This window comes from Haliotis rufescens, unplaced genomic scaffold (genome assembly GCF_023055435.1).
Source record: "Haliotis rufescens isolate VD_foot unplaced genomic scaffold, xgHalRufe1.0.p SCAF_32, whole genome shotgun sequence".
Taxonomy (NCBI): Eukaryota; Metazoa; Mollusca; class Gastropoda; order Lepetellida; family Haliotidae; genus Haliotis; species Haliotis rufescens.
In genome coordinates this window covers 2,145,952-2,218,040 of record NW_025964024.1, presented here as the reverse complement: position 1 = coordinate 2,218,040, position 72,089 = coordinate 2,145,952, and the positions used below count along the sequence as shown (strand labels likewise).

The 72,089-nt window shown below is 40.5% G+C and overlaps 2 protein-coding genes across 3 annotated transcripts; one reads left to right on the top strand and one right to left on the bottom strand.

Annotated features, from left to right (window-relative positions):
• Positions 1-15,648: 15,648 nt before the first annotated feature.
• Positions 15,649-66,734, top strand: LOC124152075 (sestrin-1-like). Of its 2 annotated transcripts, XM_046524820.2 has the most exons (10): positions 15,649-16,306; positions 34,964-35,035; positions 57,983-58,012; positions 59,301-59,471; positions 59,992-60,174; positions 60,542-60,754; positions 61,156-61,291; positions 61,764-62,001; positions 62,276-62,501; positions 62,943-66,734. In XM_046524820.2, the coding sequence occupies exons 1-10, from the start codon at positions 16,013-16,015 to the stop codon at positions 63,027-63,029; spliced, it is 1,650 nt and encodes a 549-aa protein (XP_046380776.2). In that variant the 5' UTR covers positions 15,649-16,012; the 3' UTR covers positions 63,030-66,734. The 2 variants fall into 2 exon arrangements, with proteins under 2 accessions (XP_046380776.2, XP_046380777.1); XM_046524821.2 differs by lacking the exons at positions 15,649-16,306; positions 34,964-35,035 and adding an exon at positions 56,868-57,031.
• Positions 41,508-43,720, bottom strand: LOC125371952 (F-box/LRR-repeat protein 17-like). Its single transcript, XM_048380657.1, has one exon. The coding sequence runs from the start codon at positions 42,823-42,825 to the stop codon at positions 42,424-42,426; it is 402 nt and encodes a 133-aa protein (XP_048236614.1). The 5' UTR covers positions 42,826-43,720; the 3' UTR covers positions 41,508-42,423.
• Positions 66,735-72,089: the final 5,355 nt, after the last annotated feature.

Genomic DNA, 72,089 nt, shown 5'->3' with positions numbered 1-72,089 from the left:
GCAGAGTTGCGCCCCTTGGCAACGCCCGAAAACTATGATTTTGGGTTCGAATCCCTGTTCGCCCCGATTATGCTTTCTCAGCATCATACCCGTGCTCGTGGGTTTCACCGAAGTGGTAAACGTCTGAGACCTGCATAACTTCGGGCTTTCCTCCCACATTAAGCTGACACGCCGCGATATAACTGGAATACTGTTAAAAGCGGCGTTAAACCCAACTCACTGACTATTGCACTCATATAGCGACGTGCACGTACCTGTATGCGTGGCTGTTTGTACTGTTTTATCCGAGAGAACATACAGTAGATTAACATGGATACCCCAATCAGAGACATTAGGACTCGAGCCGACCAGTCCTTGTTTTATCCCCTTAATGCCGAGTGTCAGGCCGGGTAAAAACAAGCACCATCTTTTAACGCATTTTGGATATGACGCACCCGGGGATCGAATCACCGACCTTCCGCTCTCCGTGCAGGCGGTTTAATCTCGCCGGGTTTAAAATCTTAAGGACTGCCATTTAACCAGTCCAGACCGCTCTAACATTGGCACGCGTTATCTAATACTCAAAAGTTAAGGATCACATGAAGTTTCATATTAATACAGTTTATCTATCATGTCATGATTAACTAGATCCGGCTTAGAATTGGTTATCAACAACCCTTGCTTGTCGTAAGAGGCGACTAACGGGACCGTGTGGTCAGTGAGTGAGTGAGTGAGTGAGTTTGGTTTAACGCCGCTTTTAACAGTATTCCAGTTATATCACGGCGTGACAGCTTAATGTGGGAGGAAAGCCCGAAGTGATGCAGGTCTTAGACGTTTACCACTTCGGTGAAACCCACGAGCACGGGTATGGTGCTGACAAACCTAGAAACATAATCGGGGCGAACATAGGTTTCTGGCGTGCCCAAGGGACGCAACTCTGCACAGCGAATTGCGGCGCCTTAGACGACTGGGCCACCCGTGCCCCCCCCCCCCCCCCCCCCCCCCCCCGTGTGGTCAGAGTCGCTGACTTGGTTGATGCATGTCATAGTATCAAGATTGCTTAGATCGACGCTCTGGATTGTCCTGTCCAGTCTCGATTATTAATAGCCAGCCGTCATATTGCTGGAATATTGATGAGTGCGGCGTTAAACAACAAAGAAACATATTAACAATAGTAGTATGAAAGAATTGGGTGATCCTTAACTTTTTGGAGTACAGTATACACACTGACATAGCAAACTGACACCATTTGCATAATACAGTCAGTATTTAAATTGTAATGGTGTTTTAAGGAGGGAATCATGTCGCAAAAAAGATTCCTTGCACAAGCATCGATCCCAGGATTTGCATAATACGTCGTCAACGTTGCTATATGCGGACCAGATATGCCAACACACGATTGAACTGTTCCCGTATCGCCTCTATATGTTCCATTAACAAGCGTTCCGAAGTAACCTGGCTCCCCCCGCAACATCATCTGTGACGTCCCTGATGGCGTTTGCGTGTGTCTATGAAATCGACAGCTCACATGTACTTCCTTACCCCGACGGCTGCTTCATGACCGACACATCGGGCGTGAGAGCCAATACCAATCTAGCGTTAATGATGGCTTCAGGGTAGTGTGTTTATACGACCCTAATGTCATGTAACTACTGCAGTCTTGGAGGAGCAATTCTCTTCCCCCTCATTTCCACGAGCTGATCCCCTCCCCTCCCCTCCCCTCCCCTCCCCTCCATCGCTCCCTCACCCCTCACCCACCCCATATAGACTTTGTAATAAGTGGTTTCCAACCTGCTCATTTGTATAACAACCGGCTTTGATCTTGGAACACAATCGCTCAACGAATTAAATCAACGGAATTCTATAGTTAAAGCATTCGTCTAAGTAAGGGGTTGTGCTCTACACCGTGTTGAGATGAGGGGTATAAGGCTGTCGTTGTTGACGTTTTGGGGGTTGAATAGTCTCCCCCACCCAAGATCCATGTCAATCCAGGAGTTGTGTAAAAAACAGGTGTTCCCTTCAGCATACGCTTCTGAAAAGGTTCTTTATAACTTTTAAAAAATGTTTAAATCTTTGAATGTGATTTGCAAGCAGCCATTCTTCCTTATCACGCACGTTGTGTTGCGGGTTATTTTAACGGCACTGTCGAGAAGCTCCACCATGACGCTAGGGTATTTCACAAGACGCGTTAACTCACGTGGGCGAATGTGTTACCCTATATGCCTTACGCCAATCTCCTTACAGCGATTTAAAGTGTGAAGGTAATTTCGGTTGATTAATGCTGTGTTCTTGCATGATTGATGCCGGTGTAAGGAGAAGTGGATTCCGAATCCTATTTCGTCTCCTAACAACACTGACGCTGGCAGTGGTTGCCGACTCAAGCTCCTTACATCGATTGGTGACGCGCACCGGTCCGGCTCTTTTGTCATCAACAACCACAAGCTTGACCACGGCTACTTATTGAACTCACTTTGCTAAATTGTTACACTTCATCAGACTAATTGACCGATAACGTTGGTAAACAAACACGGCGTTAGTGCTGACATCAATGCCAACGCTTAATGACAACGACACAGCAAATGTCGTCTGTCACAGAACCAGTTATACTCACGTGGCACATACGTCAGTTTGTTATATTCTATATACACTACCGGGCAAAACTAAGTGGTGGTGGCTATCAATAAAACAAACAAGGACTGGTTATTAGATGGTGATGTATTTGGTACGGGTATCATAGTTGTGTTTTGTACCATGTGATTGCAGTGTTTGAGCGACTGTTTTCTGCCAAGTACGTTCTGATCTATTTTTTGGTCACATCCAATTTTTTAAGTGTGTACATTCTTTTACCCGGGAGTTTAAGTCAGTTTGTCTTACCCTTTTTTATCTGACCTGTGAAGATCCGAGATAGAATAGGTCTTCAGCAACACATGCTTGCCGTAAAAGGCGACTATGCTTGTGGTAAGAGGCGACTAACGGGATTGGGTGGTCAGGCTCGCTGACTTGGTTGATGCATGTCAGAGTATCTCATTTGCGTAGATCGATGCTCATGATGCCAATAACTGGATTGACTGGTCCAGATTCGATTATTTACAGACCGCCGTCATATACCTGGAATATTACTGAGTGCGGCGTTAAACAACAAAGAAACAAACAAACTCTGTATGTCATTTATAGTGTCAATCCCCATGGTGCTCCAATGCTGTAGCAATCTTTCTCACGTCGTGGTGGTATTGGGGAGAACAATGGACGACTGTGCGAAAGTGTTATTTGGACAGACATTCAGAAAAAAATAAAGTAAACGCCTAACCATTCAGTCACATGCATGTGATAAGGAATTAGAGAGAAACGAGAAACGTATTCATTGTTGTATTCCCTTCTTGGTGTTATCAGACGCATTTATTCATAGGTTAACTGCCTGGCTGTCAATGGTCTAACTTGTCACAGCAGTTCATTGTGGTCATCATTAGAAAGGACCGTCTCCATGGTCCAGTGGTAGAGCCTCAGCCCGGAGAGCAGAAGGTCCGGGGTACGATCCCCGGCCACGTCATACCAAAAGACGTTAAAAGATGGTATTTGTTGTTATCCTGTCTGGCGCTCGACATTAAGGGGCTAAAAGAAGGACTGGTCGGCTCGGAGTCAGTATTCATGTTTAACTGCGGCATGGTATCTCAGTGAGCTAGCACTATAAATCGGCATCAGTCCGGAATAGAAGAACAAGCATGCAGCCACACACACACACACACACACACACACACACACACACACACACACACTATATATATATATATATATCGCTATATAAGTGCAATAATCTTGGACGCGACGTTAAACCCAATTTCAGGCACTACAGGAATCTGGTTCAAGAAATTAGATTTGACCCTGAATACCATTTCCATTACTTTCGAATGATTAGGTGAGGTGAGGTGAGATGAGGTGAAAGCTTCACGCAGATGTTTTGTTTGTTTGTTTGTTGTTAAACGCCACGCTCATGCAGCAATATCCCAGCTATTGACGGCGGTCTGTAAATAATCGAGTCTTGACAAGACAATCTAGTGATTGACATCATGAGCATCGATCTGCGCAATTAGGATATGATGACATGCATCAACCAAATCAGCGAGCCTGACCACCCGATCCCGTTAGTCGCCTCTTACGACAAGCTTGGGATGCTGAAGATCAGTCCTTCAGAGCTTCACGGGTATTTCGTCGACACTGGGGGCTCCGCTCTCTACGTCGTCGGATATATCTGCATAACTATTTAACAGAAACAAGCTGTCTCTATAACTGATTGTCAGCTTATCTAGACTTGCCTATTATAAGGACAGACTTACTATACAACCCTGGACTTTTATTCAGTACAGCCTTGGAGCAAGGCTAGGCGCGTTTGCGAAACCTCTGCTTAACGCCTCGTCGCTATATGGTTGAAATAATGCTGATGCGACGTTAAACTTTAACTCACTCACTCTGCTCAACGCACCTCGAATTGGGGTCGACTTGAGGACTTGAGTGCCGCTAAAAGTTCAAACCATGTTTAACTCTGATGTTTCGAAGGATGCTGATTACACACATGAAGGTCATGAGAGATGTACGGGGGGCACGGGTGGCCCAGTCGTCTAAGGCGCCGCGATTCGCTGTGCAGAGTTGCGTCCCTTGGGCACGCCAGAAACCTGTGATTGTGGGTTCGAATCCCGGTTCGCCCCGATTATGTTTCTAGGTTTGTCAGCACCATACCCGTGCTCGTGGGTTTCACCGAAGTGCTAAACGTCTAAGACCTGCATCACTTCGAGCTTTCCTCCCACATTAAGCTGACACGCCGCGATATAACTGGAATACTGTTAAAAGCGGCGGTAAACCCAAATCACTCACTCACTCACTCACTGAGAGATGTACTCTTTCTGTCTCCATCTGTATACGTGAACTGTCTCCCAGACCCTAGACAATAAGTTAAGAAAGCAACCCAACTCAAGTCTAGAACTATTTGGCAAGTCTCTATTGCCGCAGCTTAGACATTAGGCATTGTTCTATAGGCACCATTTGAATTTTGTTTTTATTACGTTTTTTATTATCCCATGTTCGTCGTCAGGGCCCACTTTATATATATCTATTAATGGGGAACGGGTGTTCAGGCTCGGCGGCATGTTGGGTTGCGTGTAGTACCGCAATGACGGTGGTTTTGCTCCTGAATCAGTCACAGCAGTGTCATTTTTTTACGATCTACAATGATATTGCTGGAATATTGCTGACCGCCCGATCAGTATCCGCGATTTCAAAGACTGATATATGTTATTTCTGTCGGTGACGAAGGTTCACAGCCTTTTTCGTTGCAGACCGCCTCCGTGGTCTAGTGGTAGAGCGTCCGCCCGGAGAGCGGAAGGTCCAGGGTTCGATTCCCGGCCGCGTCATACCAAAAGACGTCTGGCGCTTGGCATTAAGGGGCTAAAACAAGGACTGGTCGGCTCGGAGTCAGTATACTGTGTCTGAGTGGGATATTCATGTTATACTGCGGCATGGTATCTCAGTGAGCTAGCACTATAAATCGGCATCAGTCCGGACTAGTTCAAGCAGCCACACAAACACACACACGTACATGCACGTCGCTATATAAGTGCAATAATCTTGGACGCGACGTTAAACCCTATTTCCCCTCACCTCACCGTTTCGTAGCATGTGCTGGAATTCATTTGGGATAGAAAACACCATAAAAACAACGAAAAAAATGATGCACCCAGGGAGCTTGAAATTGTGACACGTATCTTTCGTCGCGATGCTAAGCTGCTCTGTCGACATAGAGAGATGCGGTTTCGCAACTGTGGCGTGCGTTTGAGAAGTGAACGTCTCCATGTCACCAGACAAAGCGTCTCTCTTCCTATTATGAGTCATATTGCTGCAAACTCGTGGTTTTTTTTATTGGGAGAATACATACACTCAAGTACATATAGGATCGTCCGTTTCCCCATCACCATCGCTGACAGCAACTAATCCACCGGACAAAAAGTACACACTTGAAATTGGATTTCACGAAAATATTACAAAAACCTTTCTAGGCTGAAGACAGTCGCTGAAACCATGCAAACCTAAGGTCCAAAAGACAACTATGATATCCGTATCAAGTACATCACCCACAAATAACTATTTTTGGTTTGTTTCATTTTTAGCCGCCATCAAATATAGGTGTATAGTTTCTTTTGCCAAGCAGTTTACACTGGCAATGGCGAGTATCGGAATTATGCGGTTGTTCAGTAATCGTCGAAACGACTCCAGATCCACACAGAAAAGTAATGCAACGGTGTAAAAGGTCTGATTTGTTTAAACATTTTTTGCATATATAATACATACGTAATAACAATGGTTATGATATATAATTGTATAAGTGTTGTTTTAATAGAGTTGGATGTTACTGAGGGTACATGTATATATGTCAATGTGTCCTAAATCTGATGATGCACGACACAGGGCAATACTTGTTTGTTTGTTTGTTTGTTTGTTGTTTAACGCCTCACTAACAATATTCCAGCTATATGACCGCGGTCTGTAAATAATCGAGTCTGGACCACACAATTCAATGATTGATATCATGAGCATCGATCCACACAATTCGGATACAATGACGTCTATCAACAAAATCAGCTAGCCTGACCACCCGATCCCGTTAGTCGCATCTCACGACAAGCATAGTCGCCTTTTACGGCAAGCATGGGTTGTTGAAGGCCTATTCTAACGCAGATCTTCACGGGTCAGGCAATGATAAATATGTGTTCCACTCTGATTACACAGAATAATGAATAACATAATATGTGAGAAGCTGCAGGATCAGGGCGATGTACACATGACGGAGTATAAGTAATTAAACAGACACTTTTTCTCACACATTTATACTCAGATCCCACCACAAGTATCAAATCAAATTCCCTATCGATCTCATTCATACCGTGCTGATAAAGAAATACCAATATTGTGTATTGATTCTTGGATCTCCTTATACTTTATTGCTGTTCAGTAAATAAATTGTGACAGAGCATACATGATTGTTAAGACTTTCTTTGATTACTATTTCTTAATGCAATAAAAAAAATCATTTTGTATCTGGTATATACTTTCTTTGAGAATCCTTTATATCTTTGCTGGTTATTTTAGAATTAGGATTAATAAAAACAAACTATTTTCCAGAGAACACAATTAAATCAAACATTTTATCGCTTATAAACTTTATGTCATTCCCCAGAATTCTAATGAAGTAATAACTTTGATTTGTCCACGTCAGAAATTCGTTCCAAAATAGTAGCGAAAATTTACAATAAAATACAAATTACGCTTTCTTCTTTATTGTAAATAAACAGGAACGTGTACTTAGACTTCCGTGTATAATTATATTGTCTTGATATAGTGATATTTATATTATCACATGCAGGATGCACGGACATGGTAGCAGGGAACGGTATATCGTCTGGATTAGAGAGGTTTCGTTCTTTACAATCAAATTGTGTCGATTTCCCTTGTGCATCTCACTGTAAAATTCATCCTTTCAGGGGAGGTGAAATTGGGTTTAACGTCGCGTCCAAGATTATTACACTTATATATAGCAACGTGCATGCACGTGTGTGTGGCTGCTTGTACTCGTCCGGACTGATGTCGATTTATAGTGCTAGCTCACTGAGATAAAATGCCGCAGTTTATCATGAATACTCCACTCAGACACAGAATACTGACTCCGCGCCAACCAGTCCTTGTTTTAGCCCCTTAATGCCGAGCTCCAGACAGGGTAACAACAAGTACCATCTTTAAACGTCTTTTGGTATGACGCGGCAGGGCATCGAACCCCGGACCTTCCGCTCTCGGGGCGGACGCTCTACCACTAGACCACGGAGACGGCCCATTCATCCTTCAGCTGATGCTGGTGATGCTCCATGAACTACTACATACCCGTCATCCTCGTGACTTGTTAATAACTCTTTGGCACTGTGATGTTCAGTATGGAAAAATAGTATCTGCAGGTAATGTCAATATCCATATTATGGACAAGAGGTAGCAACGTGCGGTGACGTCAAGCGTAAAATAGTTCCACAAAATCGACAGATGAATGAATCGGAATATTTTCGAGGCAATCATCATAAAGCAATATTTACATCGAGTTCAACTCTCTCAAAACAACACTGAGTTATTAACAGTGAAAGGGGGTGAAAAGAACATAATTGTAATGGACAAAAGCGTAATTAACAACTTGAAGAAAAACCATGTCAGTTGCTGATGTTACAGTCTGATCACGTGACGCCTGGAAAACGGTTAAGCACTACTCCTTTATTTTATTTTCGTATCTTCTGAACTTCCATATGCAATGTATCTGTATATTTAGATATTGCTATTTCCTCAGGAAATATAAAGTTAGCGGTGCTTAGTATTTCTGTCTGCCTTTATCTGAGTCTCTCTCTCTCTCTCTCTCTCTCTCTCTCTCTCTCTCTCTCTCTCTCTCTCTCTCTGTGTGTTTGCCTGTGTCTCTCTCTGTGTTTGTGTCCATATGTGTGTGTGCGGCTCTGTGATACTTTATGTGTTTATGTGTGTGTGTTGCTATTTCAATGCGTGTGTATATATATGTGTGCGCGCGCGTACGTGTGTGTGTGGTAACAAAATGAAGACATTCAACAAAAAATACCCGCAATCTCTCAAGCAAGTTTACAACATCAGTTTCGGTTTCTGAAAATAACAGATTCTGTGGACCCCTTTAGCTTTAAATGACATATTACAAGACAATTTAACCCCAAACATAGTTTTATTTTGAGGACTTAATGTTCGTCCCGATATACTAGTTCATTACAGTTCACGCATACAGATGGAGAGAGGGAGAGTACATCTCTCAGTGAGTGAGTGAGTGAGTGAGTGAGTGTGTTGGGTTTAACACCGCTTTTAACAGTATTCCAGTTATATCACGGCGTGTGGGAGGACAGCCCGAAGTGATGCAGGTCTCAGATAGTTATCACTTCGGTGAAACACACGAGCACGGGTATGGTGCAGACAAACCTAGAAACATAATCGGGGCGGACCGGGATTCGAACCCACAATGATAAGTTTCTGTCGTGCCAAAGGGACGCAACTTTGCACAGCGAATCGCGGCGCCTCAGACGACTGGGCCACCCGTTGGCTCAAGCTCGCTGACTTGGTTGAACCATGTCATCGATCCCAATTACGTGGATCGATGCTCATGATATCAATCACTGGATTGTGTGGTCCAGTCTCGATTATTTACAGACAGCCGTCATATAGCTGGAATATTGCGGCGTAAAACAACAAACCAACCTAATCTAATACGTGTGTACTTAAGGCATATAAACATTATATGATACTCATCTTCAACAGAAGCTAAATTACAATGTGTACATAGAGTGTCAGACCTATCTATATGTTGACATTTTCTTGATCTATTTACCTTAAAATAATGTAATGTATATGCATACAATGGCTGAACGCTTCCCTTTAGTGGGTAACGTTTATCGCGCCTCCACAGAAAGCCTACATTTACACGAGTGGACTGTAGCAGTTTTATACAGTTTGAACCAAAGCGGGACACATTTTCAAATATATATCTTCACGCGTGATACCATTAGCGGGTATCTCTTATCTAGAAACATGATATCGTTAATGAAGGTTGAATCCACACTTCGCCGTACTCTTGACACTGGTTTCGTTTCAAAAACCCTTTAGGCAGTATTGTGATGCTCGACCCACAACCAGACCATGATCGTCGCTGTATATAAAACATGAAACACTCTGACGGTGGTTTCACTTGCAGTTCCCCGACCTTCACCTTTGTCATGCAAGTGAAGGCAAGCAATGGATCCATAGCATAAACCCTTATACGTGTATGTAGTTTATATTCATACATTATGGTTGAATAGATATAGGTCGTGATACTTGTAGCCTTTATAGGCATAGCATAACAGCGAAATTGATACCGATAGATTTAATACTACATGGTGTATGATGAACATGTGTATATGTACATGTATATATACTGAACCAAATTAAAAACTTCACAATCCTATAATGTTTTGACCAGTTATCATTGTGGGCCCCTATTGTGTATTTAAACAGTAATGGCCACGTATTGTCTTCAGATAACACCCGTTTTTGTGCTGGTGAATTGATTAAAATCATGTGCAAAGCACTATAGTGGCAAAAGTGTTTTTTCACGTGCAACTGGTCACGTGGCCATAATACCGCACGTATTTTCAACCTTCTTGTTAGTCATTAACAAAAAAAGAAAAAAAAAGTCTTTACGGCCATTTGTCATGCCACGCCTTTCAAATGTGCAACGTGAACGTGCCATCGGCATGTTGCAGACGGGAACGTCCGTAGCTGAAGTCGCAAGGACGATGGGCCGAGTCGACGGACTGTTTATGATTTACAGACGCGTCTACAGCAAACGGGTACCACCGCTGATCGCCCTCGGCCAGGTCGACCACGTGTGACGTCACAGAGGATCGTCAGATTGTTTTACGTCACCTCCGTAACCGATTTTTGACGGCTACATCAACCAGAAATGAACCGTTTAGGGGTAGACTGAGTGCGCAAACTGTCCGAAACCGTCTGAGAACTGCTCATCGTCAAGCACGACGGCAATACTGCGGGCCGATTCTGACTCAATTACACAGACGTCAACGTCAATTGTGGGCACAGCGACACTTACGATGGACTCAGAGGAATTGGAATCAAGTTGTCTTCAGTGATGAATCCCGATTTAATCTTCGATTTGCTGATGGTAGGGCGAGGGTGTGGAGGCGCCGTCATGAACGTTACGCCCAGTGTTGTGTACAGGAAGTTGACAGATTTCGAGGCGGAAGTGTCATGGTGTGGGGTGCTTTCTGTGGCAATGCACGTTCCAGGCTTCTTGTCATCCATGGCAACCTCAACGCTGCTGCTAACCGCGACCAGGTACTGGCACCAGAACTTCTGCCTTTTATGGCAGCACATGGACCCGGTTTGATCTTCCAACACGACAATGCCAGACCCCACACAACAATTTTGACAAGGAATTTCCTTCAGAATGCGGGAGTCAACGTCATGGACTTGCCGTCAAGGTCTCCCGACCTCAATCCCATCGAACACGTCTGGGATGCTCTTGTCAGAAGTCTGCGCACTCTCCAGAACCAACCACAGAATTTGCAAGATCTTGGCACCATTTTGCAGCAACAATGGCGTCGTCTTCCAAATCACGTGTTCACAAGCATCACAAGGTCCATGCGGAGGCGTTGTGTGGCAGTTGTCAACGCACATGGTGGCCATACACGCTACTGAAATTGTGTGCCATCAGATTCTCGCGCTTGGGACTTATGATTTAAACTGTTGATGTTATTACCGAATACCGTAGGTGCTTGGAACAAATTATGGTTACCACCGTTAATTAAAATCCTTCTTTGGACATTAATGATTAAAAATTACCTTCTCTGATACATTTGTCCGTTGTATATCATATATGGGATTACTTTTAAAAATGTGAAGTTTTTAATTTAACTCAGTATATATACTCACACGCAAAAGAAACGCAAGTCGAGTATGCAGTATACATGTTATTTATTTTCAACAGTAAAGACAAATTTGACTGAAGACAGTTTAATGGATTAAAACGCAGATGACATAATTGTTTTTTTCAAATGTTAAGGGCTTACACAGTTTCGGGTCAATACCAAAAATGTCAGTCAATACCTGGTGTGACCACCATTAGCATTGATCACTGCCACACATCTCCTGTACATTGAGTGGATCAGACGATTTGTGAAGGCCCTAGGGATCCTCCTGCACACATCCAGAGCAGATGTGCTTAGTTCGTCGGCAGTTGTAGGGACTGGGCGCACATTGTGCAGACGCCTTTGAACCTCATCCCACAAGTGTTCAATGGGGTTCAGATCAGGGCTGAGGGCTGGCCGGTAGAACACGGATGTTGTGTTGTTGCAGAAAGGCCATGGTAGCTCTGGCAACATGGGGACGATAGTTGTCCTGTTGGAAAATGTGTTGTTGGTGTTGTGCAAAAAATGGAACAACGTGGGGTCTGATCACTTGGTCGATATACCGCTGAGCAGTGACGCCGTGTCCCCGACCTTGACCAACATTCAGAAAGCACATGGGTCCGAGTCTCGCATTAAGTCCAATCCCTGGCCATATCATGATGCTAGGTCCACCCCATGGTTCCCTTCCCACAACGGCAGCGCTGAGTCTCGGCATTTTCGAACTTGAAAAATGGTGACAACTGAATGACAAATTATTGGCTTATGCTTGCCTTTTTATAGCCACTACCACGAGTTACGAATGCCATAACTTGCACGTGCATTTTGCTTTACTGCTTCCCTCCATGACATTTATGAACAAGTGTGAAAACAATGCCATTTAAGACATTGCAAATCTTCAATGGCTGCGTTTTGACGCACCGTTTGTCGAATATCAGGTCACCAACATTTTCCCGTGACATATATCCAATTTACATACCGAATTTTTCAGGTTCCATGAACTATGTACTAACTGTGCGTTTCTTTTATTTTCTTTTTTTGAAGAGTGTATATCTGAACCATGTCGCGTACTCGACTCTGTATGACGAAGCACGGGACATTAATTTCTGCCCGACATTGTTACAAGGGGCAGGTCACGTGATATGGTTTATAACTCGGTTGAATGTAGAATCTGTTATATTCAGTGTTGAATTTGACATACTGTATTTATGTATGTCGTGTGCCAACTTCAGGCCTGGTCTGAAATAACACGCTCGAGAACACAGCACGGCAGTGCAGCTGCCACCTTCATATATAACCAATACCATAACATCATATTAATCTAATAATATATAGCTGTTCAATTATCAAATAAATGAACAATGAAGGAAAATGAATAAATACATCAGTAACTAAATACCAGTAACTAGACAATAATTCCAACGAATGAATGGACAAACGAATCTGTATGATCTTTCTTCTATACACATATTCACGAACACACCATCAATTGCCACGATCTCCGTTACGTTTATGAGTTTTCTCCAAGATGGCGTGAAGCCCATTTCTGGTGTCCCCAGCTATGATGTTGCTGGATTATTGCCAATATTGCGACCCTCCAAAATGAAGTTGAGATGCAGCGAGTTCACTGAAGTTGGTTGGTTGGTTGGTTGTTTAACGCCGCACTCAGCAATATTCCAGCTATATGACGGCGGTCTGTAAATAGCCGAGTCTGGACCAAACAATCCAGTGATTGACATCATGAGCATCCATCCACGCAATGGGGATCGATGACATGCATCAACCAAGTCAGCGAGCCTGACCATCCGATCCCGTTAATCGCCCCTTTTGACAAGCATAGTCGCCTTTTACTGCAAGCATGACTGTGTTGCTGAAGAGCTCTTCTATCCCGGATCTTCACGGGTACTGCTTTGTTAGATTTTGTATTTATTATGACCCCTTGGGGATCCCGGAGCGAAAAGGTCCCGAGAAGCAAGTGTATGGTGTAAGGTCATACAAACTAGGTGAAAGCAATGTGCTGGTTGTTTCTGCGTCGTCCTAGTGCTGATTGCGGTGTAAAACAACATGCATTCACCCATATGTGTTACTGTTATAATTCCTTTATTAACACACTAACGATACAACAATGATAGGCTCGCTATAACGTAATCATCTGTGTCGTTATCACACTGAGTGAGTGAGTGTGGTTTTACGCCGCTTTTAGCAATATTCCAGCAATATCACGGCGGGGGACACCCGAAATCGGCTCCACACATTGTACCCATGTCGGGAATCGTACCTGGGTCTTCGGCCTGACGAGCGAACGCTTTACCCACTAGGCTACCCGACCGCCCCTATTACACAAGTCAACAATGAATGTATGACGTCACTTGTGTCGTCATCACGCAAACAATGCTGTAGGCGCTTGAAGTATGAGCTTATTTATTTTGTTATAGTTTTTGCCATTTTATAACACATGGACGATAAATAAAGATTTAAAACAACATGTGTCATCTTTCCGAGGCAAGTTTCCGAGGGAGTTACCTGACTATAAAAGTCCAGTTTCCACAGTTCACTCCCGTGTCTAGGACAGATGTACATGTTTTGTGTCATGCGGAACGAGTGTGAGAAGTTTTGTCACCCGGAGCGAGAACGAAATGCATGAACTCTGACAAGTACGAGACACACACTCCTGAAATTATCCATTTATTATCCACATATTTTGGTCAGCTACCAGAAACTAAATATTTTCTACATATTGAAAACCGTGTTTATAATTATATATAAACTAACGGGGTCATCACGCCTTCAACACTGATAAGTTCTGACGTTATTAATTATGTGACGTCATGTTTCGTGTGTTACGGCCTGTAACATTTGCATAAAGCCCCCGTTACACTGTCAAAAACTTTGATAAAAAACATGGTCAAAGAAAACGTTGACCAAGTTTTCTTTGTCCAAGTTGGGCTGTTTATACTCATCAAAGTTTTTCAGTAAAACGTGACCCGTTAAAAATATTTAAATAATGATGAATCCCTGAATAGAATCCGACCGTGGCAGTGTCGGACAAGTCCATTTCATGAACAGGGGTTAAATTTGATCTTTCGGGCATATTCTCATAATTTTCACGTCGATTATCTGTACCTTTTCTCCTAATACCGATTGTCATATCGCTCCCACTTTTGGAAGCGATCGTTCGGCCACTGCGTTTATCTACTTTACTTAGCTTCATCTGTGGAGAACAACTCACTAGACACTTCCCTCTGATAAATTACGTCGTACAATTTACGACGTCATAAAATTGCGAGCGCATATTCGAATCTCCAGAAATTACGTCACGATAAAACAATGTTATATTGTGAAATAAACCACGCTTCTTTCTTCATTGTTCTTTGCGATTTATCGCGTAGCTATTTCTCATATAGCGTGATATCATTATTATATGTGTTTAATGTATGTAGAGTTGCATTATGTATTTTGTGAAGAAATCCTATATCTATCCGAAAATTGAAAATAATATATACCACGCGAGTGAAATAATACTTAATGACGGAATGTTATATTTTCATTCTGCCCCAAAAGAAAGCACAAAGGTTTTTTTAGGATTAGGAAAATGAAGTTCTGTAAGAAAATACATACTAATTACATTTGACTTTTCTTGTCAAATAACATGTAATCGCATCGAGTGACCTGACGACAAAAGCTGATATGAGCTGCAAAGCCAAGAGTGAAACTGTCAGCTTTTTCACGTTACGATATGAAATATGCTTCACAAGAAAAGATCAGTGTCCTATTTAGTATATTTTACTTACCGATCGTTACTTTCTTTATCACCCAATCCACAGTAGTTCCCGGCATAAAGTGTCATTTCATGTGCAGGAATACATTTAAAGATTATATTAACAGTTACAAATTGAAAGGATTAAGTGTATTATAGCAATGAGCATGCGAAAGGCGATGTTTGTAAATCTGTTGAAGAAAACCAGAAGTTTTAATGTAGAGCAACGTAAATCTGCTGGTTTAATGTGTTCTCAGTCTGTTTACACGGTCATCATAGTTTAAGATCATCGCGACATCACTTTTTTATGAAAATATACATAAACCCTCATTGTGCGAGAGGGCAGCGGCTGGTATATTTCCCTCGCGTTTGATTGGCTGGTTTTGGAGGTGTGTTCCCTACGTCAGAGGTCAACTCATAGTTCGTGCGCAGTGACCGACTTTGTGTGTTCGCTGGCGAAAAGAAGTGTAAGTTAACGTGTTAAAATATCATGAACGTTACGGAAAAGAAAACAATATATGTTGCAGTAGTGCTGAGAACCTGTTCTTTATCTCACTGATTTGATAAAAACAGTGTTGCAGCACTTTTCAGTCGGCTGACACCGCAGCGATAGTGCGACTGGGTCACGTTTTCCACTGGATGCCGGCTGGTGTGGATCAGCTGATCGAAGCAGGACCAAGTTGTGAGACCGGCTAGAACAGCTCTCACAGTTGCAAGGCCGGGTCTAGACTGACAGAAAAACTAAGTGACTTCGTCTGAGAAGATCAGGATCATTGGAGGGTGGATGGCAGATGAGGTTGTGCTTACCAGCTTGCGAGACGTAGAATCCCTCCGATTCTTTCATGTCGTGTGTCATCGCGACTCGGCCGCTCGCCGGCTGGGTATAGACTCTGTGCGAAAAACGTTTGATGCTTGGCTGGATGGATACGGCAGTCCTCGACAGATATATGGCGAAACGGGCATCAACGGGTTTCAGCCCATAGTTACGGAATATCTCCCCGAACTTCTATGTCTTTCCATACAGTGCCCCTTCGACGATGTACGTGAAGCGCTAGCAGACATTCTCGACGATGTCAAGGTAACGGCCAATCTCGGACTGATTATATTCCCAAATCATTTTCTTCTATTGATATGAAATTATACACTTATTATTCATTGTTTAATTGACGAACATATGCGCCGAAGTTTGCTTTGTAAATGAAAGCCATATCGGAAGCTATTCCGGTGAATGAGGTGGCGCTATTCTAGATCGTTCGACCAAGGGAGCGGGTCCCTTGACCTGATTCCGAAGTTCTACCTCGCGTTATCTGACATGAGTGATATGTAAATGTCAAACAACATGCACCCCATACTTGGGGATATTTCTCTATTTACAAGCTGATCGAGATAGGTTAAGTGTCAGATATAATAACCGTGGTTGTGTGGAATCAGGTCAACTTGTGACCTCTAGGTGAGAGTGACCTCAGGGTTACGGTTTGACGGACAGGAGGGGGCGTGGTCTAATTCAGTTCGCCTGTCATAAAATAATTTTTATTATTAGAAAAATGTAGCAATAAGATTTTCTCATAAAGATTAAAAGTCAATTTTTGATGGAATTGGATTCAGGTCTTTTGTGATAAAATATGATTACATGTACACAGCACTCCAAATTAAGAGGGTGGGGGGAATTCATTTAATAACTGATAGGACAATTAATTAAGGATTGACTGTGTATTTTTTTCGGTTCATTGAGGTATGAATCGAAAAACCAATGTGCAAACTGAATGAATCGGCGTAGCGGATTCTTACAAAAGTTTGCACATTGGTTTTTCGATTCATACCTCAATGAACCGAAAGAAATACACAGTCAATGCTTATAATTAAATTTGACAGCATAAAACATGTTTTATCTACAATAGTTTAACCAAAAACAGTGGTATATATCAAGACAGACAAAAATGACGAGATTGATTCCAGGTGTAGGAATACATACTGTGGCGTGACATGAATCAGGTGATTGTTTAATTTATGCACATAAATAATATACTGTCAGTAGCCTCTCAACAGAGAGCAGGAGCAAAACAATGTTCATTAGATATGTCGCTTAAGACAAGAGGCGAAAAGATCTGCAACAGTCAGACTGTAACGAACTGGAAGAAATATGTCCGGGAGAAGGCGGCTGTTTCAAATTACATGGTCAGTTACCGCCAGATTCAAACATTACTTCCCTGATTACGGTAAAACACAGTTGGAAAAATGCTAGTTAGAAAGGAAACCCGAAGACATGAAAGTTGAACCAAGGCGAGCAGAAAAAAAACAGGCGAGCGAGCCTGAACGTTTGCTGTTTCATTCATTCTCAAAGGTTTGTTTGGACAATGAATATGCATGAAAGTCGCTAAATGTCCTGTGCCTGAAGATACGCGTGAGCAGAAAGGGAATTCTCTCGGCTGTAAAATTGGGATTCCCCGACATCCCGAAGTAATAACAGTAGTGCACCTCGGTGGACGTGGCTTAATTTTTTACATTCATTGGGAAATGAATGCAATAACACATGACCAATTCAGCTAATCAGAATACAGGAATTTCAATGAACACAACGAAAATTTAATTATTTCACAATGACTGGAATTTCTGTAATTTATGAAACCTTTTTTCAAGAACAAGTCCAGCCAGCTCCATTCCATTATAAAATCAGAAACAGGAAAAAAATGTGAAAAAGGGAGAGAAAAGTATTGTGTAATTAAAGATTTCATAGCCTAGATATAATGGTTTGTTTCATGCCTAACTGTGCTTGTCGTAAGAGGCAACTGATGGGATCGGGTGGTCAGGCTCGCTGACTTGGTTGATCCATGTCATCGTGACCCATTTGTGTGGATTAATGCTCATGATGTCCATCACTGGATTGTCTTGTCCAGACTCTTTTACTTACAGACCGCTGTCATATAGCTGCGATGCGGCGTTAAACAACAAACTTCAAACCACACTCAGCAATATTCCAGCTTCATACTACTCAAAGAGATTAAGAAACACCCAATTCTTTCATATTGCTAAAGGGAATATGTCTTTCCATTCCAGAAAGAATTGGTTGGTCTTTAACCTTTTTTAGTTATATATAATGAGGTGAGATTCTTTAGTGTACAGCAGTGCACATATAAAGAAATACACAAAATATTAATGACGAGATGTTCGCCTTCATATTTCTAATCAAGAAGGAAGTTAAGGTACTTTCCTGGCCAGAAGTGGTGGGGCTTCTAGGAAATGTCTCATGAGGCCAAGCAGGCCAAGAAGGATGAAAATATTTTCCAGTTTAACCCAGAATTGAAGCAATAACGTAAGGGCTGGGTCGATACATACAACTGTGTGATTATCATGATACCTTGCTCACGATCTGATTCATATCACGATACTTCCATGTGCTCTTATCTATGGTGTGTAAGCCATCTTTATCACAAACAGGATGACCAAATACCTTGCACACTGACGATTTACAGTTGGCAAAGGGGCGGTCGGGTAGCCTAGTGGTTAAAGCGTTCGCTCGCCACGCCGAAGACCCGGGTTCGATTCCCAACATGGGTACAATGTGTGAAGCCCATTTCTGGTGTCCCCTGCCATGATATTGCTGGAATATTGCTAAAAGCGGCGTAAAACCATACTCACTCACAGTTGGCAGTGTCAAGTATGGCACAATGTATGAAAATATTTTCACTGATAATTTTCACTACAAATTAGTGTTTGTAACTATTATTAAAGCAAACATTTAAACTAAGAATCAATATCTTTACTTAGTGTGTGACTGTGATCAATATTTGTATCGAGAAGTAAAAAATTGTGATCCATCGATGCATCGACTACTTGAAACCGAAAAACTCATCATGCTCATGGCCAGTTTCCTGTAATGTTAATCAACATACATGTAATCTAAAGATTAATGATAACATTTAACATGCTTACATTGTCATATATCAAGCTAGTGGACTTTCAGAACAAAATTAGCTCCTGTTATCAATTTAATTTTTCCCTTGTGAGAATTCTAGGTTAGGATAGGACCCCATCAAACTACACTGGTCGTAAGACGCGACGAAATGGACGGCATCGTCAGTCTAAGTGACTTTGTTGGTAGCGTGCCTTCGTACCCCGAAGGCGTGGATCATAGCTCACAGTATTGATCACTGGATTGTCTGGTTCAGACTTGATTATTTATAGGCCACCATCATACAGCTGGGATATTGCTGAGTGCAGCGTTAAACAAACATCCAAACAAACAAAACAATTTGATTTTTTATCAGAATATTACCTCATGGGTACCCCAGATTAACCTTTAGCCTGCTGAATTGTTTTCACATTTCTAAGCCCTACCTGCTGGATTAATTTTAGCATAAGGCGCTGTAAAGTGGGTGGGTGATTTCAAACAGCTTCTCGGGGACTGTATTGTTTGTCGTGAGACGTGAATTGGAATGCGTAGTCTGGGAGGCTTGGTGACTTTGTTTCGTGTGTATCAATATTCCGTAAGGGCAGTGCTCATGATATCAACCACTGGTTTCTTTTTCTCAGATTTGATTATTTAGAGGACACTGGGATGTAGCTGGAATGTTGCTGATAGCATTAAACAACATATAATTAATAAGTAAATTAATAATTCTAACAAGCATGACAAGTAGAAATCTTAAATGGACACACACCACACACACAGACGAGCCACACACACACACCACACACACACAGTGACGAGCCACACACAGACCACACAGTGACGAGCCACACACACACGACACACGACACACGACACACATACAGTGACGAGCCACACACAGACCATACAGTGACGAGCCACACACACAGACACACACACACACGACACACATACACGAACACACACACTACACACAGAGGCAGACACACACTACACACACTACACACAGAGGCAGACACACACTACACACAGACGAGCCACACACACACACACACACACCACTGAGACGAGCCACACAGACACACACACCACTGAGACGAGCCACACACAGACACACACAGAGAGACAGCGAGAACACACACACACACACACACACACACAGACAGCGGGAACACTGTTGAAATAAAAAGTGTACTGTTCATAACCTTCTGTTGAGATTAAATATGCTGAATACGTTTTGTTCGTAATGCTACTAGCTACAGTCCAGCGGGCGTGCTTTGTGCTACATTGAGGTATGACCCAGATTGTGTTGTCTTCATGCTAACTGGTCTTAGAATCTGATGCAACACTCGAACCACTCATGCGGAACCTAATGATGTCTCTAAACACAAGTTTCAGATCCAGGATTGTTTCGGCCATGATGATAGTCTTCATCTTTCAAAGCGATTATTTATTCATAGAGACAAGTAATGTCGACATTGTGCTGCACTAACATGGGGTTAGTGAGGGAGTACTGCTGAATGCTACATCTCATGTGAAACTGTTAGTTCACCAGTGATGCAAGAGTGAAATAGGACAACTTGCAACAATGTAGACTCCAATTTGTTTCTATGAAATGCTGTTAGTCTAAGTCTCACATTTACTCATCTATCAAACGAGCAACTAAATATAATTTGAAACGCTTCCGAAAGGTTATAGTTTCCAGCGTGTCCAGAGGATGTTCCTGCATTTGGAACACACCAGTCATGTGGTAAAAATATGCCTCTGATTTTTAGGTCACCTTCCATGGATGTTGTGAATTTTTTTTACCTGAAATGTTTCTATATAGCAACGATTCGTGATGTTCACACACACGCAATGCGAGTATTATGTTCTGTTATATTAATCGCCTTTAGAAGATAAAATGCCTCATGTCTCACAATTTATATATGTATCTAATCTGATATTATGATTCACCGCGTCCTTATTTTAGTCTTACACATAAAGCGTATTGTGGTGTTTAAGTACGTAAGGACAAACTAGCTACATTATCATGATTATCATGATTATGGACACACGATTATTATGAATGATTTTCTTGTGGAATGGTCCCTATGTAAAACCTTAAAAATTATAATTATATATGTATTCTACCATGCATGTAATTCAGTTAACTGTATCCTGTATTATTACTTTGGAAATTTTAAACAGATTGAGAGAAAATAAATCTGCAATAAGTCTTGTCATGATTATTTATGAAACAAACAACTCGTGGTCGTTGTTTATTGTATAATAAAACACTGCAGGGAGAATAAACCATGAGGGTTTATTTCTTATATGAAACATAAACATTATTTTTAGCCTCTTTAAGGATCTCAATATTATGTTCAAGCTTTAAAAATATTTTCCTCTATTTAAATATTGATGACTCCTTGAATGCCATCCGACCTCGGCAATGTCGGACAAGTCCATTTTATGTACAAGGGGGTTAAGTATGATATTTCCATTATATTCTCGCAATTATCACATCGATTATCTGTACCTTTTCTCCCAATACCAATTGTCGTATCTACCCTACTGTTGGATGTGATTTGTTCGGCCATAGCATTTATCTGCATTGCCCAGCGACGTCTATGGGGAATACCTTACTAGACACCCCCTCTAAAAAATAACGTCATCCAATTAATGACATCATTAAATTGCAAGCGTATGTTTGAATCTCCAGAATTGACTTCATGATAGAACAATGTGTTTTTGTAATAAACCATGCTTTGTTCTATATTGTTCTTTGCGATTTAGTTATCTTTTATAGCTTCTTAAATTGATAAAACTTTCTGACTTTTTTCATATTTATTCAAAACTTACACTTTCAGTGCAGCACTTTGGTACAACATAGGTTAGCTTTCATGTAAAACAAAGAGCTTTATGTATCAGTGATCGTGAAAAGAGCCACACCATGTGGCATGCCACCTTGAAAAGGAAAAGAAATACATACACTGAAAATAGACAAATAACCGGAAATGATGATTTTTTAAAGTCAATTTATGGCAATTTTGAGGGAAACTACAAGATACTAACTTGAAATTTCAACTTTGTATGTATCTTGAAATTTCAACTTACTATCTTAATAATGAGCACCCCCCACCCCCTCTAGGGGATGCAGTATTTGGGCCAATTTTTTCCCTCAACTCTTATGACAATTTGTGTACAGTAAAAGAAATACCCGGTACATTGTTTCGCTTTAGGTGAACAAACAGGAGATAACAAACTTGGTCAACAAAAATGTGAAATTTGTTGATAAAATTTACCTTTTAAATTGTATTTCCTGTTTTTTCCTGTTTTGCTAGAATTTATGCCATGTTTAAGATTAACTTGTGTATTTGTCTTGCAAACTAAACAAGAAATAGCAATGAGGTAATGATTGGAAGATATTGCATCTGAAACTATGATTTTATATGTTTTGTATCAGTCAGTTATTACCCTGTATACACAGAAACATGTTAAAGTTTCAGTGGAGGTACTATGATATAATTACAATATCTACATCTCTTCTTATAAGGCAAACAAACTGATGAAGTAGTCTCTCGTTCAGATCAGTTGATCTTGACATTGACTTCAGATATGTTTGTTTATGCTTTGAAAACAGATGTACAAAGGGTCACGGGTGGCCCAGTCGTTTAAGGCAATGCTATTTCTTGTGCAGAGTTGTGTCCCTTAGGTGTGCCAGAAACCTATGGTTCTGAGTTTGAATCCCAGATTCGTTCAGATTATGTTTCTTGGTTTGTCTGCACCATGCTATGGTTTCAACAAAACGATAAGTGTCTAGGAATTGCAATGATGCATCACTTTGGGCTTTCCTCCAACATCAACTGACACAGTATATGACTGTAATATTGTTAAAAACTCCCTCACTCCCTCAAGGGCTACTACAGAACAGGAATGAAGCATTAACATAAACACACCATACAGCCAAGCTCTATTCCTCTCTACCCTGATAACATTTGATTAATAATTCAGGGACAAACTGCTATACAAAACCAATACAGTGAGGCGAGTGTAAATTAATTATTAAATTATCATCCAATTCTTCCCCGGAAATGAGTTGATGGGGCTTTCTTATTTTTTAAACTTTTTTTTCCAAACATATTTGTTGATTATTGCCATACTCTGCAATATTCCAGCCATATGATGGCGGACTGTAAATAACTGAGTCAGGATATGACATTCCAGTGATTGACATCATGAGCATCTGGATACATGTACCAAGTCTGACCACCCGATTCATTTGGTCTAAAAAGCATAGGTTGCTGGGGACATATTCCAACCCAGAATCTTAAGGGCGTTGCCAGCATTTTTAAAAGGGAGGAGTCCAAAATTTTGAAATCCGTTCTCAGATAATTTTACTGCCTACAACATACTACATTTGGTTTTTAAAGATGGACTCCGCCCTCTTGATCCGCCTATGCATCCCCACGGGGTTTTAAAGAGTTTTCTGAAGACCAAATATGTAAATTTTGACTCCAAACTGACACATACTGATACTCTGCAATATCACTGAAATGCTGCATATAGTGTGAAACCACACTTACTCTCTTGCTCTTTAAGGATAACTCCAGTTGTGCCTTTTCTTATGACTGCTTCCGTGGTCTAGTTGTAGAGCATCCAACTGGAGAGCGGAAGCTCCGGGGTTCGATCCCCGGACGCGTCATACCGAAAGACGTTAAAAGATGGTACTTGTTGTTACCCTGTCCGGCGCTCGGCATAAAGGGGCTAAAACAAGGACTGGTCGGCTCGGAGTCAGTATACTGTGTCTGAATGGGGTATTCATGTTAAACTGCGGCATGGTATCTCAGTGAGCTAGCACTATAAATTGGCATTAGTCCGGACTAGTACAAGCAGCCACACACACACACGTGCATGCACGTCACTATATAAGTGCAATAATCTTGGACGCGATGTTAAACCTAATTTCACCTCATCTTTTCTTACAGGATGTAATATTTTGTCTTCCAAGAACTTTACCAATTATTGGTCCCATTACCCTTTCTTTTTAATTCTTAGGAATCTGTGAGATCAGAGCCGATTGCAGTAAGTTTGAGGGTTGCCTAGTGTGGGTCAAGGTGGTATGCTAATCTGTCCCAGATAATCCTTCACACGTGTTGAGATAGAGAATAAAAGTACTGAGAACAGATACTCAGTATTGAATGTGACCTTTGAAGCTTTGACCTGAATTATCTTGTCTTGGTAATTTCCATGCTTGTCATTGTCAGACTTATAAATACAAAAACAAAACACAGCTATCTATGTTTGTTTTTATTTTATAGGAGTTTATGAAGCTGAGCATAATCATGTTATTGATAAAGTATTACCGTGATAACAAGTCTGATAACAGATGAGGTTGCGGTTGCAGTTTATCAGAGTAGATGCATTTATCATGTTTATTGTTTATGGTGCAGAATCAACATGATAAAGTAAACAATCATTTGAGTTTTGTTGTTTACTGGTGTTACTTTTAGGATATATACTACTAAAAAAATGTGAAAGAAATGCCTGATTTTTTTATATGACTATAGTTAAACTGTCCTCATAAAGAACAACCAATTGTTTCATAGGACTCTAGTTAAACTGTCATTGTAAAGAACACCCGATTGTTTCATATGACTATAGTCAAACTGTCATCGTAAAGAACATCCGATTGTTTCATATGACTATAGTCAAACTGTCATCGTAAAGAATACCTGATTGTTTCGTATGACTATAATTAACAATATGGTTAAACTGTTGTCGTAAAGAACATCCGATTGTTTCATATGACTCTAGTTAAACTGTCATCGTAAAGAACACCCAATTGTTTCATAGGACTCTAGTTAAACTGTCATCGCAAAGAACACCTGATTGTTTCATATGACTATAGTAAAACTGTTGTCGTAAAGAACATCCGATTGTTACATATGTCATGGTATCCAAATTGCGTGGATCGATGCTCATATCAATCACTTGATTGTCTGGTCCAGACTCAATTATTTACAGACTGCCATCATATAGCTGGAATATTGATAAGTGTGAAGTTAAACAACAAACAAACTATGCTCAAACCAAAGGGTGTATCGTAATACTTAAAGCACTTGTTATTTGGTTATGGGACAGTGGAACCAACCAGGGACTTTCCTGGAGAAAATGAAGTGGCCATTTTGGCCGTATTTCCGAAGGACACTTCACTATTATAACGTCAAAATTAAATGTTCTACTGATGAGAGGTGCAGAGTGATTCGACAGACAGTGTCACAGTACATGATATAGTAGTGCCAAATGATGTTTTAAAACATGCTACATAGTGTTGTAATTGCAACATCCTTATCGCAAGGTTCAATTTTATCTATTGAAATCGCCTGCCAGTCAGGTTTGTGGTTTACCTTACAGATGTAATACAAACCATATGATGTAATTATTTATATTTGCACATTAATAATTCATTAATCATTCATCCCTTTTTCACCTTCTTTTTATGGGCGGTCAGGTAACCTGGAGGTTAAAGCGTTCGCTCGTCACGCTGAAGACCCGGGTTCGATTCCCGACATGGGTACAATGTGTGAGGCCCATTGCGGCGTAAAATCAAACTCACTCAATCACTCACTCGTGTTATTTTTCAAACCAATAATGCTTTCAACTCATCCCCAACACTAAAGTTATACTTCTCAACATTTGGTAGGTATTGTGAGCTATTTTTATGCTGTTTACACTTAAATGATACCAGCTTATTGAATTGGGTACTTATGTTTATTTAACTTAAAATGAAACTTAATGTGCTTCAGTTCCTTGACAACATTAAATACTGCTCGCACGACAACCTATCCAAGCAATCAGTCACAGTCAGACTTCACCTGGACACTCAGAATACCACTATCAAGATTTGAGTGGTGTACTGGTGTAGGTGTGCCCCTGTAAGTTTCTCGCCAAGCTATTACTAAGTGTTAGTTGACAAAGCAGTTTGCACATAATTGTATTCAAACCATCTGGTGTTTGGATCAGTGGAATGCCTGTGTCTTGCCAATGTCAAGCTGCCCCAAACTACGGTAGGTTTCTATTCAGTGATTGACAACTTCTCCCCTTTTGGAGACACTGTAGGCAGGCGCATGTTCTACTCAGCTGACAATAATTCATCAGATTCAGTCTGCAAGCAAAGGTTCATGTTTACTGATAATTCAGACATGGACTGGAACATACCGTATTTCCTAGATTAAATGCTGGGATTTGAATAAATGTTAGGTTTTGAAAAAAATATTAGGCCATGAATAAATGCTGGGCCATGAATAAATTAGGTGTTTCTTAATTTTTAGCTATGGCGGACAGTACTTGGCAAAGTAGATATTTTTATTTACCTCTGGTGCAGTGTAGCTATTATTGCTTTAAGAGGTTTTTTTAAAACATATTTCTTGTTGCAAAAATAACAGCTTCTTACAATTTTTGAGTACTCTGGTGTCATAGTCCTCCAAGGCGCCGCTATTTGCTGGGCATCCCTTGGGCATGCCAGAAACCTGTGATCTTTGGTTCGAATCCTGGTTTGCCCCGATTATGTTTCTAGGTTTGTCAGCGCCATTATACCCTTACTCGTAGACCTGCATCGCTTTTGGCTTTCACTAGAAAACAATCAGAATGGGAGAAAAACATGTAAACATGATAGATATACATCATGTGTATGAACAGTGACAAAGTATACTTTGGATGGTAAAAAATAACATACAGTAAAGTACGGTTATAACGAACTCAAAGGGACTACTAATTTTAGTTCGTTATAACCGTAGTTCGTTATAAGCATATATACAGCATAACTACAGCAAATAGTCGGGACCAAAAAAGTAGTTCGTTATATCCGTCAGTTCGTTATAAGCGTGTTCGTTATAACCGTAGTTAACTGTATTTGCTTTTCATGTACCTTGATTCAAGTAACTATACAAACATATAGAAATTGTTAAACATATAAGCTTATAATAAACAAGATTTCAGACGACATATATCTATGTATGTATATAGGACTCAGATCTGTGATTGGAATCTGATCCGTTGCTGCTGATTCTCAGATCTATGTTAGATTCCACATATAGGGCAGATATTAGCGTACATTGACTACATTCAGATGTGTGGCAGATTCCACAAATCGGGCAAATATTGGCATATACTCAGATCTGTGGCAGATTATCTTGTATAGCGCTAAACGTCGTATAGATTCATATATCATATATAGTGGAAGACTTTCGATGATCAATGTTGTGATTTCTCTGGATTATTTTTATCATTTTTCTTTGGAACAGTATCATCAGGTGCAGGGATTCCATATCGGTACTTTTCTTTAAAATGTTCCCCAAAGATTCACCGTAGAAATAATTTTGCACCATCCTCTCGTTTTCGGAGTTGATAAAATCTTGCTTATTTTCAAGCTTCCCTACTTTGGATTCAGTGCCCTTATACGAGTAATATTTTTGATTTTTGAAAAATCATCTAAAAGTTTCGGCATTAGGGTCTTTGAATTCCGGCTGCTTCCTCTGCCAGCATGAATCTGCCATAAGAAAACCTTCATATTACTATGATGGCCGGCTCCATTGTTTTCGACTGATTGCTGTGTCTATCGGTTATAGACGTTAAAACTTACATGACATCATCACAGACAAGGAGTCGTGACTTTATCTCCTGCATGACGTCATAACAGTTGAACTGATTACCCATTCACGGAAAGGACATCATTTCAAACGTGACGTCATATAACTATGAGAATGTGCCACAGATCTTAGAATATGCCACGGATGAGAGTCCCGCCATAGATCAATAAATTGGATACTCGATATGATAGAAAAACGTACATGAAAAGTTTTCCAACTATCCTACTCAACATTTGAGAAGGATAATGGGCCTTTTCATACTGTTACCTAACTAGAGGCCAGGCACGGGAGTACTTGAATTGTGTACTTACAGAGTTGCTGTTTATTGGTAATTTCCAGGTTTTTACCGGTAAAATTAGGCTTGGACCGGTAATTCATGTGACTCCCAGTCCTTGTGGATCGGTAAATAAAAGTACCCTTTTAATCTTTGTTCTTGAACAATACATCGGCAATATTCTTATAAGTATATTTTTCAAATGAAGTCAGCTTGTGTGTTACCATCAGGGTTTCCCCTTGTCTATTTTTAGTGCAAAAAAATATCATTTTGCTTTGCTTCAAGGTTGAATATATATTTGTCTTAGAAATATTTCCCAAAAAGGAGAAAATTGCGACTTAACTTTTTGTGAATGGAGAGTAGATCTGACTAAGTTACTACAGCATGTGTTCAGAGATGCGACATTGCATTGAACATGATTTAGAAGGAAATTAAAATGACGTAATTTCCATACGTTTTTTTGTTTGTTAAAGGTTGGTACTGACACAAATAAGGGGGAACTGGTAATTTTTAGAGTTGCCAGCCCACCAGGACTGGCAGTTTCAAAAGCCAGCAAGAGCACTGAATTACTTTTAGTAGCGTTAAATGAAGCTGACCATGCTCCAGTTGCCTGGCAACATGGGATACTATTTGTATGACACCATCTCCCAGAAGCCAGTCCCACACATTCAGGTCCCACGCTCCAAATATCCCTGTCAAATGTTGAGCAGTATATATCACAGCTAAGATTCTGGAAGCAGCACCCACAGTAACTATTTCCCTACACACACATTCTACTCCCTGTTATACCGCATACTGTAGGGCCTTGAAAATAGACATAATCCTGCAACACTGTTTCCTTTTTAGTGAAATATGTGAACAAGCAAAAATATGAGTAAAAAAAGACGTCAGTGTTTAAGTTTTATTCCACATTTTTTTAAATTTGAAGTTGGTGGAAACATGATCTAAGCAACAAATACGCACATTCTTGACATGTTTAACTGTTGACTAGCACTCTTGATACAAAATTTTCCCTGGATGTCAACACTAGCTGTCATGTTTTGTCATGAATTAATGAACCCTTCTCGAAAGAAGTTAAAGACCATTTGATTTTTTTTCCTGTGACAAAAGTTAATCTTATGTGTATCTGGTGATGGCCTAGGTTTTTGTTAAGCTTTGGCTTATATGGTACATACTTGTCTTTGGCTTTTATGGTACATATTTGTCTTTGTCGTATATCATGTATATGGTACATATTTGTCTCTGGCTTATATGGTACATATTTGTCTTTGGCTTATATGGTACATATTTGTCTTTGGCTTATATGGTACATATTTGTCTCTGGCTTATATGGTACATATTTGTCTTTGGCTTATATGGTACATATTTGTCTGTGGCTTATATGGTACATATTTGTCTTTGGCTTATATGGTACATATTTGTCTTTGTCTCATATGGTACATATTTGTCTCTGGCTTATATGGTACATATTTGTCTTTGGCTTATATGGTACATATTTGTCTTTGGCTTATATGGTACATATTTGTCTTTGGCTTATATGGTACATATTTGTCTTTGTCTCATATGGTACTTATTTGTCTTTGGCTTATATGGTATATATTTGTCTTTGGCATAAATGGTACATATTTGTCTTTGGCATATATGGTACATATTTGTCTTTGGCTTATATGGTACATATTTGTCTTTGGCTTATATGGTACATATTTGTCTTTGGCTTATATAGTACATATTTGTCTTTGTCTCATATGGTACTTATTTGTCTTTGGCTTATATGGTATATATTTGTCTTTGGCATAAATGGTACATATTTGTCTTTGGCATATATGGTACATATTTGTCTTTGGCTTATATGGTACATATTTGTCTTTGGCTTATATGGTACATATTTGTGTTGAACGTACTTGTTTTCATTCAGTGGAATAAAAATGAATAGCGCTTTTCAGATTTTACATTTGCCACATATCATTTGGGGATTTCTGGAATCAATAAAGTAAAAAAGAGTCTTGTTTAATGAACTTACATTCCAGACCTGAGATTATCATTGTGGCAATGCTTGTAACCCACCTCCAGTGGATACCATTGTGTCCATGTAATTTGAGTCAAGGTTCCTTCTGAATGTTCAGTGGAAGTAGGCTGCAGCTAAATATAACTCTGATGAAACCATGCTCTCCCTCATTCCTGCTGACTCGGCTTGTTTTGATGTACATGTACCCATATCTGTACAAGGGCTTTATCATGCTTCAGTAAGTACTGTACTTATTCATAAAAAACATTATTCACAAATATAACCAGACCTTTGCAATCTATGGCTCCCCTCTATACATACTATGAATACACTGCAATTTCAGATTAATTATTATCTATATTTTTTTCTCTGGAAATATATTTTTTTATCTATTTTATGACAATGTAAACATGATAAATGAAATTATGATGAAATATATATTCAGTTATATGGATTTTGTATGTGTTGCATGAATAATTCAGGCTCTTTATCATCCCTAAGTCCTATTTTAGGCGAACATGTAATTATCATGATTATAATAATGTTATTTTTTTCTATTTGAAAGACAAAAAAGTTAATTTAATCTTCCATTATCACCACAGTATCAGCTTTCTGTGAATTAGTGACGCAGTTGGCCTTGAACAGAAACAAAATTGAATACATGATGGCTGGCTGAGTGTGGTATAATATAAGTTGTAGCGGGGTCACGAGGGGTACATGGTGTTTTATGCATCCCACGTTGGGTTTTATACCACGTCCCGGAGCGAGTGGAATAAAACCTAACCTCGGACTAATAAAACCCCATGATCCTGCCACAATGAATTTATCTTACTGACATGTTTTACTGACATTTATTGTACCAACATGTGACATTGTAAAAGAATTAACACAAATTCAAAATTGATAGCAATCTCATTAAAATCAGATCTTAGTTCTCGCTATCGCTAAACAAAGATCTGAGGACATCCCAATACGGGTCACATCAGAACGACCTTTCATCCAACCAATCAGAGCGTCACTTACCAGATTATGAAAGTGACAGTCGGAATGTGTTTTCTAATCATGCAACCACGAAATATTTAACACGGGGTATTCTGAACGACAGTTACAGGTTTTATGATTACATCCATTACAATCTAGGCCATCTATAAGCCATTCCAGAATGTAATTCTTATCAGTTTTAATTTTTTTAATCGAGAATACATCAAGATATGTTTTCGGAGCGTAGTCGCCAATTTGAAATTAGTGTCGTAAAGCTCGAGAAAGCTGCCTTCTGATTGGCTAATGTCAATTTCTTGTCAGTCATTTCATTGTTCAGTCAAAATTTGCGAAAGGTCGTTCTGATGTGACCCGTAATGGGATGTCCTCAGATCTTTGTTTAGAGGTAGCGAAAACTAATATCTGATTTTTTATGAGATTGAAATTGATAGAAAACAGCTGTTCGATTGAGCTGAGGTTAACTTGTGCTTTGTCATGTGACTTCGCCTGACTCGGACAAAAGCATGCTTTAAGGGGGTATAAGCGATTTATTCTGCTTCTCAGAAATTCACGTGCACCCTGTATTGTTCAGGGCGGGGTATACATGGTATAAGAGATTTATTCCCTTGCTGAGAAATTTATACCCCTCAAAGGCGGGTTTCACGGTATTTTATTAAGATCATGTGGATCAATCAGATCTCATCATTCTGACATGGAGGTATGACAATGATACTTTGAACAGTATGCCAGTTATATCACGGTGTGTCAGCTTAACAAACAAACAAACAAAACCTAATATCAAAAGTGGTCGTCCACAATGAGTCACTAGTTGTTTCCGAATTTTGTCTTGGGCAAGTGGACATATACTCCTCAAATGAAGTTGTATTTTTGCATGCCAGAAACATTGGGTGTTCTTTAACTTCTTTTGAGTAGTATATATTAAGTTAGAAACCTTGGAATGTGACAAACTTGAGAATCTGAACGTTTGTTACCTATGGGAGCAATATGAAGACAATAAATCTTTTGGTGGGCCATCCTTTATGCTAACGACAAATGATTGTCTTTAAATGGCACTTGATTAACATAGAGGAAGTGTTCTGTATAGGATACAGGTTATGGCCCATTCTTATGACATATCAGGCGGTCGGGTAGCCCAGTGGTTAAAGCGTTCGCTCGTCACACCAAAGACCCTGTATTGATTCCAGACATGGGTACAATGTGTGAAGCCCATTTCTGGTGTCTCCCGCCATGATATTGCTGGAATATTGCAAAAGGCGGCGTAAAACCATACTCACTCACTCACTTGACAGTGACAGTGGAAGAATCCCTGTGACAATCTACCATTGAATAAGTACCATATATGGCCGTCTAATAGGCGAGCACACGTATAAGGCGATCCCCCTGTACAAGCCCTCAAAGTCAATGCTAATTGACGCCGTCTATAAAGTGAATCGGAATGAAGCATGTCACCAGCGCTTAAACAATCCCTACATTTGCAATAAAAAGATGTTTGTCTTCCACAGAAAAAAAGTACATCGTATCCCTTCAGCGAATTCAGGGAAACAAACAGATCATAACAATTAAACTTGGTCAATATAAATTTCAAATTTGAGATAAAATATCACTAGACATGATGATTAAATTGTATTTCTTGTTATGCTAGGCATTGTTTTATATGCAGAGAGTAAGATTACCATGTGTATTGTCACGTAAACTAAGCCGGAAATAACAATAAGCTGTACACACGTTCCTCGGAATCTATCCGTGATTCAGTTAAAAATTACCCATTGATATAACTTTAAAGAATTTTGGTAAAATGATCTAAAGAATGTGTTTCTGAAACTATTATTTTATCAGGAATAATTTATTCCATTATCATGTTATTTTAGTTGCAGCTTTACTGTATATATTTTTAAAAGAAATTAATAACCATAAGCGTAGCACCGACAGCTGATCACTATTGACGAATATTTTTTCGCATGGAACAATTTTACCAATCACTTTCGATGCTCCCGTGCGCATGATAGAAACTTTATGTTGATATAATAGTCAAACTACAACAAATATGACTTTCAGCGAGTCAATGTATGGCATTTATTATATATAAATATCCATCCTAGAGCTATCAACTGTAAAGTTCATTTCAAGGCGTCAATGGCAGTAATCTGAGCAATTACCATGTTCCACTATTCATTATCACTGTCCCATACATGTTACTAAGTGCAACATGTATACACTACTCAAAAAAAGTTAAAGAACACTTTATTCTTTTATACTACATATTGTATTCTGTCATAACAGTTTAACTATCTGGCGTAACAGATTCACTATAGTAGCATAAAGAATCAGTGTTCTTTAACTTCTTTTGAGTAGTATAAATGTATAGCTTTCTTCTAAATGTAAATTATTGTTAAATCCTTGTGTGCGAGCTTGTGTATACAGATAAAAGGCTTTCGTCATTTCTATTTCTAATTAGCCATCTTTGTCATTTCACAAATTGATTTTGTGTTGTCCCAGCACACTCTATATACATAGATGTACTAACAGAGAGGCCGCTAGCATGCTTGTATATGCGGTGGAATTATGGCGTATAGGCTTGTTATTTTCAAGTGATGTTCAGCTGGTGCATTGTGGGTACTTAATAACCCGAGATGAGTGATCAGGTTCCAGTCTCCCGAGGCTCCTTGCTATCACTAAATAATAACATATATTGGTATTCAGTAATTAATATTTACCCAGAGCATCATGTTTTCTCATGATGTCCTCTCTAACTATAAACCAAATGAGGGACTATTTGCCAATCAATGATTGCCCATCACTTCTCAGCTACAGATTGCAGACGGGGGGATCAGGAGTGAGTGACGATCCATTTCATTACTGACGGACCTGTTTGGAACATGACCAGTAGTTATTGAGCCAGATACAGAGTTGTTTCATTTCCACTGGACGTGTGATTGTCTCGAGGCTACAAGCTGCAGTAGATAACATTGAATCCTCTGTCATGTTGATAAGGATCAAGTTCACAGTTAATGAAGTGTTCCCTGTGAAGAAAAGCCTTGTTTTGTTCATATTGAGGTTTGGACACACTTGTGTTCATATTTTATCGCTGTTGTATTTGATAATTTCTCATATTTGACAAATGATGAAAAGATAGACATTTTTGCGGCATGAGGCAACATGCAAGCACTTACTTTTTTCTGCAGATTGTGAATTTTTTTGGTTTGGTTTGTTGTTTAACGCCCCATTCAGCAATATTCCAGCTGTTCAGATATGGGTCCCATCAGTCTTATTCCATCTTCCCGGGGCAAGCGTGTCCACTAGCCTATATCAAAGCCTAGTTCCTACCCTTGCCACATCAAGGCCACTTTTCTTGGCTCGACCCTGGTGCCACCTCGCGTAGATTGGGAGTTGTGCCCCTTGTAATGAAAACACGATATTCAATGAAATCGCTGTTCTTATCTCGCATAGCTTCACAAAGATGGCGACTACCATAGGCGACGACCAAGTTTATCAGACAACGAAAACATGCGCGAATTCATCCCTGATACCAAAACATAGGCAATCGTTTGGGGGGTTTAAAGATGAAAAAGACATATTCCAGAGGTAAATCACTTTCAAACGAAGGTGTACCAGTCGTAGATGTTGATTTTGTGAAACATTCTGATTGGACTATTGATATGTGCGATAATCCAATCATATTTAGCACAGGAAAGTGGGCTTGATGTGGCAAGGGTTGAAACAAGACTTTGATATAAAAAAGGCTACAGGACGCTCTTGAATCGTGAAGATGGTCCTTTTCATGCAAAAATGTACCATGGAGACAATATGTCCCTAAAATATTGTACAAGGCATGCCTTTTGCCCTTTGTGAAATATGTGATTCTGCTTAGCCCAAGACACAATACTAATGTATATACGAAAAAATGTTTTGATTATATTAAAAATTGTGTATTTCAGAAGCGAGGTCGAGGTCTGCAGGTGCCCCGTCGACTGGAGCAGGGTGCGAGCCACTTCATCTCGGGAAAAGAGGTACATCCATGTAACATGCTTCACACAGAAATTTATTATCTAACAGCAAGTTAATTCAATTCCATACAAAGTAACCATCTCATCACCCTATGTCACTCCGAGGCAAGAGTGTCCACTGGCCAATATCAAGCTTAAGTTTTACCCTGCCCTTTCAAGCCTACCTTTCTTGACTCGATCGCAGACCACCCCGTGTCGATCCCAAGTTGTCCCCCTTTTGTTGAAAACAGGACATCCAATCAGATTGCTGTTCTCATTTCGAATGACTTCACAAAGATTGCGACTGCCATTGAAGACAATCTGGTTGATCAGATAACAAAAAGGATTCGAGATTTCATCTCGGACAGACATACAAAATGACATATTACCGCAGCAAAGATACTTCTTACTCCTAAAATCCACTCTGACATTGATAGAGGCTCACAGACTACACAATATCAAGTAACTCTGCATATCGCAGTAACATGGAATGCTCAACACTTGTCATCTAAAAATAGAACTACATCTCTGTCAATGAGTGAGTGAGTGAGTTTGGTTTTACGCCACTTTTAGCAGTATTCCAGCAATATCACGGCGGGGAACACCAGAAATGGGCTTCGTACGTTGTACCCATGTCGGGAATCAAACCCGGGTCTGCAGCGTGGTGTGCGAACGCTTTAACCACTAGGTTACCCGACTGCCCCTCTCAGTCAATGAAATAAGCGTTCAGGCTTTTGATTTTAAAGATAATGAAGTTTGCACTCAAATATATAAAAAGCATTAAGTACTTTGGTGAGTGGATTGAAAATTTCTACATTATTCGCCTTCACTGAACTACTGACCTTCCGCTCTCTGGGCAGATGGGGTGCACCCGGGGTGCATCCCCAGCATCAGTGGCAACATATTGGGACCCTGTGGTGATTCCAGGTTAGAACTGGTAGCCTCCAACCTATGTTGGTCATTACAAGCGACTACCGTATTCGATGTAATAAGCGCCCAGGGCGCTCTCAAAATTAGAAATAGGGGGCTCTTATTAGAATATTATTTTGGTGAAAAAAACAGAGTTAGAAGATAAATTTCGTGGTTTATGCTGACAGCTTGAAATGTTTATATATAAGACATGATATAGCAGGGATATTGCTGAGAGTGGTGTTTTAACAACAAATGCACTCAATTTCTCTTTGTATGGAACACTGAATATTATTCTTCCATTTCCTTTGCTGTTTTCAACAACAAAATTTGTATTGCAGTCATGGTTAAAATGCAATATGCATATCTATGTAACCTTGTACTTACCACTTACCTTTGCTTAGCTTTTGTAAGTAAATGAAATGTTTAATTACCAAAGTCGATACAAAATACGTGTGCTACTTTATTAGTACCATCAAACAAACATGGTGGAGTCCGGTATAATGCCGGTACCCAGTAGGGGTGTCACGATAAATCGAAATATCGATATATTGCTATTGGTAGGCACTTAAAGTCAATAAATCGATTGTTAAATCAGTTTCCGATCAATAGTATCGATTGTATTTACCATATCATGCGATTGAGTCACCGAAACACGCCCGTGAACGCAGCCAAGTGAGGATTCAAGTGAGTCAAGTGGAGTTTGTGACAAACGTGGATGGAAAATCGAGTGTTTGGAAGTCTGATGGTTCTCACATTCAAAGGAAACTTCAGTTCCAAGGTTTAATTCAACTCTAAAATCCATCTAAAATGATACACTGAAAACTATCAATATTTATCGCAATAGTTTCTTTCAATATCAATAGTTATTGCAATAGTGATTTCCAGACCAATAGTCACCCCAAGTACCCAGACACACATTGACACGTGAGGACACACAGAGAATGATGGAGACACACATAGACACACATAGACACATGAAGACACACAGAATGATGGAGACACACATAGACACACATAGACATGTGAAGACACACAGAGAATGATGGAGACACAAATAGACACACATAGACACATTAAGACACAGAGAATGATGGAGACACACATAGACACATGAAGACACAGAGAATGATGGAGACACACACAGACACACATAGACACATAACCCCTGATACTGATCATGCTGATGAGGCTGTGATTCAGCACAGCACAGGTAACTAACTATTACATCTTCACAAAACAATAACACATCGATCCTGAATATAGGGCTTTGAGTAGTTCCTGGTGTTTGGTCGTTGTGATGAATGCCGGGTTTCGATTCCTGACATGGGAAGAGCCAACTCACTCACCTTACAAGATAATACAATGAAGCTGTACATATAACTATATCATATACAGCATGCACAGACTGTCTTTCAGGATGATAAGTGGGTATGCATTGTACGACAGTGTTTGGGTAAGCTCGGCGTGTCACGCCTCAACACTCCCCTTGTGTCCAGCATCAGTCATCTGTTGCTGCCTCAAAGGAAGGATCACCAGATCTTTCATCCCCATGTCGAGCAATGGGGACCTATTATTTAATAGAGCTTTGCAATAACACCAGCTCTTAAACCAGAGAGCAGTGACATTTTGTAAGGACGGGTTGAGTTAATAAAAAACAGTTTATTGGGATGACTAGTTTGTGGAAGAGCAAATTGTAGTTGATCTCCCGTTCCCTAAGTCCAGATCTTCTATTTCTCGCTGCTTATGGAACAATGTTTTTTCTTCATGCTTGAAAGGCCTTGAGGCATGGTGGATGAAGAATTACTTGAAATCAATCTCTTTGAATACATTGAGTTATTGTTAATATGCCAAGGGACAAACTGTTCATTGTCCGTGAGCGTCTGACTGTTCATTGTCCAGGTGGGTTTGACCATTTCATTGTCCAGGGCTATGTTTCAATGTTGATCTCTGAGCTATTAGAACGACTGACAGTGCTGTACTAGAACATAGGCTTAGGTAAGTGTGTTAGGTTTAATGCTGCTTTCAGCAATCTCATTTAAATTAGATCTTAGTGCTTGCCGTGAAACAAAGACTGATGACATCCCATTATGTCATGTCAGAATGACCGTTCATCCGACCAATCAGAGTCTCGCTTACCAGATCAGGAAAGTGGCAGTCGGAATGTGTGTTTTAATCATTCAACCTCAAAAAAGTTAACATGGGGTGTTCTGAATGGGTTATCGGGTGTCCTCAGATCTTTGTTTAGCGGTAACAGGGACACCAGAAATGGCTTCGCACATTGTAACCATGTAGAGAATCAAACCTGGACCTTTGTTGTGATGAGAAACTGCTAAACCACTAGACTACCGGACCGTCCCCATAGGCTAAACTCAATCATAGTGATACAATACGAAGATTGCTTTCATTTTCAGTAATCCACTCATTTTAGTTTCCCTATATTTGGCCTTTTATGCCTGATGGAATCTGCCTTGGCGGAGGATCAGGACTGGTTGTTCTCTGGCCTTGATGTTTTTGTTTTTTTGTACAAATTGTGGGAGGAGGTGGGTGGGGATTTTTCTGAAAAAAAGAAACATTTATCACATTTTTAAGTATTGGGATTTGGGTAAAATGTCCAGTGGTTTAAAGAATCAATTGATTGATTACCAATGAGGATAGATCATGAATGTGAACATCTTCCTGAGGCAAGGGAGTTAACTGACTTTAAAAGTCCAGTTTCTACCCTTGCCAAACTAGGCTGGAATTCCTGGGCTCAATCGTAGTGCTAACCAGTGGCTATTACGAGTTATGTCCCTTCTATGCCTCTCCTATGGACCAATCAGATTCCACCTCTCTTATCACTTGCATTTGCCTCAAACAAAATGGCGGCACCCAGCCAAGACGATCTGATCGATAATCAAGATCTGTATTGTTATAAAACGGGTCTTACATTGTGGAGTGCATCAAATCACATGAGCACCTTGATTAAAAACATGAAAAGATTTGGAAAATATCTGTTGACAACGAGTTAGCGGTGCACAGGCTTTGCAAATCGATTTAGATTTTGTTGCAAGATTTTGATGGGACTATGCATAGTGCAGTAGTCCAGCCAAAATGTAACTCCATAATTCCAGCCTAGTTTGGCAAGGGTGGAAACTGGACTTTTATAGTCAGTTAACTCCCTTGCCTCAGGAAGATGGAATGCGAATAGAGAAAACATACAATAAGAGCAATACTACTTTGTATTCTTAATCTAATTAATAATAGATAAGATAGAAAATCTCGTAAATTGTAATATATCTGTACCTTGCAATACAAACACAACTACTTGGCAACATTGAAACATCAAGTCTTTGAAACCTTGCCTGTTTCTACATGTGATGCTAAATTGTTTATCCCTCTGAAATTCATTCCAATTAATATGTATGATTGAAAAATAAACGATCATAGACTCCTCAGGTAAAAATTTAAACCAATCGCACATTGATTAAGTCAATTAATTTGAACATGTTGAACACAACTCTAGCATTTATATAGCAAAACTTGTAACAGGCGACTGACAGGATTGGTTGATGCATGTAATCGATCCCAGTTGCATAACCTGACGATGTGGATCTTTATTCACTATATCAATCACTGGATTGTCTGGTCCAGACTTGATGATTTATGGACTGCTGTCATATAGCTGGAATATTGCTGAGTGTGGCATTAACAATAAACAAGAAATATCAAAATTATTCAATTGTCAGAAACTGACAACTTTATTGTCCAAAGGTTTCTTTCTGTATTGTTAATGGTTTAGAAAAAAAGCTGGAAATTCCACTTGACCTCATTAAGAAGAACATTAAGTCAGAAAGTGTTGTTTAGAATAACGTCTTACGCAGACATGTACCTTCCAGCAGTATTTGAACCTAGGGAACTAGATTCCAGGAGTCCTTGTCATACTCCTTTTGTCGGAAATAAGGATTTAGGGGATCTAGGGGTCACCAGCAGGGATCTAGGGGTCACTAGCAGGGATCTAGGGGTCACTAGCAGGGATCTGGGGGTCATTTGGACATGTTGGAGGGATCTAGGGGTCACCAGCAGGGATCGAGGGGGCCACCAGCAGGGATCTAGGGGGCCACTAGCAGGGATCTAGGGGTCATTTGGACATGTTGGAGGGATCTAGGGGTCACCAGCAGGGATCTAGGGGGCCACTAGCAGGGATCTAGGGGTCATTTGGACATGTTGGAGGGATCTAGGGGTCACCAGCAGGGATCTAGGGGGCCACCAGCAGGGATCTAGGGGTCATTTGGAGGGATCTAGGGGCCACTAGCAGGGATCTAGGGGTCATTTGGACATGTTGGAGGGATCTAGGGGTCACTAGCAGGGATATAGGGGGCCACCAGCAGGGATCTAGGGGTTATTTGGAGGGATCTAGGGGTCACTAGCAGGGATCTAGGGGGCCACCAGCAGGGATCTAGGGGTCATTTGGAGGGATATAGTTGTCACTAGCAGGGATCTAGAGGTCACTAGCAGGGATCTAGGGACAGTAGCAGGGATATAGGGGTCGCTAGCAAGGTTCTAGGGGTCACTAGCAGGGATCTGGGGGTCACTAGCAGGGATCTAGGGGTCGCTAGCAGGGATCTAGGGGTCGCTAGCAAGGTTCTAGGGCTCATTTGGAGGGATCTAGGGGTCGCTAGCAAGGTTCTAGGGCTCATTTGGAGGGATCTAGGGGTCACTAGCAGGGATCTAGGGACATTAGCAGGGATTTATCAAGACTTCTAAACTAAGTGCCCTAAGCTGGAACCTTGAGGAGAAATTGCTATTATTTTCTCAAATTCAGGGGTATTGTATTAAACATTGTATTCCATGCAATAATGTAAAACTAAGCGTGACTGCTTCTTCCTCTGTATTGGTTCTGTTATCAGTGAAAGAAAAGTCACCTCTACAGAGCCATAACATTGTTATAACAACACCATTTGGGCAAATTTTATTTCTAATTTAGGAGACAAATATCGGCCTCTGAGCAGGTCAACATAAATCACTACCATGAAAGTAGAAAGCTATAACAAAGATCTAAAGGGCAGACGGACCACCTTAATTTCTTCCACTGTAAGAATAGTTGGATATGCCATTATGCAAGGCGACAGGGATGATGTTGGGACATTCGGGGAGACCCCCAAGCCCCAGGTAATCTGACTGGGATGTTCAGGAGTTTAATTAATTTTCTCAACTTCTGTAGTGCAACCATCTTTGTACAACCTCCTTTTGTATATCCTTCTGTGGTGCAACGTACTTTTGTACATACTTCTGTGGTGCAACGTCCTCTTGTACATCCTTCTGTGATGCAACCTCATTTTGTACATCCTTCTGTGGTGCAACCTCCTTTTGTACATCTTTCTGTGGTGCAACGTCCTCTTGTACATCCTTCTGTGATACAACCTCCTTTTGCACATCCTTCTGTGGTGCAACCTCCTTTTGTACATCCTGTGGTGCAACCTCCTTTTGTACATCCTTCAGTGGGTCAACCTCCTTTTGTACATCCTTCTGTGGTGCAACCTCCTTTGTACATCCTTCTGTGATGCAACCTCATTTTGTACATCCTTCTGTGGTGCAACCTCCTTTTGTACATCCTGTGGTGCAACCTCCTTTTGTACATCCTTCAGTGGGTCAACCTCCTTTTGTACATCCTCCTGTGGGTCAACCTCCTTTTGTACATCCTTCTGTGGTGCAACCTCCTTTTGTACATCCTTCTATGATGCAACCTCCTTTTGTACATCCTTCTATGATGCAACCTCCTTGTGTACATCCCGTGGTGCAACCTCCTTTTGTACATCCTACTGTGGTGCAACCTCCTTTTGTACATCCTTCTATGATGCAACCTCCTTTTGTACATCCTTCTATGATGCAACCTCCTTGTGTACATCCCGTGGTGCAACGTCCTTTTGTTCATCCTACTGTGGTGCAACCTCCTTTTGTACATCCTTCTATGATGCAACCTCCTTTTGTACATCCTTCTATAATGCAACCTCCTTGTGTACATCCCGTGGTGCAACCTCCTTTTGTACATCCTGTGGGTCAACCTCCTTTTGTACATCCTTCTGTGGTGCAACCTCCTTTTGTACATCCTTCTGTGGTGCAACCTCCTTTTGTACATCCTTCTGTGGTGCAACCTCCTTTTGTACATCCTACTGTGGTGCAACCTCCTTTTGTACATCCTTCTGTGGTGCAACCTCCTTTTGTACATCCTTCTGTGGTGCAACCTCCTTTTGTACATCCCGTGGTGCAACCTCCTTTTGAACATCCTTCTGTGGTGCAACCTCCTTTTGTACATCCTTCTGTGGTGCAACCTCCTTGTGTACATCCCGTGGTGCAACCTCCTTTTGTACATCCTTCTGTGGTGCAACCTCCTTTTGTACATCCTTCTGTGGTGCAACCTCCTTTTGTACATCCTTCTATGATGCAACCTTCTTGTGTACATCCCGTGGTGCAACCTCCTTTTGTACATCCTACTGTGGTGAAATCTCCTTTTGTACATCCTTCTATGATGCAACCTTCTTGTGTACATCCCGTGGTGCAACCTCCTTTTGTACATCCTTCTGTGGTGCAACCTCCTTTTGTACATCCTTCTGTGGTGCAACCTCCTTTTGTACATCCTTCTGTGGTGCAACCTCCTTTTGTACATCCTTCTGTGGTGCAACCTCCTTTTGTACATCCTTCTGTGGTGCAACCTCCTTTTGTACATCCCGTGGTGCAACCTCCTTTTGTACATCCTTCTGTGGTGCAACCTCCTTTTGTACATCCTTCTGTGGTGCAACCTCCTTTTGTACATCCTTCTGTGGTGCAACCTCCTTTTGTACATCCTTCTGTGGTGCAACCTCCTTTTGTACATCCTTCTGGGGTGCAACGTCCTTTTGTACATCCTTCTGGTTTGAGGTCGGCATATTTTTGGGATGTTCAGGAGTTTAATTAATTTTCTCAACTTCTGTAGTGCAACCTTCTTTGTACAACCTCCTTTTGCATATCCTTCTGTGGTGCAACCTCCTTTTGTACATCCTTCTGTGGTGCAACCTCCTTTTGTACATCCTTCTGTGGTGCAACGTCCTATTGTATATCCTTCTGTGGTGCAACCTCCGTTGTACATCCTTCTATGATGCAGGCTGCATTGTTTGTTGAGACACAGTGGACGCTCATTGCATTGTGTTTGGACAGTGATCAGTTGTCAGGAAGTTATTCTATATGTAGCCTTTGTACAACCTTCTGTAGTGCAGCTTCCCTTGTACCATCATAGTACGACATACTGTGGCACCACCTCCTATCTACAACCTTCTTTCTACAGCCTAAGTATAACTTGCTGCAGTGATCTTTGAGGCAGCAACCATGTTCTGCACCATCACCCCTTTCCGCCACATCATCAGACAGTGTTGCAGTAAAACACATTTACAGCCATGTGTCTAGACAGTTGTTGGAGGGTGTTTCCTGCTAGACAATACACACAGTTGCAAATATTTCACCGAGGGATTTTTTCATACAAGCATGACAAGATTTCAGTCTGAATCAAAATGTTTTGATGTGTGGTCAAATAACCAAATACATCTTAATTTAGAACGGGTTGAGATGTATTACTTTGCTCTGTAGATCCTTAATTCCATCCTGCTTGGCGATCCTGTGTTGAGTCCCCAGCAACTTGTGCTGGTCATAAAAAGTGACTCAATAGATTGGGTGATGTTGCTGATAGGGTGTCCACATACTCCGACTGCGTGAATCATTGCTCATAATATCGCTCACTGAATTGTCTTGGCTAGATTCGATTATCAACAAACCACTGACAAATCTGGAATTTCGCTGAGCTCGTTGTTTAACAACAAACAAACAATTTAATTCTACAGGGTTGATGCAGGTTAAACAGGTGGCTGAAGCCTTTAACAATGGTTAGATACATAGCAGAAAATGTCCTTCTGACCAGTAAACATGGTGGACATAGCTCGTCATTGTCCTAAAGTTGAGATGACAGTGTGATGAAAACAAAACCTAAAGAGTCTAGTTATTAGCACCAATTTATGTGGTTTGTTAAACATCAGTTACATTGCACTGACTGTCAAATTGCAAGCTAATGACTTATTCTTTTCTTTGATTGACATGATCAACTAAAAGACAGCAAACCCATCATCTCAAATTTGAAAATGAAGTAATTAATTTATTGTATCCATATTGGTTTTACATAAGATTCTATAATAGATATGGTTAACTATATCTGTTGATATTACACGACTTTACCATTTCCTTAAGACCCGTGAAGATTCCGGGGTAGAATAGGTCGTCAGCAACCCATACTTGCCATAAAAGGTGACTATGCTTGTCGTAAAAGGCGACTAACTGGGTTCGGGTGGCCAGGCTCGCTGACTTAGTTGATACATGTCATCGATCCCAATTGCGTGGATCGATGCTCATGATGTCAATCACTGGATTGTCTGGTTCAGACTCGATTTTATTACAGACTGACGTCATATAGCTGGAATATTGCTAAGTGCAGCGTTAAACAACAAACAAACAAAACAAACAAAACCATTTCTTAAACATATATACTAAAACAACATGATTCATTAGAAAATGGATAAGAAACATCTCTTAAAAAAAAAACAGTTTATTCATGATAACCAACACCTTCCTAACGATCCTACGGACCACACTCCACCAGAATGTTGCCATCATTGTATGAAACATTGAACAAAAGACCTTTGTGTCTTTTGAAAAATGAATAATTCAGTTTGGTCTCCATACATCCTCTATATGTCCAGGGCTTTCATTTCAGCCAACCTGCACTTATCCCTGAATCTATCCCTATAGTTCTCGTGATCTTAAATTACCCACGCTTGATTTTCATTATCATCTTGCCAACCAATCAAATGTCGAGATAAAGACTAAAGGAAATGGACAAGGGAGGTCGACATGAAAATATACTTTCCATCAACAAGAATTTTGAGGGCTTTCATTTGTGTGTCAGTCAGCTTTTCCATGTTGAATTTCGCAAATTTGGCAAACTATTGTACTGGTAATCAACGGGTCTGGCCACCATGTTGTTGATGTGTTCAACCCAACATTGAGGCTGGTTTGTAACTCGCATTCTGATTGGTCTGTTAGCCTGAGTAGCGCAGCAAATCAAATTGGCTAATGAAATCTAATTTGCAAGAAACACGGGAATGGATCCATGGGTTAATGTAGGTTGACCGAAATGCGAACCCCGGAGGTGTTCAATAAAACTACGTACCGGTACTCTGGTGCACATAAATTTGTTTGTTTGTTTGTTTTATTACGCCACTCTCATTAATATTCCAGTGGTCTGTAAATAATTTAGTCTGAACCAAACAATCCAGTCACCGACATCATGAACGTCGATCCACACAATTGGAGCCATAGAGCCTGTCCACCTAAATTCATTTTGTTGCCTCTCACGACAAGCATAGGAAGCTGGGGACTGGAATTATAAACGAAGAGCCACAGGTCAGTGGACTTGAATAATTCTGGACCTTTTATCAACTTCTGGAACGTGAACCAGCTGCTGATGCTAAAGCTCAATGGACGTTTCACATCGGGGTGTCACGATAAATCGAAATATCGATATATTGCTATTGGTAAGCACTTAAAGTCAATAAATTGATTGTTAAATCAGTCTCCCATCAATAGTATCGATTTCAGTTAGGAATATTGATAGTTTCGATTGTATTTTTTACTATTTACCATAGTTTTACAGTGTCAATAAAATACATACAATACTGTTCAAAATTGTTTTTCTTTTGATCAGGAGCATGATGAGTGGTAGTCATTTACACATGGTAATGTAGAAGTTTCTTTTTCTTAAGTTATTAGGGTAAAAACAAATCAGTCATATCTCAAACTTAAATTTTTATTTGTTGTTATGGTTATCACATTCAAAGGAAATTTCAGTTCCAAGGTTTAATTCAACTCCAAAATGATACACTGAGAACTATCGACATTTATCGCAATAGTTGCTTGCAATATCAATAGTTATCGCAATAGTGATTTCCAGACCAATAGTCACCCCTAGTTTAAAATCCCATCAGGAGTTTTTAAGGTTCAGATGGCGGCTTACAAGAAGCTGAATCGGTTTATTGAGTGATAAGAATCAAAGACCTTCACTTGACTGCCCATGAGATCTGCACACTTCGGTTTCAACCCAAAAAATCTTTTTTTTAAAAATGGAAATTTCTGTGTGCATAGCATGTTCCGTGGCAGTTGTATCTTGGGATGTGAGGTTAGAGGTCATAGTATAGTGTTTATCTGGAGTTAACGGCTTGGTTCCGTTCCTTTGGTAGTGTCTGCCTACATAGTTTAAACAGGACTTTTAGCAGCTGACTCAGGGTCTTGAAATAACCAGTGTGCGTCTACCGCAGCCATTACTTGCTTTTAACAGCACTCGCTGCAACACAGAATCAATACATGTGAAAATACCATCACAGGCGATCGCGACGGGGTGGAACTTGTACTTGTGGATGACTTTAGGAGTCTGGGAGGGAACTGTTATGTTGCAATTAATTATCTTTTCTTTGGGATTTTGATCTTTCAGACCTTTGTTGTTTGCTTCTTTCTGTACAAGACAAAGGTCATGATGATTCACTGATGTTGGGGAAAGAAAGTCACTGTTTGTTCCATGAAACATTCAGTGTTTGTACATGAAGCATTCAGTGTTTGTACATGAAACATTCAGTGTTTGTACCATGAAACATTCTGTTTGTATCTTGAAACATTCAATGTACATGAAACATTCACTGTACATGAAACATTAAGTGTTTGTACCGGGAAACATTCAGCATTTGTAGCATGAAACATTCAGTGTTTGTACCAGGAAACATTCACTGTAAATGAATCATTCAGTGTTTATACCATGAAGCATTCACTGTACATGAAACATTCAGTGTTTGTACCAGGAAATATTCACTGTACATGAAACATTTAGTGTTTGTACCATGAAACATTCAATGTACATGAAACATTCAGTGTTTGTACCAGGAAACATTCCCTGTATATGAAACATTCAGTGTTTGTACCATGAAACATTCAATGTACATGAAACATTCAGTGTTTGTACCATGAAACATTCACTGTACATGAAACATTCAGTGTTTATACCATGAAGCATTCACTGTACATGAAACATTCAGTGTTTGTACCAGGAAACATTCACTGTACATGACAAATTCAGTGTTTGCACCAGGAAACATTCACTGTACATGCAACATTCAGTGTTTGTACCATAAAACATTCAATGTACATGAAACATTCAGTGTTTGTACCAGGAAACATTCAGTGTTTGTACCATGAAACATTCACTGTACATGAAACATTCAGTGTTTGTACCATGAAACATTCAGTGTTTGTATCATGAAACATTCAGTGTTTGTATCATGAAACATTCAGTGTCTGTACCATGAAGCATTCACTGTACATGAAACATTCAGTGTTTGTACCATGAAACATTCAGTGTTTGTTCCAGGAAACATTCAGTGTTTGTACCAGGAAACATTCAGTGTTTGTAACAGGAAACATTCACTGTACATGGAACATTCACTGATTGTACCATGAAACATTCAGTGTTTGTATCATGAAACATTCAGTGTTTGTACCATGAAGCATTCACTGTACATGAAACATTCAGTGTTTGCAGCATGAAACATTCAGTGTTTGTTCCAGGGAACATTCAGTGTTTGTACCAGGAAACATTCAGTGTTTGTACCAGGAAACATTCACTGTACATGGAACATTCACTGATTGTACCATGAAGCATTCAGTGTTTGTATCATGAAACATTCAGTGTTTGTACCAGGAAACATTCACTTACATGAAACATTCAGTGTTTGTACCAGGAAACATTCAGTGTTTGTACCAGGAAACATTCACTGTACAGGAAACATTCAGTGTTTGTATCATGAAACATTCAGTGTTTGTACCCTGAAACATTCTATTTGTACCATGAAACATTCAGTGTTTGTACCATGAAACATTCAGTGTTTGTACATGAAACATTCAATGTTTGTATCACGAAACATACAGTGTTTGTACCAATAAACATTCAGTGTTTGTACCATGAAACATTCAGTGTTTGTTCCATAAAACATTCAGCATTTGTACATGAAACATTCACCATGTTCACCATTTGTACCATGAAACATTAAGTGTTTGTACATGAACATGATGAAACATTCAGTGTTTGTACCATGAAACATTCAGTGTTTGTACTTGAAACATTCATTGTTTGTACCAGGAAACATTCACTGCTTGTACCATGAAATGTTGTGTTTGTACCATGAAACATTCAGTGTTTGTACATAAAACATTCACTGTTTGTACCATGAAACATTCAGTGGAATAACACTGTCTTGTAATGTACAGAAGCCAAGTTATTCTAAGGGTTGTATGCTTTGTCTAGTCTTGTGACCCTGACCGTGTAAACATATTTCTGACATTTCTCATGTTAAGAGCATTTTCAATGGGAAATGCGAGGTGAAATGTGCTTAAACATAACACTCAAGATAACTGTGCTTATGTAGCTATGTGTGTGTGTGTGTGTGTGTGTGTCTGTGTGTGTGTCTGTCTGTCTGTCTGTCTGTCTGCTTGTAGTTGTACAAGTCCAGACTAATGCCGATTTATAGTGCTAGCCCGCTCAAATACCATGCCGCAGCTTAACATGGACACCCTACTCAGACACAGTATACTGACTCCGAGCCAACCAGTCCTTGTTGTAGCCCCTTAATACCAAGCGCCAGGCTGGGTAACAACAAGTACCATCTTTTAATGTCTTTTGGTATGACCCGGCACGCTCTTGAGGCAAATGCTCTATCCACTAGACCAGGGAGGCTGTCTGAAAGGGACGAAGAATGTGATACCATTGAAAATGTCATCAAGCTACTTTGGCTGCCTCGACAATTGGTTTGCTGTGCATACAGTTAGATGAAGTCTATATCATCATAGTTATTCTCAATTGTCAGATTGGTATCAACAATATTAATTGAAAGCTGACATATTTTCTTAGGTTTGCAATTGTAGTGCTCACGGAAGACAAAATATTGAAAGATAAGAAACTTTACTCTATATAATCTACCATAAGGCTGATATTGCTTTTACCTACCCAGACTTAAATACATGTGTCTTCGTTTGACAGATTTATTTTAAATACATCTGGAGGTATCATAATTTCTTTGTTGGTTAATCTAGCTAATAAAGCTCTCAAATTTGCTAACTGAGACAATCTGCATGAGTGAGTTTTCTTCCATGTGAGAACACGGCAACATCAAATCCAGCAATTAGGCTGTGAACAATGTTAAATGGAGCTGTTAAGTCACAAATGGGCATCTTCCCAAGGCAAAAGAGTCAACTGACTTTAAAAGTCCAGTTTCCACCCTTGCCGAACTAGGCTGGAATTCCTGGGCTCGATCGTAGCGCCACCAGTAAATATTACGAGTTACGTCCCTTCTATGCCTCTCCTATGGACCAATCGGATTCCACCTCTCTTATCACTTCCGTTTGCTTAACACAAAATGGTGGCGCCCAGTCAGGACGATCTGATCGATAATCAAGATCTATATTGTGATAAAACGGGTCTTAAATCGCGAAATGCATCAAATCACATGAGCACCTTGATGAAAAACATGAAAAGATTTGGAAAATATCTGCTGACAACGAGTTGGCGGTGCACATACTTTGCAAATCCTGCAATCGACCAAAATCTGCATGACAGCTTAACCAGATTTTGATTTCGTTGCACGGTTTTGATTGGACTATGCACAGACTCGTTAGTCCAGCCAAAATGTAACTCCATAATACCAGCCTAGTTTGGCAAGGGTGGAAACTGGACTTTTATAGTCAGTTAATTCCCTTACATTGGGAAGATGCAAATGGGATGAAACCATTAAGACAATGTTCAAAAATAGAACAAATAGCAACATACATTTTTATTGTTGGTGTAATGATGATGATGATGATGATGAATCACAGGCCTCCTACAAAATATCAAATGGTTGTGCCCTGTGTCAATTTAATGTAGAAATAATAAAACTGATCCGAGTGGTGCGGTTAATGCATCATAAGATTGCGGTTGGGCAATTACGCTTGAGTGATCTCATTTACTGGTATTTCAGATGCATTAAGGGGCGGTAGGGGTACCCTAGTGGTTATATATTGCATTCGCTCATCATGCTGAAAGGCCCCAATTCGATTCCCGAATTGGGCATAATGTACCTGCCTTGATATTAGGGCTGGGACGGGTAACTCGGATCCTCAGGGAGGGGGGGTTCTAAGTAGGACTCGGGTACCCACATGACTACCCGGACCCATGGTTAGTCACGTGATATATTGTTTAATGACGAAAAATATCTAAAGCTCTATTGTTACACTACAAGTCACAAATGTTCCTATTTCTTTCTGACTATGCACCCATTCCTTTCATATGTTCGAATAAAGATAAAATTCCATGCAGTAAACGTCAGTGTATGCATGACCGGATTGTTTTACACATGTATCTAAATACATTTTGTCAGGGCTACGGTCACACTTTTCCAAATCGGACAGTTTGTACCTATCTCTAAATATCTACGGGTACCCAGGTAGGGCTGGGTAATAGGGTGGAGGGTACCCGGGTAGTAAATTTGGACTCGTTCCAGATTGATATTGCTAAAACCAGCAAAACAATACTCATTTACTCACTCACACAAAGGCATTAAGCACTGAACAGGTGGAAAATTGTGCTGACACACCTGAAGCTATTATTCATTCTCATGTAACTGTTTTTCACATCTCCATCTGTTGCCGAGAGATCCCTCCATCACATGAAAATATATGCAAATGATGTAAGAATGCATCAATATGAAGTGAGACACGTTTGTTATTTTTCTTTTAGGGGTTCTTGATCAATTTATCATTGGCATGTTAATACTCCTAAAAAAAACAAAAAGATGTACAAAATAAACTATTTTCAGTCACACACAGTATTTTATAGCCATGCTCTATTGAACCATGTATTATGGTATGTACTTATGTTTAAATTGGTTGGACCCGTGTCAATCACTGGATTGTGTGGTCCAGACTTGATTATTTACAGAACGCAGTCATATAGCCGGAATATTGATGAGTGTGGCGTTAAACAAACAAACAAACAAACAGACAAACATCAAACTAGTTGAAGTTATGTACATGATGAGCGACGGTCGAGTTTCACCAAGGAAGGGGAATAACTCTGTTCATACTTCATGTGCCTTGGGCATTACACATTGAACGAAGCACGAGTAAAATCACCAGTATAAACCCAATGTCAGATGTTGCCATTCCATGTTAGCTGAAGGAGATTGATGCGCTTGTCCTGGATCATACATTCAATCGATACTGTGATCTTGCTCAAGAAATTTAGGTCTCATAAAAAGATAAGACATGAAAGATAGAAAAACAAAACGGACAACTTTCATGGCATTTATTACGTATTATTTTGCTATTCCTTAGTGTTTATTTAGAGGTTCAATTGAAACTGAAATTAGATGAATAATATTTTTACTTTTGTGAAATTGGGAAAAGATGACTTAATTTGAATGATATTTGTCTTCCGTACGAATAGTGTTTTTTTTGTGGTGACGTGACTTAAAACATAAATAGTGCTGATCACGTGCATGCTAGAATATGAAGTACGTCGTGTCGTTATTGTTCGCTCAAATTTATGTCCATACAAACACATTTTGAAAGTATTATAATGTAGGTATATACCAAGATGCCTATTTAAGCTTGCTTTATTTAGTCTGAAAACAATCTGGTTGATCCGCACATTGTAATTTGTAAGCGCGATTTACCTGTCCGTATTTCCAATAATCAAGAAGTGTTGTCGGCAAGCTAGGATGCTAAAAATAGAACTTACGCATGACGGCTTGCGAAAAGTCTATGCAAGAGTTTGCTCCCCTTAGGCCACTTCCACGATGACAGTGCTTTCTGCGTCAAAAGATCCACTTCCACAAACCAATCTTAGCGCTAAGGTGATCGTAACTCCCATACTTTAAAGTAGGCCACGGACGTACATATATATATACGTCTTTGAGTAGGCTTACGATTGTTATAGTGCTAAGATCGCTTACTTTGTAATTAATAATTTAAATATACGGTTAATTAACGTAAGGTGTTTAATTGATAAACGATTTAATACTTTACATCAATTAGGGACCCGGTGCTAAAAGTGGTCCTCGTCAACCTATGCTTGTAAGAGTCGACTAGAAGTGGATCAGGGAGTCAGGTTTGATCTGTGCTCATGCTGTCAGCCACAGGTTTTCCTGGTTCTAATTCGATTATTTATAGCCCGTGACTGTGACGTTGAACAACATTCACTTCACGCACTTTATGACATTAAGAATTAATTCAGTATATCTAAGCGACAGCACGTGCATGTGTCGAGTTTACAAGGTGGCATGATTTTCATTCGTTTCTACGAAACCCGATTATACTTGTCCATACAAATAAGCACACATGAAAACGGTACTTTGACATGCGTTACATCATGGTTATTTTTAACCACACGTGTCGAGATCGCGAGATTTACAGCACTGGAGGCACGCCCGAGACAGAGACAAGGCGTTGTTGCATGACAGTTGGACGGCTCAATATGGATGAGACAGGTTTGGTAAGGTCCTAAAAAATCGAGTTTTCACAAGTTTGCTTTGCGTATTTAATTTGATTAAACGCTCAAATAGAATTATGTGGAGCTTAATAATGTACCATTATTTGTATTATTTATTCGATTAAAATATACCACACCATTATAACACATTACAGACCTTTGAGTTAGGATATGATGCTACTGCTGAGAGGTGTATTAAGGTGCTTGTCTTTATCACGACTTCGTGTGCCCTGCGTCACATGTACCATAGGCGGATCCTGAATAGAGTGGGTTGGTGGGTGGACGGATCCTGGAGAGGGTGGGTGCCCCCCCCCCCCCCCCCCCCCCCCCCCCCCGAAAATCAAATTGAAAAATGCTGGATCCGGCCTTGTGTACTTTAGCAGTTTAATATAATATAATGTTTTCATTAAGGTATCTGTTTTAATAAGGGGCTGTTTCATAATTGAGTCGACGTTTATTTGTGCCGAACACTGTGGCTATATAATCACGTACACCCTGCAGAAGTTCACCGTCGCACGGATCGCCGTGTGAAAAGCTTTGGTGCAAAAAACAAACGCGGAAAAGAGCTTTTACTTCCGAGACCGATATCATTGTTATGGTCGCGTTTCAACATAGGTAATGAACAATTAAACATTTGATCACTCTCAGTGCACTGACTGACGGTGATTTGTTGTGACGTGTGTCCTGGTTAAATGCAAACGGAAGAGGAACAGTATATATATACGAGCTGTTCCGCGTATTGTCGGTTAGTTTCACAAACATCATTGCGTATTTCATAGATGAGGTAGGCATATAAATAAGGACAAATATTATGGAATCTTTAAATATGTCAGTACATACAAAAACATACTTTCGCAATTGTTTTTATGTATTATCATTAACGCTATTTTGAAAAAACAAATAATATGATATCTGTCCACCGTACTAAAACCAACAAACGCCTTAGCTTCACCAGGATATCATTGAACGAATATCAACAAAACTGTGAATGGACATGTTTTACAACCGTTTTCATCAGCGAAATCTTCAATATATTTTACCAGACGTATGCGTTCATAATGCTTTTGATAAACTGCAAACGCCACACATGCTGACGATGACAGTGTTCTACGGACATTAGCTATAGATCGAGTTTATATAACGGCGCATTATTTGCCTAGTCCTCACTGAGCATGAATGGATCGTTCTGGAAAGCTGAACGCGGTCACACTGACACGAAGCCAGTTCTGAATACGTTTGTTCAGTGCTCGTCGGCAGAGATGAAACCACACTTGTGATCTTCAGATACCAAGGTCACTGATGACACACCTCCACATTTGAACCAATCAGCAACGTACGAACTAACATACCCACTTTCTGACCAATGACAATGCTCGTATACACGACCTTCACACTGAGGCTGTTCGCAAAACAACTGCTGACACTTCGTTGCATATATACGGACACAATATTATATATTTAACTGAGTACTACCAAACTGACGTTACTGTTTGAAATTCGGTCAAAGTTGTGGAATTCATGTTGGTGTTGACAATACATTGGCCGTGTTTCCTCCTGCTTAGGTTCTTGTTTATCGGTGATCACATAGATATGTCAATAACGCTTCTCGGCGTATTTGGGTACAGGTGCAATATGTTCGCTGAGATCTGTGACTAGGCAGTTTTCGTTGTTTACTCCAGTCCAAACTATGACTGGAGAGAGAGAGAGAGAGAGAGAGAGAGAGAGAGAGAGAGAGAGAGACTCCAGGAATTACATACGCGGGGCTCCCTTATTTATACTCGAAGATTCCTTGATGGAACATTGTTTATTAACCATACACATAACTTTATTCTGGGGACGTGATGCTTGTCTTGTCTAGCTATACGGTTGTCTGATGTCAATGTAAAGAAACGTATAAAAGACTATATAATTCATGGATGGATCCACACTCCGTCACAATTGATCAATTTCATTCATATAGTTACATTTACGAAACAGTTATTCGCTTGACAAAGCGGAGCTGATGATGCAGCTGTACATATATATACAGAGTGAGATCGTTTAGGAACCATATAAATAGTCAAGTTTGGATGTATAATTAATTTGAATTTTGTGTTCAGATACATGATGGTTAATGGTATAAATCATTGATAAAGTCTGTTAAATAGGGGCGGTCGGGTAGCCTTGTGGTTAAAGCCGTCGATCGTCGATTCGATTCCCGACATGGGTACAGTGTGTGAAGCCCATTACTGGTGTTCCCCGCCGGGATATTGCTGGAATATTGCTAAAGCGGCGTAAAACCAAACTCACTTACTCACTCACTTAGTGAAAATAGGGGGACGGGTGATACAGTTGTCTTGGTGGCACAGGTGGCCCAGTCGTCTAAGGCGCCGCGATTCGCTGTGCGGAAGTTGCGTCCCTTAGGCACGCCAGAAACCTATGATTGTGGGTTCGAATCCCGGTTCGCCCCGATTATGTTTCTAGGTTTGGCAGCACCATACCCGTGCTCGTGGGTTTCGGCGAAGTGGTAAACGTCTGAGACCTGCATCACTTCGGGCCTTCCTCCCACATTAAGCTGACACGCCGTGATATGACTGGAATACTGTTAAAAGCGGCGTTAAACCCAACTCACTCACTCACTACAGTTGTCTTAGGCGCCGCAATTAGCTGTCCAGAGTTGCGTCCCCTGAGCATGCCAGAAACCTGTGCGAATCCCGGTTCGCCCCAAACGTCTCAGACCTGCATCTCTTCGGGCTTTCCTCCCACTCTAAGCTGCCCCACCGTGATATAAACTGGATTAATGTTCAAAGCGGCGTTAAGCCCCACTCACTCACCAAGTGCGAATGGTATGTGTTCCTATAATCAATCAACCGACAAGTGTGAATGTGGGACGACGATGTGACGCGTCATGGTGGATTATTTGTATTTTCTTACTTTGCAATATGTTAAACGCATGCGCATGCAACCATTTCCTTTGTATGTTGACAATAAATGACGGCCTCTAGCAAATAAATCCGTACAACCTCAACGTGTAATGGTTATGCTTCATTTTAAGTTGAAGTCGGATGATACGTAGTTTTATGTTTTCATTTCATTATAAAAGTCAATAAAATAAGGGGCGGTGGGATAGCCTAGTGGTTAAAGCATTCGCTCGTCACGCCGAAGACCCGGGTTCGATTCCCAACATGGGTACAATGTGTGAAGCCCCTTTCTGGTGTCCCCAGGCGTGATATTGCTGGAATATTCCTAAAAGCGACGTAAAACCATATTCACTCACTCTAATTACATATATGTACTTTATAAGATCTGTCATTTCTGGAATACTGCTAAAAGCGGCGTAAAACTATATTTGCATGCACGTCGCTATATAAGTGCAATAATCTTGGACGCGACGTTAAACCCCATTTCACCTCACCTCGCGCACAGGGTTGATGTGTGAATAGCACACACTAATCTCATTTGCATCTTACGTCGCTCCAATTCATTTTATTTCCGATCTGTTTCCGACATGTTGGTACATGCATGCTCGAAGGCCGTGTCACACGCGCAAGCCAAGGCCTTGCGTTCGCCGCTCCACTAACACGAGAAGCTTTTGTCTGGAAGCTGTTACCTGTTGCCGTTTTAGATTTACAAAATAATGAATATTTCATGCATTGCTAATTAAAACATACCACTGTCAGATAAATGTGTTTGCTGTGCATCGTATGGATGCGGATGAGGGGGGCACGTTATACACGGAATTACACCTCGCTGCAGCGGCTTACATTGTGTCATAAATAAGTAACTACAAGGAATCGCAGCTGCTGGGTATGGAATAAAAGCCTATCCCTATCTGTGGATATTCATTTAGGATGTAAGTGAACCAGTTGTTTGAATTTCATTAAGAATTAATTATCTGTTGACACTGTTTCAACAATATACTGGCAGGCAACGCTTCTTTGAGCTTCTGAAGACCTTTCAAATGTTTTGATGAAAACATAAGTTATACAAATGGGCTAACTATTCAAGTCATAATACATATCCTGAATACATGGCTCGGGGTTCTATCGTTGCAATATAGAAATAGATTTATCAATTTTGTATTTTTATGTAGATCAAATAGGATACGTCAAGAAAGAAAGTGCAGGTGCGATTTAAAAAAAATTGTGCTTCATTATCTTTCGTATTGACGGAAAGTTATCACTTTTGATTCCCGGCTTGGAAATTTCCTAAGCTGTTTAGCTTGTGTATTGACGTTTTAACTGCTTTGTGCCGACTCGGCTCGGCATAAACGAACGAACGATTTGATTGGTTCAGGTTAATGTATTCATGGCGATGAGGTCGGCAGTGGGTCATATCGCCGCAATCAGCTGTTCTATTCAGTCTATCGTCTGCCGTCAGTTGGGCAGGTTAGGAAGTTCTAACAAGGATTTACTGTGATATTATGAGTATATGAATCAAACGAACGGTTTACACATTACAATATGATTCCTATGGAGACTTACGAACCACTTGAGGGTGACATTCAAGTAAGTTGGCTTTGTGTTTTCTTGATTTTTCTTGTGCGGTAGAGGCCTGGCTATCCATTTCTCAGCTCAGCTGGCGAGCCGGCCTGGCCGGTAGTTTTCCACTCGGAAGCCGTCAGTGCGGTGTTTAGAAATTAATGACACTTGGTTATTTAGATGCGTTTTGATCTGCTGTTTATGTAGGTTTCCACTGATGATATTATCTTTTTGAATAATGTTATAGATATATTGCTAAAACTTTTTTTCTGCGGATAGCCGGTGCGAGCTTTGTTCGGCAGTCATGGCTCTTTCTGGGTCAGCTGTCAAACCGCTGCAGCTAGCGGAATGTAACAAAGGGTTTGGATCGAACTGCACCTTTCGCTTTCAACATGAACCACTACCGTTAATGCTTAATTCATTCATTACATTTAAGAAATATTTGACGGTATTTGGGCTGAATGAATATCAAAATAGAAGATGACATCACTGTTATGCTACTTATGCTAGATTATTCTAATGTGGACAAGAATAAATTTTCAAAACCCCGCTCTCTCGCTATTTTGCTTCTGGTACTTTTTTCTAACACTTCACCTATGTTTGTGTAGGACTTACTATGTATGTTTTACATTTAACCAACGAAAAGATTGAGAATTGTACTTTGCAAATAAACCGCTGTTTTTGCACGCTCTTTCAATGGGTCCTAACGCATTCACGATTTGAACTCGAACCTTTGACAAAGATCATAGGATGTATTTGCTGTGCACTGAATATATGCATCTACGACCACCTGATGACGTTTTGTTATTTTTTTGTTTTATAAAACAACCGCGTTAAATATAATAGGTCGACCACAAGGAATATGTGGGTTCCAAACATCCTTTCAACCAGAAGTTTCCATTCATAGTCTTGTAAAGAAATGTACAATGAAACCAAGTATTTTTCTACCCCGTTTTAACTAAAATAATTTTTTTGCAGATCGTGCCTGTCGACACACCCGATGACAAGGTAATTATCGACCTTTTTGTTTAATTATATGAGCAGGTGAAGAATTAGGCCCTATTCAAGCGATCCTATCATTGTTTGATGACACTCCTTTGGTCAGTGACGTACGGTGTTCATTGTCCGGCGCAATTCAAGCGTTACACTTGACAATAGAACATCCATCAAAGGAAGGATATGTTATGCTTGCTGATGCAATGTTGGACACCTACAAACTTGTTTGTTTCCTTTCTGGCTATATGCTGATGCAACCCACCCTATCACAAACAGGGAGCATGATCTGCGAATGGACAGCTTGAACGAAACGGATATTAATGTGGCTGATGCAACTATTGGAAATGGGAACTTGTGAATTGTAGCCTATGCTTGATATTGTCGTTTCTTATATTAGAAACCCATCCAGTACCACCTGTTGTTAAATAAAACATGAAGTTGGTTTCATTGTATACGCATATCCGATAACAATGACGGTCATATCAAACATGACGAAATCTTCAACGGCTCCTATGATCGTTCACAATCGTTCTATTATGACCGGTTATTTATTAAACTACCAAAGGGCTTGTCAAACTGCTTTCGCTCCCTTGAAACGGTGATTTGCCTGAAATACCCCGCTTCCGTTTGGGCTGAAAAACAAGGGGCCTCAGTCAGCAATTTCAGTTTAAACAGGCAAACAAAATGACAGCTGAGCGAAATGACCCTGCTCATGGAAACCACTGTTGTCGGATCTATTTATAGACGCTTCCTGATTGGCTTGGCAACTCATGCCACTGGTGTCTATAAATAACCTGGTGGATTCCCTATCTTTCCCCGGGGCCAGATGATGGCTGTCGGTGATAGCTTTCGATTGTGTATTTGGCCTCATTTTCTGAGCTGGGCAGCCGTGTGATACCTGCCGAATACTTGCCTGGACTGAGTCAGCTACTGTTAGATATAGATCCCATGTTATGATGTTATCCCATTATGCAAGCTCTCATTTGACATTGGGATAAAATTGTCACAGAAATATATATCATAAATCAAAACTTGACATGTATGTATATTATCAAAATGAGCTGAGCAATTAACTGCAGTGCAGGTTATTTCATTACAGTAATTTGGTGAAGACAAACGACATCAGGACATATTTGAACATTTTCATAATTTATGAATATTTTAATTACACTTTCGTCTACATGTACTGATTTTGAGGTTATAATATGTTAGTGTCCCAGAATGCAGACCAGTCTGAAACCAGTACAAGCAGGTTTGTCAGGACAGGAAGTGTAGTTATATATTTCCGATTTTGTTTCAGACGAGAACACTGTTTGTTGATGCATTCCTCCAGAACAATCGCCTCGAGCACATCACCCAGCTGATGGGCTATCATCCCGACTACCTGGAATGTTTTCTCCGCACACAGCATTACCTGCTGAAGGAAGATGGGCCCCTTCCTTTTGAATACAGACATTATATAGCAATCATGGTTAGTAGCTGTCTTGCTTATTGTGCATAGTCTTAGCAATGTTGTGTTACAGGCAAGAAACTATGTGTTTTGAATTTCAAAATATTTGATAAGTATATTATCTTTGTATGGGCTTTTTGAAAATTTATACAAGTTAATCAGCACAAGGATACGATAGGAATGAAACCATTTCTTTTTTTATGTCATGCTGGAAACTTCTAGAACGTCGGGGGTCCTAATCATAACCCTAATGTTAACAGTTGGAGATTTAAGGGTTCCTAGATTCAAATAATACAGGAGCAAAAATCAATGACCCCTCTTCGGTTTGAACAATTTTCACATGTTACTAAGTATGTTAACTATTGTTGTCTGATCACATGGCAGTCTGTAAAATTGCCTCTAGTCCGAAGCTCGAGTCTAGTAAAATTCTGTTTGGTCTAGTCAGCTCAGCTTATAAGGGTCCATATTTTAACACTAAAATCTGAAAATGATGCCCGGACTAAGAATATTTAGTGAATGATGTGTGGTATTTATTGTACAGGCGGCTGGAAGGCATCAATGCTCGTACCTGATCAAACTTCAATCCCATGAGTTCCTGCTACAAGGAGGAGACCCTGACTGGCTCAAGGGCCTTGAGAGGATACCTCGCAAGCTCAAAGATCTCAACGAAATTAATAAGATACTAGCTCACAGGCCATGGCTGATTACCAAAGATCACATTGAGGTCAGTTTACTGATATGTTCACCATTTAAAAAATAGGGTTGACCTTGAACCTAATCTGTGTACCAGTTTTCGACCTGAGAACATCTGAGGTAGAATGGGTCTTCAGCAACCCATGCTTGTCATAAAATACGACTATTCTTGTCTTAAAGAGGCGACTAACAGGATCAGGTGGTCAGGCTCGCTGACTTGATTGATGCATGTCATCTGTCCGAATTGCATGGATCGATGCTTATGATGTCAATCACTAGATTTTCTGGTTCAGACTCGATTATTTACAGCTGGAATATTGATGAGTGCAGTGTTAAACAACAAAAAACAAACCAGTTTTCCAAGGTGGACATGCTTCAGTTTTGATGCCTGTTTTCAGAAACTGACCCGTGGAAAGGACAGCTGGTCAGTTAGTGAGGTCGTACATGCACTGGTAATCATGGCACAGTTTCATGCACTGTCAAGCTTCGTCTTTGGTTGTGGGATTAACCAGGAAGTGGATCAAGATGGAGGATACACATTCAGACCCCCATCTGTCAGTGATGCTAGCGAGGTGGACTACTCCAGTGACGGCTCGTCAAGTGGTGAAAATGTAAGTGACACATCCTTAACTTTGTTTACGTTCTGATGACACATCTATAGGTCATCCTTGTGGGGTTTTTGGGTTAGAATTGATCCCGAGCATGCTAACTGATTGGGTGATCTGGCTCAGTGGCTTGGTTGATTGCTTGTCATTGCACCCCCATAGAATGTTGTTATAATATCAATCACTGGATTGTCTCATCCAGATTTGACTATTTATAGGCTGCCATCATGTGGCTGGAATATTGCTGACTTGCGGGATTGAGCACAAACAAACAAACAAACAAACAAACAGACAATGATATGTCAGTACTCCCATTACCAAATAGACTGATAGCACCCTGTTGGTGTCCAGTGTTATTGAACACTATCATGTTGAGTTGAAGGTGACAATTCATGTGTTTCTTTCAGTGTTCTGAGTTTGAGGGCGGTGGTTTGTCGGTGCTGATGGAGAAGATGCGAGCACTGACAGAGGCGAGAGAGGAGGAGATGACGCAAGACGAACTATTGAAACGTTTCCAACATGTCGAGTCTCAGAATGCATTGAGTGAGTATTGACTGACTCTACAGACACCTGATATTGGGAATAAAATATGGGTTGAGATTTTGAGTTCTCTAAATTTTAGATGCCAATTCATAGCTGTAATGTTGCTGAAGGCAACATTAACCAACAAACAAACAGATTCTAATTAATTATACTTTCCATTAAATTTTGGAGTAACAGCTTTTGAAGAATAAAAATTATTCACGGATTTATCTAACTCTGCTCAGAGGCCGATTGTCAGACCCAAGCCTGCAGCAAATCACACTAAAACTTCCTAATTTGAATTTTAAAAATTCTGATTTCTCAGAATCCATGATAATAGGAACATGAAAAAAAAGCAGTGTCATGATTTTGCCAGCCCATGGCACTTTGTTGGGAATCCTACACAAATGGGTGATGTATAGTTCTGAAACACTTTGAATTGTTTGTCTAATATTTATTCCTTTTTCACTCATATTTGTGTTGTATCTTTCAGTCACAACAAACGCACAGCCACCTTCCCCGAAGTCTGACATCCTGTGCTATGTTGATGATACAACGTTCCAGTATGAGGACTTCGCTAAGAGGGGCTCAGCATCCGAGATTCCAACGTTTCGAGCTCAGGACTATTCCTGGGAAGATCAAGGCTTCTCATTGGCCAACCGGTTATACACCGATGTGGGCAACCTCCTTGATGAGAAGTTCAATGTGGCATACAATCTCACATACTACACGTGAGTAATGTTATTCTACTCATTCAGTTGTAAATAATAGAGTTTATAATTCAGCAACAATATTTAAATTTGTTGATGTCAGAAATTCCAGGAAATAAGCTAACAAGGGCTCCCCTTCTCAGGGATTTAAGTAGACCTGCTCAGATATTTGATATTTTGGGAATGTGGACGTTTGAGTTGTATGTTTAGGTTATTTTTATTTGCTTTGGGGGTCGATGCTTAGAAAGTAATACATTTTTACAACTCGTGTATTTATAATTCTGTTTTGTAACAGAATGGGTGACAACACATCGGTAGACACCACGGCATTCCGGCGGACAATCTGGAACTACATCCACTGCATGTACGGCATCCGTCATGACGACTACAACTACGGGGAAGTGAACCAGTTGTTGGAGAGAAACCTGAAGGCCTATATTAAAACAGTTACATGCTACCCAGAACGACTCAAGAAGAAGGACTATGATGGCGTGATGAGAGAGTTCAAACATTCAGAAAAGGTGAGATATTTAAATTAGTCCGATGTTGAGGGACCATCACTTGTACACCTACTGTTGATCTCTGGTATCGTGTAAACAATCAATTAATAATTATTATTGATAATGCCATTTTTTCACTTTTCTCTGCATTTAAAAATAACATCAACGAAATATGAATGTATCAAAATGAGCGATTTCTCCTCTCCAGTAGAATACTTTTTTTCTATGCTTTGTTATTAAGGTTATAAATACATATAATATACGGTTATATGGTTATTACGAACTCAAAGGAACCACAAATTGTAGTTTGTAATAACTGTAGTTCGTTATAAGCATCTGTACAGCATATATACAGCAGTGGCCGGGACTAAAAAATATGTTTGTGATATCAGTCAGTTCGTTATAAGTGTGTTCGTTATAAACCTAGTTTTCTGTACTTATAACATTTTTCATTTCTTTCAGGTGCATGTTAATCTGATGTTGTTTGAGGCCAGGTTGCAGGCGGAATTGTTGTACAGTCTTCGTGCAGTGATGCGTCACATGACGTGACACCGTGGATACCAATGTTGCAGGATGCAAGTGTTGTGATAGCCAAGCTGGGTGATGTGAACTTGGCGAAAAAAACGGTGGTTCATTAATGGCCATAGGTGCTGTCTGCCTCCTTGCCGCCCACGCCTGTTGGCCTACCTGTGGACCCTACTGTGGGATTCACCTGGCTAGAGCGAGCAGCCTTGTGAAGGAAGGCCTGCCCTGGCTATCTGTGATATTTTTTACTGTAGTATGTATATCTGAGTATGTGCTGCCATGATGAACCTGCATTTCAGGAGGTCCGTGTGGAGCCGAGTGAACTGGTGAGCGAGTTGGTGAGTGAGTTGGTGAGTGAGCGAGTATGGGTCAGTGGGTGACTGAATGCTTGCCCCCAGAGCGGGGATCTCCACACGTTATTTTATACCTGTCACCTTCTCCATTCCGTGGTCAAGGTCGATCTTGTCTTTCATGGAGTGGTGCTCCTAGACTGTTGTATGTGACACTATGTACTTCCGACTCATGAGTGACACTTGTGACGAACATGTTTGCAAATCCAAAGATCTGCAGCAGCTCAGTTGCAGACATGCACGTGAGTGCATGCACATGCATTCCGACTGCTGCCACAGTGACTGTGCATACTATATTCTAATGTTGGCATTATTGGGTTCTAGTCAGTGAGACTACTACGAAACTGGGTTCCTATTATTACTTCACCTTCATCGGCATACACAGCCTGTAGAGGTCAGTGTCATTCATGGCGCAAAATAATAAAGCCAAACCAATTTATTTAAATATTGTGCAGGTAAACTTAAAAAATTTTACAATATGCTCTTTGATCAAAATTGAATTAAATCTTTTCAAGAGTTTTTTTAAAAATCATCCCTGACCAGGTTTTTAGTTTATTTTTTACTGCTGTCTAATGACATCAAGTCATCTGTAAAACGTTATATTGAATTGGTTTTACAAAATTACAACACTTAGGATCACAGAATTTACAGATGTTTTGGACAGACTTATAACAAAGAGAAAATTTACTTTAATGCCTTTCAGAAATGAATTCATTTCAATCAGATATGATTGCAATGTTTGTAGAATCTGATTCATAGTAAGGGCTGTTCATCGTCCTGTTGCCCATGAGGTTTCCATGGTTACTTTGGAGGGGGCTTTGACCAACACAGACTGTGTGTGAGGTGGTTGTATTAGGGGTAGTGTTTCATTTAGATACGTAGATTTGCATCCTTTTTCTACACCAATACATGTACAAATTTCTGATTTGTGAACTGATCTTATGTGACTTTACTAGCATGGATGGAATGTAACCCGTAAGGTTTCTTGCCCAGAAATCATCCTGAAAAACAAAGGATACCTTTAACATAAACTCTGGTAACCATGGTTACAGGACAAAGGTTGATTCTATCCATCTAGGACTCTTTTCATCAACTGCTGCACCAACAGTTAACACCACTGATGTTATTAGTCTAGATAGTTCCACACTGCCATCAAGTTCAAAATCACTGGAAATTTTTATTCCTGCTGATAATGGTTGTTCCAAGATTCCTCAAAATGGTTTCAATGATGAACACTGATTTCTCAGTTCAAGTACAAACATATTCCCTATCTCCAAACCTTTAGATTCTTTATTCGATTTCTAAACAAATCATCACTAACTCCAACTTGTTTGATACACTTGACATGTTTTTCCAATGCATTTGCATATTATCCCAGTGATTTTGACAATTATGGTAATCATGTGTTATTTAATGGCATTCTTTACGGTAATATCAACACAGTTTTATTACAATGCCTGTTCTTACTTCCACGGTGATGTGAAGACTTGTATGCTGATAACTCAAATGTACAAGAATGTGAATTGTCTATAGTATTGTGAGGGCAGAGAACTATTTTTTGAACTCTCTATAAACTGTTACTATGAAAATGTTAAAACATCTACAAGTTGTACAGATTGTTAAACTTGATTACATGTATGTTTGATTTGATGTACCTGGATCTACCAGTCTGTTCCATAGTCATGTCATGGATGCAATATACCATTTGCCTGTAACTTGTGTTAGGATGCAAGGTACACTATTGTATCATGATACATATGATACAAACACCACTTTGCAAGGGTTCTATCCATGTGCCATGCACCTTATCACAAAGCAGATTCCTGGTTCATTTACATGCAGAAGTTACTTTGTTTTTATTTTATTTTAATTTAATTTCCAATTGGTTTTTGGCAGGTGAATTCTATGTGACACAAACCCTCTATTACTAATCTGCTCTCCAAGTAACCCTCACTAATACAACAAATGTAATCTGCCCGTTGTAATCAGATGCTTGTTGATAGTCACCGTTTTATTTTGTGTCCATATGGGCATGTTACTCACATTGCAATCATTCCATGTGTGTAGACATGTTGATGTTGGTCTCGTGCCACTGATCAGTAGAGTCAACAACAACAACAACAACAACCACCACCATGCCCCTCCAGGCTTCATCACGAGATGATGAATTCAAATAGTTCCCACCATGTTTTTTTTGCCATCGAACATTAGCAAGCTACACTGAGATTACTTCTCTATCATTAGTGCTATAGCCATGTCATTTAAGCATGCAAAGTACCCTACAATCCATCTGACAACGAGATTAACCATTCCTACGTTACTGTTGTAATATATTGGAGGTATTCATTGTCAGAATAGGTCAGGTTTTCTATTGGTGCAATTATTATGGTATGTTTGTTCAATATTTATCTGCTTGATACCGTTTCCTGATTGGTCAAGACAATCAAGGGTTGATGAGGAAATCTGATCAGGAAACAGTAGCAAGGCTTGACTTTGTGTGCTGAGACCAACCACTGTGCATAGTTATCTCATCTGTAAGATGTTTGGGAGGGTTCCGTAGTTAGGTGGTGCCACAAGACTTGAAAATATCTGGTAGGGTTTCAGTTTCGCGTACCAGATGCCCAGTTCAAGGTGGTCATTCCCCAGAAATGGTTATCTCAGCATCCTCAGTGTTAATGTCATAGATTATTTTTGAAGTAGAACAATATCAAACTTTGTGATATAAAAAGGATTAGACCGCATTAGTTATTTATTTGAAAATGCAAACAATACTAGAGTGAAGTCCTGTAGATTCAATAGTCCTGTACTAGGTTGGATCCATTGTTACTAGTGTGATGGCTTACATCTATAAGGATGAGATACCCAGAGATGTCGGTCTCACGAAGCTGTGGTGTGAGTGCACCAGGATTCAATCAAGGTCTGATAACCATGTGAAACCTGAATCTCTCAATGAACCTCCTGTAGTGTTGAAACAAGATGTCCATTATACACAGGTTGCTGGTTTCAAGAGGTTGTGAGCTGTGTAAATGAACAGGACTCCTGGTTGGCCAGGGCCATTCACGAATCAGTCTTGGCCCGACAACTGTTGCACCGCCTATTCTTTAGCAGAAACGTGTGAGAGAATTGGAGTTTCGGTCACCATGGCGCTAACATCACTTTGTGGAATTGCCCTAGACCTTGGATAGGTGATTTGAGTACTCTTTCCCACTGACTTTGACTTTATTTATTACTGGGTTGTTTACTGACATACAGTATTATGTAACACGTGTTCGTACTACTCGTTAGTACAAGCTAAGGCGTACTCTGTACAGGCATTGTTTTTAGCCCTTTCCTACGTTGTGATAACATGTTGCTTCAAAATAAACATCAATCAAATCAAGACAAATCTTTGTTTTTTTATTCGTATACATAAGTTACCAGTATGACTGTTGGTTCAATTCATTGAAAGGTTTGTTTGTTTGTTGTTTAATAGCACACTCAGGAATATTCCAGCTATATGACAGTGGTCTGTAAATAATTGAGTCTGGACAAGACAAATCAGTGACTGACGTCATGAACATTGATCGACTCAATTGGAATATGATGACATGCATCAACAAAGTCAGCGAGTCTGACCATCCGATCCTCTTAGTCACCTTTTACAACAAGCGTAGTCACCTGTTACAGCAAGATGGGTTGCTGAAGACCTGTTCTGTCATGGATCTTATTGACAGGTGTGGGAATATCCCACTCAAAAGAAAAGTTAAAGAAAGTCCCACTCTTTTTCATATGAATATATATATATAGAGCGTCCCCCTGGAGAGCGGAAGGTCCGGGGTTCGATCCCCGGCCGCGTCATACCAAAAGACGTTAAAAGGTGGTATTTGTTGTTACCCTGTCTGGCACTCAGCATTAAGGGGCTAAAACAAGGACTGGTCGGCTCGGAGTCAGTATACTGTGTCTGAGTGGGGTATTCATGTTAAACTGCGGCATGGTATCTCAGTGGGCTAGCACTATAAATCGGCATCAGTCCACACACACACGTACATGCACATCCCTATATAAGTGCAATAATCTTGGACGCGAGGTTAAACCCCATTTCACCTCACCTCATATGAATATAGTTTATTTGTAATAGTCATTTGAAAAAAGTCGGCATTCTATAACTTCTTTTGAGTATGGGTACATCTGAAATGGGCTTTACACATGGTACCCATATGGGGAATCGAACCCAGGCCTTAGGCTGACAAGCAAACACTTTCACCACTGGGCTGCCCACCCACCCCTCATGACTTGGGTTGTGTGCACCCCTCCTTGAAAATTGGGTGAGCCTGTGAACCATATAGGTATGATCTATGAATACAGGGCATGTCAGCTTGAAACAAGTCATGATGACCTGAAGGCAGGCCATGCACTGAGGCCCTGAAGTTTATGGATGGACATGGTCCTTCTTCACGCCCGCTAACAGAGTCACGTGCATCGCCACCTGGCACACAACCACCGATTGGAATCTTTGAAAAGGCTTTTTTAGAACATCTGACTTGAGTCCCAAACATCATGTGGTCTTACCAGGGTGTAAAATGTTGCACCATACGCTGTGACTCCGAAGGACTATAGCACTTGGTGTGAAAATCAATGAGGTTCTATCCAGGTGTTAAGGGCAAGGGGGTTCTCATGAGAGGGGAGGGGGGTTTTCGCGAGTGGGGAGGGGGTTGGCTTCTCAGTGTGCAGTTGCACCATGTCACGTGGTGTTTGTCGTTGGACCTGTCTATGTACAAAAGTGCGGCGAATCAAACACAGTGGTGTTGACAGTTGGGGTGACGTAGCCGAGAGGGGCACATGTAGACGCGTATTGTCGGCCATGTCGCCGTCAGCTCAGTCAGCGTTATTTTTGGAGCCTTTGTCACTGGCACACAGGGAGCAGATGTACCGGTAACAGATGTGATCTCTGAGGTCATGATTAGGTCATGAGCCGATCAAACGGGAGAATTCAGTAATGTCTGCAAGCGGCGCGAGACAATAGTCAGGCCATATTTAACATCCATCTGTGATACGTCACCGATTCTACATACCAGGGCGACTGTAATCATTTCTATTCATGGAATATTACTTTTAGATTGTCTTGTTTAACGTAAGCACTTATTTTATCCCGAAAACATAAGCCATATATGGTAAAATACTATGTTCTTATAGCTGCGAGATCTATGGTTTTGGAACAGCACTTTGACGGATTTTGTTAAGTCAGGTGCGATATCAACATCGGACTTTAGTAGAATTTTATGACGGCCTGATGTAGCTACGTATGTATAAGCGAGCTGTGGATGTCGGAAAGTTTGTTTGTTTGTTTGTTGTTTAACGCCACACCCAGCAATATTCCAGCTGTGTGACGGCGGCCTGTAAATAATCGAGTCTGGACCACACAACCCAGTGATTGACATCATGTGCATCGATCCACGCAATTGGGATACGATGACATGCATCGACCAAGTCAGCGAGCCTGACCACCTGATCCCGTTAGTCGCCTCTTACGACAAGCATAGCCGTCTTTCGGAGTTGTACATGGCTACAGTTTTGAAGCTGTGGTTTGTTAAAAAGCATATTTGTTTCAAAATATTTCAGTCAAAATCGCAGTGATTTGATTTTCTGGCCAATGAATGTATTTGGTGAACTAATAATACTGGGTCACAGCGAAATTGAAATTTGAACTTATTACCAAGATCTACATTTTCGCCGAATATAAGTTCATGACAAAAATACAAATGTTATTCAGAAAGAGGTAGTGTACCCATCACGATCTTCTTTTTCTTTACATGGGTTCAGACCCGTGAAGATCCGGAGTAGAATAGATCCTCAGCAACCCATGCTTGCTGTAAAAAACGACTATACTTGTCGTAACAGGCTACTAACGGGATCGGGTGGTCAGGCTCGCTGACTTGTTGATGCTTGTCATCGACCCCAATTGCGTGGATCGATGCTCATGATGTCAATCACTAGATTGTCTGGTCCAGACTCGATTATTTACAGACCGCCGTCATATAGCTGGAATATTGCGGCGTTAAACAACAAACAAACAAACATGGGTTCAATGCATGCGTGGCCTGAGTGACCATTGCGTGTACTACGGGCTGACCCTTCTAACTGTGTACACTAGTCTGACTTTTTATCCCTGACACATTAGCGAACGGAAGAGCGTTTCCGTATTCATATAGTGACTATTTTCAATAATATGATTGTTCATCAGCTGATCGCCCTGGCCGGTCCCCTACAGCAAGCAGTCGAACAGGGAAGTGATCGCCGCTGAGATAGTGGCGCGCATGAAACTCAAGTGACACGCGGCCCAAAGCAATTCTTGAACCCGTGCACGGAGGTCGGCAGTTGAGGAAAGGTCGCTTTATCTCCCACGAAACTTAATAAACCCAACCTGACTGATCCTATCTGTAGACCCTTATCTTCGTGACTAACCAAAGTGACGTTGCGCAAAAACATACCAGAAAAATAGATGACATCAGTTGTGCAGGCTATGGCGTCAACAACTGTTGGGTGTTTCTGAATTTTAATCGAAGTATTATTGACATACGTGCTTTTGTTACAGATTCTGAGGTCAATCAATCATTGATACAGATTATGAGGTGTGTCGTCAGTGTTTGCGCTTTATCACGTCTCATCGCCTTAGGTAACGCACCTAGATTTCAACACATCTACGACATGTCGTCAATTGAATAATAGATGGTTTGTTTTTGGACTCGTTATAAAGATTTTATAAAATTGTTTTAGCTTTCTCATAAGTACACAGACCAACGCCCTGTTTTTTGTATTTATATTTTCAAATCATTTCTATGCAGGACAGTGAGAATTTAGAACTTCTGTGGAAACGGTGAGGTGAGATGGGGTTTACGTCGTTTCTATGGCGATATGTGTGTGTTTGTATGTGTGTTTGTGTATGGCTGCTTGTACTGTCCCGGACCAATGCCGGTTTTATAGCCCTCTGAGACACCATGCTGCAGTTTAACATGGACACCCTACTAAGACAGTATACTGACTCCGAGCCAAACAGTCCTAGTTTTATGCCAAGCGCCGTAGCAACAAGTACCACCTTTTAACATATTTTGGTTTGATGTGACAGAGGATCAAATCCTGAACCTTCGCTCTCCGGGGAGGGCGGTCGGGTAGCCTTGTGGTTAAAGCGTTCGCTCGTCACGCCGAAGACCCGGGTTCGATTCCCGACATGGGTACAATGTGTGAAGCCCATTTCTGGTGTCCCCCGCCGTGATATTGCTGGAATATTGCTAAAAGCGGCGTAAAACCATATTCACTCACTCACTCACTCACTCTCCGGGGAAACGCTGTATCCAACAAAACACAGATGCGGTCTCTGTTGAAACGAAATGAAATAGCTGTATCTATATACTGGCAATCGTTCGTCTCATTGTAGCGTTTGTTTGTTTGTTTGTTTGTTGTTTTTAACGCCGCACTCACAAAATTTCTCGGCGATCTGTAAATAACCGAGTCTACAATACAGTGATGGACATGCGCATCGATCCACGGAATTGGGATACGATGACATGCATCAACCAAGTCAGCGAGCCTGACCACCCGATCCCGTTAGTCATCTCTTACGACAAGCGTAGTCGCCTTTTACGGTAAGCATGGGTTGCTGAAGACCTATTCTATGGTACTTAGAAACACATTCAACATTGGTTGTTGTTTGTTTGTTGTTTCTTCACGGGTGCTCATTGTAGTGCACATATCTACCATTTATGAATATTTAATCTTCATCACATATATTGCAGGTGGAACATATGTACTTTTAAGCAACTGATATTTCCAGTATACAAGCCAGTGTTAATACAGACTGCAACAAGGCTGTCAACCCCATTCTCGTGAAGGCGTGATACAGGTTATTTATAGGGAGTAAAGGCAAAACAATTGTATTTGGTACGCAAAAACTAATGTTATTTTTCAAGTAACGTAGCTTCAAATTGCACCATTTTATTACCTAGGAATGTGTTCTGTACGTTTTCGTTCTGCCTTTGTAGAGTGAATGCTTTTACACACGTATGCTTTTTAAATTTGTGTTAAGTAGTTTTCATGATTCAGAGGTGAGGTGAAAGTGGGTTTAACCTCGCGTCCAAGATTATTGCACTTATATAGCGACGTGCATGCACGTGTATGTGTGTGTGTGGCTGCTTGTACTAGTCCGGACTGATGCCGATTTATAGTGCTAGCTCACTGAGATACCATGCCGCAGTTTAACATGAATACCCCACTCAGACACAGTATACTGACTCCGAGCCGACCAGTCCTTGTTTTAGCCCCTTAATGCCGAGCGCCAGACAGGGTAACAACAAGTACAATCTTTTAACGTCTTTTTGTATGACGTGGCCCGGGATCGAACCCTGGACCTTCCGCTCTCCGGGCGGACGCTCTACCACAAGACCACGGAGGCGGTCTTCATGATTCAGAGGTGAGCAAATGAGACAAAGTGAAAAAAGTAGACGGTATTCGGGATTCAGGGGAGGTGAATGGGCACCTCATACACTGCAGCATATCATAATTTCTTTGATTGGCATTTAGAAGTGGGAGAACTAAGTAAGGATACGAATTTATGGATGAACAACTTCTTTATTACAATTAAGAGCGACGTTTCGGTGTAGGTTCTAACACTTGCTTGATAACGGTGTTAGAACCTACACCGAAACGTCGCTCTTAATTGTAATAAAGAAGTTGTTCATCCATAAATTCTTATCCTTACTTT

Coding starts and splice junctions, on each gene's coding strand:
- LOC125371952 (XM_048380657.1), bottom strand. CDS start 42,825: ATGCCGACCTCAAACCAGAAGGATGTACAAAAGGACGTTGCACCCCAG.
- LOC124152075 (XM_046524820.2), top strand. CDS start 16,013: ATGGCAGATGAGGTTGTGCTTACCAGCTTGCGAGACGTAGAATCCCTC. Junction 16,307..34,963: donor ACATTCTCGACGATGTCAAG/GTAACGGCCAAT, acceptor TGTGTATTTCAG/AAGCGAGGTCGAGGTCTGCA. Junction 60,755..61,155: donor GCTCGTCAAGTGGTGAAAAT/GTAAGTGACACA, acceptor TGTTTCTTTCAG/TGTTCTGAGTTTGAGGGCGG.